Genomic DNA, 60,948 nt, shown 5'->3' on the forward strand with positions numbered 1-60,948 from the left:
ATGACTCATAATGTAAATAATCATACAATGAAAACCTTTCATTATCTTAGAGTGCGCTCATAAAATTGGTTGTTGCTCAAAAACATAGTTTCTATCTTTCTTCTGTTACTCATAAATTATCATTGAAGCTGTCGTTACTAAGAGCCTGTTTGGGACTGTGCTAGACAGTAGAGGAGCTCCGAAAAAGGCTAGAGTTTCTAAATCACTGTTTTACTAAAAACATAATCTAACGAAGAGCGAAGCGGTTCCAAACAGATCTAACGAAGAAGCTTGCCCTCGCGTGTCATGGACGCGTGCTTGACTAAAGCACTATTTCAGTCTGCAATGAACATTACTAACTAATATGTCATAGTAAATTTATTGTAATGTCTATGACTATGAAACGTAGAAGTGGTTTTAGATGTGAATACAATGCTAGCGAATTTGTATAAGTGCTAGTCAAAGGTTGTTTTCCATTGAGCGCCTGCACATCCTAGAAAAGAAAAAGGAAAGAGTATAGAAGAAAAGAAAATTACTGGAAAGTTTGAAACTTTGAATGCATGTGCAGGGAAGATGACTTTAACATTTATGAACGTAGTAGATGGACGGCACATTAACTTGTCTGGCAATTCCAAAAATTTTTTTGACTCGGAATGAATTCCACCCTGCTCCGGTCCAAAAGGTTCTAGAGCCATTCAACTGTACTCTACACTCCGGTATTCAATTTGACTTTGAATTTGAATGAAAAGAGTAATAAGCACAGTACTTTTGGCGTAGCAAACTGACTCGCTACAATACGAAAGAGAGGTGGTGGGAGGGGAGTGAATGAGTGATCAGATTCACGGCACAAGCAAAAGCCCCGTATTATATAGTAATAATAAACAAATAGATAGATAGATAAAACATTCAAAACTCTTTAGCCTGTTCGGCTGGTTAGGCTAGATCATAGATTATTTACTGCTGACTAGTTTAGCTAATTTAATTTGAAAAAAATATTGTTTTAACTTATAACGATCGTTTACGACCTGGCGAACAAGCTACTCGGCGTTGAATACTAGCAGTCAATGCAAAGCAAATGCATGGGCCGGCCTTGTATCAACCCGACCTACTAGTAACGGTGTAATATTTTTTTCTCGTAACGAAAATGCATCAGCCGCCCAACAGCAGCACAGGCAGGCAGAAACGTGTCGGAACGTGCCTCAAATCTCGCCCTCCCTCTTGTCCTAGGGCAAAAGATTCTCCCTCCATCTCACGGCCGGCAATAAAAAAACCGGTGAAAGCAGTCCAGCCTGCCTGTTTCGTGTGTCTGAGGATCTCCTGATCTCCTCCCTCTCCCTGTCCTCCCCTCCTCCTCCCTCTCCCTCCCCCATCGTCATCCACCTCCTCCACCCCTTCCCCTCCTCGCTCGCTCGCTCTCGACTCCCCCTCAGCCCCTCTCCTCCTCTGCTGATGATCTGAGCATCTGAAGGATAGATAGAGAGCAAGGACGCTGCTCACCTCCCCGGAGGTGCTGGTGCTACGCTACGGAGGAGGAGTACGACTGCTACGAGGTAAGCACCACCTCCGCCACCCGCCGCCTCCTCTTCTCTCTTGCTGCAAAAATCGTCCTGGTGCTGAGTTGACTGCAGCTGGATTCATTCCTTCGTTCCTCTCGCTCATCGTGTTCGGCCAGGGGACCGATGCTCCGATCCGCCCGTCTCCGTCTCCGTCTCCGTCTCCGTCTCCCTTCCTCCCTCCCCGTCCGAATCACAGTCACTGACAGTCTCGCTGCGATTTCGGGCCGACCGATTCCACGGTCGGTCCGTGCTCCATCGCCCCGGCCGGACGTCCCGATTCCTCCTTCGTCTCCGCCGCCCTCTTCGCCTCGCTCGCTCCCTCCCGAGGTCACCTCCACCACGTGCTCTCGGGAACTCTGCGCGCAGCTCCGGATCTCAATCATTCCCCTCAGCCACCTTTTCGTTTCTCTGAATTCCTTTCTTGTTCGTCTCTCGATCGATCGCGACTTCCTTTCTCTCTCTATTCCTCTCTTCGAGGAAGAAGAAGAAAGGAAAGGCAAGGGAAATCGGGGCAGTTAATTCCGAGATTTGTGTCGATTTTTTCGGGGCCCAAGCTGGAAAGATTCGGCAAGTACATCTGATCTTGTAGCATGGTACCCTGTCCTCCCATGCCCCAATAGTGAAACTTGTCTCTCCGCCCCCTTTGCTTTGCTTTTTTTTTTCTATACTCATCCAGATTCATTCACTCACTCATTTTTAAAATTGCAATCTTTGTGGACAAGTGAACCCACATCCTCCTTATCTCAGTTGTCTCACCATCCATCTCTTGCGAGATGCGTGCGTGCTCACCAATTTCCCCCATCTCCATTGCAGACTCTGCGGCCGCACAGCTGCTGACAAGCCCACAAGAGTGCAGAATTGACAGCACGACGACGAAGACGACCACCAATTAAGAGAGGAGGGCGTCCGGTTCCATGGAGGGCGGCGAGACGACGCTGTCGGGGTTCGGCGGCGGCGGCGGCGGCGCGGGGGCCCCCGGCGTCGACACCAAGGTGCTCCACGCGTTCCAGACGAGCTTCGTGCAGGTGCAGACGCTGCTGGACCAGAACCGGCTCCTCATCAACGAGATCAACCACAACCACGAGTCCAAGGTGCCCGGCGACCTCTCCCGCAACGTGGGACTCATCAGGGAGCTCAACAACAACATCCGCCGCGTCGTCGACCTCTACGCCGACCTCTCCTCGCTCTTCGCCGCCTCCGACGGCCGCGCCGCGTCCGAGGGCGGCTCCGTCGGCACCGTCCGCCAGGCGGCCGGCGCCGGGCACAAGAGGATCAGGTCCGGCCTCGACTGACTGACTTGTTGTTGTCGAATTCCACCAAAGCCATTCCTTCTTCCTTCTTATCTTAGCTAGTACTAGTAGCCACCACCAGCCGCAGCCAGGGACCTCCTCCCTTTCCTCTTCTTTGGCTTGAACTCTTCTTGTATCTATCGACGTAGTACGCTATATCTATCTCCATTACGACTGCTACTGTTACTTATATGAGCAAGAGCAATCCTCTCCTACAATTAATTACCATCTTCTTGTTGCCATGAGCTACTAGTATACTTGTAGTATGTGAGAGGTGTGTAGTTTTGATGCAATGCAATTCATGGATGATGCACGGAACACACACATAGCGAAGTTGTCTGAACTCCCAATACTGCTTTTTTTTACCCTGCATCCATCATTCACCAGAGAACACAAACAAACTCCTTTCGATAACCTAATTCAGGGGGGCGATGCGATGACCATGATGGACCTCAAAAATCAAGGGAACTCTTGAGCTGTCAGAGACACGCACAGGTGAAATTTTTTCCCTTGATTTCATCTCTGCTTTACACACGCTGTCAGAGAGAAAAGAAAGCAATGATCTCTTGCGAGCTCATGCTCATGCTCATGCACAGCAGAATCTGCTGCCGCTTTCCATGATTGCGAGCAAGCCACTCGTTCTGCTTTGCCTGAAATGCTTGCTTTTTTTTTTTTTTTTTTGCCCCCCTTGTTTTCCACGCTGTCCTGCTTCCTTTTCTCTCGTCATGCTCGCTCGCTTGCGGAGTTCCCCTGCGACGCCACCATTGCTTCTTTCCTCTCTCTCGCAGCAGCGGCACTTTCTGCGAAAATCTGTTAACGCTGGGCGTTCTATCCGGCATTGGATGATGATGATTGCACCAGCTGTTTCTTAGAATTTCGAACTGCCCTGAAATGAAGAAAAAAAATTGCAGCTGCAGACTGCAGTGGAGAGGGACAGGGGAAATGTAAAGCGCTTTTCCATGGCTCCTTTTATGGCGACGGCATGTTTGTCGTAGTAGGCGCCTCCCTGCTAAAGTCGACGTGGGGTTTTCCTTAAGATTCGCTTGTGAAAAAAGATTTTTTTTATGCACAGGAGCCTCTCTTTTTTATGTGCTTAAGGGCTTCTTTGGATCTAAATAGGATAATAATAGCAATAACTGGATTCTTTTATTGAGCTCTATCATTCAAGTTCGAATTCGAAGCTGGTTTTGTAGATTATGGAAACAAACAAGCTCTAGAGTTTGCGTGGATTAAGTAAACAACAAGAGCTTCTCTAAGTAAACGTCACAATCCATAAGCTCTAGCTGATCTACGGAACTCTTAACTTAAAGAAACTTAGACCCTCTTTTGCAGGATTTGCGCTTCTCCAAACACGGTTGAAACAAAAAAAAAAAAAAAAAAAACATGTTGCCGTGACTTCGACTTCTAGGCGAAAATGACTTGTGTTTCACCATTTTTCTTTTCATAAACCACGTGTGTGCACCTTTGTCATGATTGTTTAATTAAGTCGATGAAGAAGCTCTAGGCCATGTTTAGTTCCCCCAATTTTCTGAATTTGGCACTATGCAAAAAGAAGATTCTCCGTCACATCAAACTTGCGGTACATGCATGAAGTACTAAATGTAGACGAAATCAAAAACTAATTGCACAGTTTAATTGTACTTTGCGAGACGAACGTTTTGAGCCTAATTAATCAATGTTTGGACAATTATTACCGAATACAAACAAAATGCTACAGTGTACTACAGTACACCTGCATTTCAGTCGGCGCCAAGTTTGGCCCGAACTAAACACGGCCCTAATAAAAATCGTGTAAAAAAACCTTACTTTTGGACTTAGGGAGAAAAATGTCATCTTTACTTCAAAAAATCAATAGAATCTAGGATTAGAGATGAACTTCCATGATTTCAAGGGAAAATTCTGTTAGAAAGTAGAGAACGAGAGAGATCGATTGATGCAAATGATTATATATATATATATATATATATATATATATATATATATATATATATAGCCCATATGGGCGGTTACAGGTGTGAAAGAGAGATATGGGTGAAAAGACACCCCTTGGATTAATCCCTAATTGAGCACCAAATAATAATTCTCAACACTCCCCCTTGATCAATTAGCTCCTTGTAGTCTTTACTGCCCATCTATTATGCATCTTTATGAATCTTTGGAAAACCCCGTGAGAAAAACCAAAGTAATACTGGTATACCAGGCAAAACTTCTTAAAACCCAGTGAGAAAAATAAGGAGAAACACCATGATATATAATCACTAATGTTATTAGACCCTTTGAGATAAACCCAAAGCCTTAGCCTAAAAATACCTTGATCATATGGTCAATATGCATCAAATATCATCTTCCAAAAAACCCCAGTGGGAAAAAATAGATGATATAGCATATACCTTTGTGTTGACATTGCCTCATCAAAAACTTTGGCCCTGTTCGCTTGTCTTATAATTCATACTTTTCAGTTTGTTTTTTTCAGCCGGAACAGTATTTCTTTCTCACAACAAATCAGCCGAAACAGTGTTTTGGATTATTTTTCAGCGAAGCGAACGGGGCCTTTATATGAGAAACCTCAAAGGAAAAACTCACATAAAGAAAAGAGTACAATGCATCTTATGTCCCAATATCGTCCACCGAAAACCCCTATAGGGAAAAATAGATTATATGACATAACCTTGTGTTGATATTGCCTCATTTAAAACTTTATATGAGAAACCCAAAGGAAAAAAACTCATACAAAGAAAAGAGTGCAATATGTTTGTAACAAGTTATTAATCAGAGAGACTCTCCACCTGATCCTAGCAAACCTCGAAGTAAATTCATACCAATGCACTCAACACATAAGAAATGTGGAGTATAGTAGATTCTGTGAATATCTCTGCAAGATTATCACAATACTTAGTTTGCAAATGTTCATATGCCTATATTCCCTATGGAAAAGAATGATCTTGTCTTAGTGCAAAAATATTGCATTAAGTATAACTTGTCTCCATCTACACAACACAAGTTGTATTACTTTTATAGATAATGACCATTGATTCATAGAATCAACGCCACATAACTTCAGTATGTGATATATCATTCTGTCAAGCTATACACATTCATGTGAAGCCTTGTAAAGTACAATGTCCAAATGATTAATGAAATTGACCATTAAATGTCTATTTAAAGACTATCACAAAATAGTCTTTCTATATTCATGTAAGGCCTATTTCAATGATCTAGAATTTGGGGATCTTATAGATAACCAGAATTATTATATCCACATAATCGGATCATGGATTACAACAAGACCACATGTGCTATTTCATATATCAAAAGATATTCTTAACTTCAATCCACCAATATTTGGTAGGAGTAGCGCTGCTACTAGATAGCAAATCATTGCAAAAATAATATCCGACCGGGAACTTTTGCAAGATATATTAGCGTAGATAGCATAGAGATAATGGACCACATGTCCCATTATCTCATCTCAGTCACTATGGCATAAAACAATCTTCCTCTATCATGAGGTAGAACAACCATAGGATACCTTCATGTTGAATCAGTCAATATGATCTGGATATAGATAGCTTTTGTACAAAATCCTGAGAGAAGATGTTTAGATCATAAACACAAAATGAAATTTTGGTTTAGTCCGTATCTTTCATCTCAAACTCCGTCTTTAGATTACAACGTGCTATTAACATATGTTCATCACTAATGATGCCAAGATTAATGACTATTATATAACACTATGAAATCCAATGAAGGACTTCAAAATGAACACCACGTGTAATCAATCTTGTATCCCTTCAGTTTAGGGAATACACACAAAGTCGATTGTACCAAATTTGACTTAACTGCTTTAAGCCATATATTGACCTAAGCAATACACAATATGTATTGTGATTTTATGTATGACGGTTGGGTATGTGAACTCCTTTCTAGAAGCTTCACAAATACACCAAATCAAGTGATCATATAAATATATGCAATCACTACATCTATCAACTACCAACCGCAATGATAGATGCTTTTGTACTGCCAATCAAAAGATAGTATCAGAAATTTATAGCTTACTATAGAGAATAATTTGCATTGAAAATCAATGCCTGGGCTTTGTGTAAACCCCTTGTGCTAATAGTCTTGCTTCGATCTCACCACCACATTGTTCTCAAATCCATTCTAGGACGAAAAAACTTTTGTACCCACAGTAAAGGTACCATGAGGTGTTGGCATCATAGCCCAAAATACCTCTTTTTCTATTGAGCAAGACTATCTCTGCATGTATTACATCACTCAACAAGTTCTAGTAAGAGTGAGTAAAGCACTCTGCCATGGTCTTATTGACTGGATGACTTGGAATGATGTATACAGTTTATTCCGAGAAGTACGTGTCGACACATGTAGCCTTTCTATGATATAATTCTCTAGTTATCAAAACTCAAAGTACCCTGAATGATTCATCATGACTTCCTGAAATGAGAGTCAGGGCTTTCCAATATCCCAGCATCAATATTTAGGTGCACCTCTCAGCTAGGTTTGTGGATGACATCTATCTACTGGGTAATAACCAATATTTACCCATAAGGTGTCACCAACCATAGGTTGACCTACATTTACTATCTTAGAAGGAAACCTTCTATTGCTAGCATGAATAATCATGTTTTATGGCCATACTTCTCCCCCTCTTATTTACAATAGGGAGTTGAGTGGTTTTACTTGGTACCACCACTCTTTTCTGGCACATACTTGTAACGGATTAATAAGTTTAAAAGACACCTTAGTAATCAGTAAATGCATTTGGCAGTTTATTTGCAATATTACGCGAATCAACAATTCTTTGAACTCAAAATCTAGTTCATTTAGTACATGATCCTGAGCTTGAAATGTCTTATGCATTCCAAATAATTTCCTAGCATTATATATGGTACTTCAAATCTCCCCCTAATTCCTGAAATGCTCATTATCTAAATAAAACCAGCATACGGGTCATAAATGGATCCTCAGTTTCATAAGAGATCTAGATACTTAACAATCGACGGAGATTAAAATCTCACATTGATCCCCAGTTTCCTGTATGTACCCATCAATGTATGCCGTGGTGGTGAGATTGGTACATACACAACGTACTCAATCTTACACAAATAGAAAATTTTCTTGGATTCCCACATACTAAATACATATGGGGGATATGCAGTTAATCTCAAATCAGGAGTGTGTAAATCTACCTGACCCCAACACGAAGTTGGCAAATAGCAATTCACTAACAATGGTCCTGCTATGACCTTGATGTCATACTCATAGATTCCATTTATCCTTTTGGATATGTAACTAAATTCTTGTTATACCAAACAATCGTCATTGTAGGTATAAAAATTCAGTAGTGTTTAGGATAATGAGCTCATAACAAGAGCCATTATTTATCAAATGCATGGCTGAGTGAATACGTTCACACACTCTAGATCATCTTATAGATGTATCTTTACAACCATGAAATACCTGAACTATCCATACAATCTTTGTGTCGGACCCATACATATTCTCTTGAATATGATCAAGGAATCTAAGACATTTAATCTAATTTTAAGATAAGAGGGTCTTAAAATCTATTTCTCTTATGACACTTATCGTATCCATACTTTGAAAAAATCTTGACCAAAAGAATTGCCAATAAATTTTCACCTCATCCCATATGATGGCCAAGTTGTTCATTCTAAATCTAGAATGCATCAACAATGTGAAAAATTATCTTACACACAACATGTTGTACGGGGATGGTTGTATGCATAATACAATCAAAATGAGACTTATCTCATTACTTATATGCCATATCCAATGTTGTCCTTTTGTGTTCACATATGAAAACACATTTGGATATCTCTATAATTTAGTAAGATGCGAGTTGAATTAGGATATAATTAAATATCCTCAATTGCTAACTCAGTGTCTAAGAAAGAATGATAGTGGCAAAATAGGCCAAACAATCATTGCATCGCATCAGCGATGGCCAAAATATTTCCTCTTCTTGTCATAAGAACCAGGAACATTATGCTTCCCTAGTTATAGAGTTTGTGGTACAAATGCCCACTAGGCACATATCATTCCACATTAGAATGATTCCCATACAATCTATATATGACAAGAGTTTAATGAGATTCTCGTCTAATATATAGAAATCCATAAATATTGCTGAGTATCAAATACATCGATATGATACCCACAATAGTTATGCATTGACAACACAAATATTACAACATCTTCAATGGATATTATCACATATTATCAACGGACAATGAGATTATCCCAAATCTCAAAACAAATCATTTGAAGCATATTCAATGATCATGTTGTCCATCTCTATGATGTTCTCTTTACGAGAAAAGGAGAAGTGTTGTTATGGGATCCCATAAGATCCAGCATAAACAACCAACCTCCTATGTGGCTTCAGATTTTAAGATTGAAGCACCCTTAATATCTTATTTCTGTAGCTCCTGTTTCATCCCTTATAGAATGTTGATATAGATCAACTATAAATTTAAGAGTACGACGTTGTTTAGCACTATGCTAAACACAACCACATATATGACATTACTCTTTGTCATTCTTGGTTCACATTGCCATCACTCATATTGCACATTAGGCCTTTTGCTTTTACTAGTGGAAGCAAATTGTATGAATAATATGATCATAGTCTTCAATAGGTTGAAAAACTAGAGACATGATCCACTCATGATTAGCCTCAAGCTATATGAGTTTATTTATTGTTCATAAAACTCCTAAAAAGTAAACCACAAAGAATGTGCATTTCTTTCCACAAGATAATCTTATCGATGATCTTTATGGATGTATAATACCTTAACTACAGTAAGGCACAATTCCCTTTGATCTATAACAAACAACCCCTAATTTAGGTTCATTAAATTATTCTATTAGTCCATGGGATAAAATCAATGTTAGTGTCCATTGTCCATGTGGGATAGTGATGCCATCTAGAGGGAGTTCATCAAACTCCTCTGAAGTCAATATCCACAACATATGACGAACCATTGATTTAATTAATTTACACCTGAGGTAAATTAAAAATCACTATGGTGATGTAATCTCCAATGCAAAACTTTAGGGGGTTCCATATCTTGTCACTTTGTTTTGGATTGTTGGAGATAGTCAACAAAACTATAAACTTTTCAACAATTAGATGTAATCACAAGATGTGTAGACCTCACGAGCAATCATTATTAATGTTGCCACACACATTGTAGATAATCTCTATGTCCGAAACATAGAGTAGATCTCTCAGTAGTAGGCAAATAATTTGCTACTACAGGCACGGTCTCTGGGCTGATATATTCATAGGAATATACCGCAACCAATGTCTAAGACTCTACCACCTGTGTATAGCCTTTAATAATGAATGATGGTAATCATCATAAAGTGTACCATTCTCATATTTCCAAAACACTTATTTGGGACAACACAATGTAGCTAATCATCAAGTTTAAAATAAACATGATGTAGACCTCTCAATAATGGACAAATAATCGCTACCATAGGCACGGTCTCTGGGCCAAATAATTCAAGATGAATTAAACGCAGCCAATGCCTAGTGAAAGGTCCTTGTTTGGTTTTGGTAATTGAGTGACAACTTAGGTGGACTAATTGTGTTTATGTAAGATACACAGGTGATTAGTCCATAGGTACATGTGTGTGAGCAACATATGCCATGAAGGTGAAAATGGCTTGGAGATATTGCAAAGCTCACACATGTGATGATGAAGGAGCTCATTGCACATGAGACATGACATTGAGTCATGTGATTAAGGTAGAGAAGATCAAGACAAGACTTGGCTTGATGGACCGGTTGCAAGCGTGAAGGGCAAGTCGAAGGCTTTGGAGTGATGGACCGTGTGGTGGTGAAGCTTGAGCAAGACTTGGCACCGATGGACGATGGCAATGGTGAAGAGCAATGTCGATGTTTTACCACTGATAGCCTGCCATGGGGGTACCCGGGGCAGTATGTTCAGGCTCTGGTGTATGCTGAACTTGATGGTTAACGCAAGAGATAGTCGATTTATCCTGGTTCAGGCCCTCGATCGCAGATCGAGTAATAACCCTACGTCTAGTCGGCGTTAGCCTTTGCATTGGATTGATTGTCAAGTGTTGTGTCGTACAATTTTTGTTCTTTTGTCCAGGAGCCCTGCCCTTCTTTATATAGTCAGGAGGCCAGAGTCCTAGTCGGTTTATAATGAGAGTTTCTAGTAGGATTACTGAATAGTACTACTACTAGGATTATAAGGGAAGAATCCTAGTTAGACGAGATCTTCTCTCTCCTTTGTGGGGTATCCTATAGGTCCTGTATCGACAAGCCCCCGAGCACTTCATGGTTGAGCTCTAAAAGTCTCGTTTTGCTCCTTCAGGTCTTGATGAGTAGTAACAAACATCATCCGAGTGCTTTCTGGAGTGAAACCTTGTAGCGCTTCTTGGGACCTTCGAGTGGTGAGTGCTTTTTTGAAGAAAAAGTACATCTGTCTGATTGTAGCCCCCGAGCCTCTTGCTATTTGGAACAAGGAGCTGGAGGATCTTGTCTTGAAGTTGCTCTATTTGTTCGTTGAAGTTTTATCAAAAAGAACTCGAATATGGCTCGTTCTGGGTTCTTTTTGTCATAATGTCTTGAAGTGGTCTGCGTTGAGGAAGTCTTTTGGTGACGTGCGCTTTTTTGAAGAAAAAGTGCACTCACTGAGTGTAGCCCCCGAGCCTCTTGCTATTTGGAACAAAAAGTTGGAGGGTCTTGAATCTTTATGTTGTTTGAAAATTTATGTTCTGAAGTAGTTCATGAGAGTTGGATTATGTCATCATCTGAGTAGTTTTGCGGCATCTTTTCGAAGCAGCCCTTTAGTCTTGGATTAAACCATCATCCGAGTAGTTTCACAGCATGCAGCCTCCGAGTGTATATCCTTGTTGTTTTGTTCAGGAAGAACTCGGATGCGAGGTCTTGGCGTATTCTTTGATAGTCTGCTGTTGTCAGATGTAGTTGTATGGTGGTGGTTGAGTGTAAATGCCTTTTGTTCACGGGTTGTACTGTGCTGGTATATTCTTCCGAATATGCCCGTCTTCGAGTACTGTTCCCTCTTGCCTGAGTCATCCATTATTGAGTCCTGTCTTTTCACTGTATCCTTTGTTAGGCTTATTTTGTTGGTACTCCTAGTCCATGTGCGCCGCTCCTTTGATCTATAAATACTATCCCGGAGTGCTTGTTTTTATCCGTTGGACATTTTGTTGAAACCTTCGTGGTCATGAACATGGTAGTTTGTGAAGTAGAGCAGCCCTCGAGCATATTTTGTAGTTCCTTTGCGTCTTGTCGTAGTTGGAGGAAGTCTTGTGATAGGGATTAGAGGTAGGCTAATCCCGCGACAGCATTGTGCCAGGATGTACGTGGTGGTAGTTGGAGGAAGTCTTGTGATGTGGGCTTCGTTCCTTTATCTGGCAGTTCTAGGTTGATCCTCGTCGCCTGTCTTGAGACTATCCGGTGCAGATCAACACCATATCCAGCATCACATCGGTCTTGGGTAGACAGATGCCCGCCGACCTTCTCTGCTCCATGTTGCCTTGCCGTGCTGCCGATTTCTGCCTTGGATGCACTGCATCCGTCCTTTGAAGAAAATAGTGTAGCTGATGGCGGTTTGTCCTTCTGAGTAGCAATTTGGGACACGTAGTCGTTCCAGAGCCTAGCCGTGTCCGTGTTCCTCTTTGCTACTTTGCTTTTCGTGGTACCGAGTTCATTGGGTCTTGTAAGATTTGTAATCTTATATTTTTGAAGCCGCTTGTAATGGAACGAATCTTGTCTTCTGAGTTGTCTTTTACTTTTCTGCTGTGATCCCTGTCGCTCATGAGATTACCTAGTTCTTTCTTAAATAACCGGGTTCCTTTGTTCCTTGTGAGGTAGCCCTTTCTTTTTTCTTGGTTTGACGAGTTGTTCTTTGTAGCGATCTGATAACCCTGCCGTGGTGCTGGATGGATAAGTCTGAAATCTGGCCGTTGGTTTGTACCGTTGTGTGGATTTGTGCCCTCTGTCGTTTTAGCTACGTCGGTAAATGGACCGTTGCGTTCTCACACTGTGTTTTAACGGGCCTTGTGGGCTATTTTTATTGCTGAAAAATCTATTTAAAGACCTTTTATCTTCCTTTCCTTTGTTGCCCAGCTCTTGCCTTTAAACCCTAGCTTTCAGAAATCCGCCACCGTCATCGTCGCTGTCACCCGAGCACCATCATCCTAGCTTCATCTTCCCTAGTGCCTTTTTGCTTCCGCTAGTTCATGGGAAAGAAGAAAACCGCAAGCAAGTCCTAGGCGACCTTCGTGGACGAGGAGTCATCCCTTTCTTTGATCGAAAACTAGGAGTTCATGGCCATGAGGGCTGCTCAGAAGGTTTGGCCGGCTCCAACAACAAGCGAAGATCAGCTACGCGAGCTCGTCAGCGACGGCTTGATCCAAAGCAAAGTCATCGCTGAATGGAGAGTTCCGGGCAAGCATCGGGTTCCAGCTCTGGGTCCTGGTGAGATTGTCCTCTTCATTTCCTTTGTTCATGCCGGACTTTGCCTTCCTGCTTCTGCCTTCCTTCATCAGTTTCTTGGTTATTTTGGGGTTAGTCTGAACCATCTAACCCCTAATGCCATTCTCCATCTTTCTGTTTTCGTTCATCTTTGTGAAGCTTTCCTTAGAATCCCTCCATCTCTATCTCTTTTTCGCTTTTTCTTTCGTCTGAAACCTCAACCCCGCCGTAAAGAAACCAGCGTTCTTGGCGGTTGCGGGATTCAGTTTCACCAGGGTCTCAAGATTAAGTTTTTTGACTATGACCTGGTCGATTCTATAAAAGATTGGCATGCTGAGTGGTTTTACGCTGCCAATTTGATCCCTTCCCTTGTCGTCCACTTTGGGTCTGGTCCTGTGGTGAATGACCGATGGGACAAGAAACTTGAGTCACCTGCTGAGATTCAAGTGATCCAGCCACTCCTTGATAGGATTAGTATGCTGAAATAGTAGGGTTTGATCGGCTTCGGTATTGTTTCGAGCTTTCTTCGTCGCTGAGTTCAGCCTTTGAAAGAGCGGGAGCACCTTGGCTTCGAGTATTCTGGGGCCAAGGATCCTTCACGCATGGTCCCAGCTCTTGAGCTAACCGGTGAGGAGGTACTTGAGCATCTCCAGAAGATGCTGAAAGGAGTGAGTGTCATTCCTCCTACTGTCTCTGAGTTCTCTGCCAACAACCCGCCCCCAGCTATGAGTTGTCTATCTCTTTGTTTGGGTACTTTATGTACTCTTGCTGCATCCATTTTTGCTAAGCTTTTCTTTGTCTTGGTGTTTTATCCTTTTTCGCAGGAGCTTGGGTGGAACTTTGTTGACCCGATCCCTCTTGATGTTCTCCCCATCGTGGTGGAGACTGGGGATAAACTTGCTGGAACCTCTGCAACTAGTAAGTCCCAAACCTCTACAGCCCTTCCTAGGGTTTCTTCTGGATTTATTGATGTATATGAAGAATATGTTCCTCGTCTAGTCCCTCACGGTCCTCGCAGTGTCCCGAAGAGGGGGCGACCAGATGGGTCTTCATCTGGCCTGCCTGTCTCCAAGAAGCCTCACAAACCAAGTACTCCCTTAGGTACTCCAGTTGTTGCTAGCATGCTCTTAAGTGAGCACATTTAATACTCTTTGTTCCTTTGTTTTCCTGTTTCTCTCTTGAACCGAGTACTTTTTATTCTTTTTTTAGCAGGTGCTCTGGTTTCCTTGGCTGAGGGAGAAGAGGATGATGAAGTACCCCTCATCATGCGGCGGTGAGTTGTTTTTCATATTCCTGTTGCATTGAATTTCTCTTCTTTGTCTTGACTTTTAGTCTTGAACTTTTTGAAGTAATCGAAGGTCGGGTGTGAGTTCTTCCGAGGCTCCCGCGCCGACTTCTTCTGAAGCTCCGGTGTCGAGTTCTTTGGTAGCCTTGGTACTGAGCTCTACTGCTCCTCCAGTGCAGAGTTCTTCCATGGCTCCAGCCCCAGCTTCTTCTGTGGCTCCATTATCGGCTATCCCGCTCCCATCGCCGGATGGCGGGGATGTTTTCACCGTCGTGGTTCCCCCTGCGAGGCCTTCTTTTGGCTTCACGAAGAAGAAAGTGGTTGGGTGAGTAGATTCTGGCTTCATCTTTTTTGCTTCTGTCTTCCTTCTTCTGGTTCTCATCGGTGCTTCCTTTTATCAATTTTTAGTGTTTCGTCTTCTCTCGTTTCTTCGTCGACTTCTTCTCAGCCTTCCACCATGCCATCGAGTTCTGAGCCTCAGAACTCACAACATACTGTTGATGAAGTTGCTGCGGGGGCTTCGGAGCTACCTGGCGAAGTTGTGGACTTGGCCGCCCCGGAGGTGACTGTAGCCATCGCGTCAGGTCCTTCTGAGGGATTGGCTCCGGCTTCCCTGGAGGTTGCTTTGGTCGTTCCTTCTTCGCCCCAGCCGGCCTCTCCTTCCCCTTCTCTTGCTTCCGACGGTCCCTCTTTTACTGGTGACGTGGTGCAACAGTTCGATGCCACCCATTAGCTATCGGAGCTGACCGCAGCCTGGGGGAGCTTGTCGACCCTTGCGACTTCTTTTGGTGAAAAACTCCAGGTAAGTTTTACTGCCACTCCTCCTTTGCATGCTCGTTTTTCTTCTATCCTTACGCCTTGTTTCTCTTTGTCTCTTTTTGCTCAGTCTTTCTCTCGTGATCATTCTGGCTTCTTTTTCTCATCTGAAAATGAGAGAAAGTTGTCTTCTGAGGTGGACGCTCTGAAAGCCGATCTTGACCTCCTCCGGGCTAAGTTGGAGATAGAGCATCAAATGCACCAAAAGGAGGAGAAGACCCTTCGTGCCCGAGTAGTGGAGACGGAGAAGCAGAGAGATGCCATGGTGGAGTCTGCGAAGAATGAATGCAAAGGTGCCGCGGGTTCTGCTTGCTTCTTCTTGTATTTTGACTTCTTTTTTCGCTGACTTGTTCTTTGGTGTCTTGTCTAGTTCTCCAAGTTGAAAAACAGAAGCTCTTAGAGAGTATCGATGAAATGAAGGCTCTTGTCCGCTCTAGTCATAATAAGGCTGAGGAGGTAATTACTCATGCTAAGGAAGAACTCGCCCTTGCTAAGCTGATTAGGCGTGGAGCTGACAGAGATCTTGTGCAGGCCCAAAAAACTATTAAAGGCTTGTCCAGGAAGCTGGCGATGGCTACTGAAAATTGGAACGTTTTGTAGAAATCTTTTCGTTCAGTAGCTGATGTTCTCCAGACTCCAGCGGATGATGGGCAATCTTGGGCGCAGTTCATTCCCCGGATTCCGACTCGTTTCCAAGAGTTCGCGAAGAAGTGTGCTCAAGTATGTACCAAGAATGTGCTGGCCCAGGTCTGGGTCCTTGCTCTAGAGGCGCCTCTATCCAAGATAGCAGAGGAAGCTGATAGCCAAGAATACCTTGATGCCGTTGAGAGGATGGAGCCTAAGGTCGAAGGTTTAGCCAGTAGGGTTGTAGATAGTCTAAATATTGACATTTCCCTTCCTGATGACAATGCCTGATCCAATTGACTAGCCCCTTGTAATATTACACTCCTCTTTTAAATGAAGATTCTTTATTTCTGTTGATGTATTCTTTGCCTGGGTGTGGTCTGAGTTACTTGACTTGCTGAGTACTTTGTCCCGTTTTCGTCTCTGCTCTGTAAACAACTCTGTGCGTTATCCTGACGAAATCCCTCGATTTGTCGAGTACTTTTCTTTTCTTCCTCTTTTGTGATCCGTCGAGTGCTCTATCCACGCTATGACTTGTTAGATGTAAATCTTTGTGTTGACAACTTTTCGTCCGCGCTATGTAAAACGACTCGGCATAGAATCTGTCTGCGCTATGTAAAACAACTCGGCATAGAATGTTGCCTTGATGAACTTCGGCATCTGAATGCTTTCTTGAGTGGCGCTTGTGCTTTTCTAAGGAAAAAGTATTCCTAAAAAGTATTTCTATCTGGATGTAGCCCCTGAGCCTCTTGCTTTTTGAAACGAAGAGCTGGAGGGTCTTTTGAAGCTCAATTTTGGTCGACTAGTTTTAGGTGTTAGCTTTTAGCTATCCTTATTGGTGTGCTCAAGCGTCTTTTCAGCTATTTTGCTCTCGGCCAGGATGCTCAGGCATGTTTTCCGCTATTTTGCTTTTTGTTTGGGGTGTTAGCTTTTAGCTACCCTCATCGGCGGGCTCAAGCGTGTTTTCAGCTATTTTGCTCTCGGCCGGGATGCTCAGGCATGTTTTTTGCCATTTTGCTTTTTGTTTCGGGTGTTAGCTTTTTAGCTACCCTCATCGGCGGGCTCAAGCGTCTTTTCAGCTATTTTGCTCTTGGCCGGGATGCTCAGGCATGTTTTTAGCCATTTTACTTTTTGTTTCGGGTGTTAGCTTTTAGCTACCCTCATCGGCGGGCTCAAGCGTCTTTTCAGCTATTTTGCTCTCGGCCGAGATGCTCAGGCATGTTTTCAGCCATTTTGCTTTTTGTTTCGGGTGTTAGCTTTTAGCTACCCTCATCGGCGGGCTCAAGCGTCTTTTCAGCTATTTTGCTCTCAGCCGGGATGCTCAGGCATGTTTTTAGCCATTTTGCTTTTTGTTTCGGGTGTTAGCTTTTAGCTACCCTCATCGGCGGGCTCAAGCGTCTTTTCAGCTATTTTGCTCTCGGCCGGGATGCTCAGGCATGTTTTCAGCCATTTTGCTTTTTGTTTCGTGAAAACAACTCGTTGAAAGTCATGACAAGACATGCTGTGGATGAAATATCATCTTTATTGATCATGAATATAAACTAATACATATGTTGTCGAAGAATATTGTCCTTCGTCGATTGTGAATGTTGGTCCCTTCTCCCTTGTGGCTTGCATTTTTTTTTGAGTTATTTTTACGCGTAGAATCTTCTTAGCTGGCTGATATGCCATGTATTGCTGACTTCTCTTCCATCTTCGGTTATTAACTTGTATGTGCCTGGTCCGGTGACTTTTGTGACAATGAATGGACCTTCCTATGGACTGAGTAGCTTATGTCGTCCGTCAGTCTTTTGTATCCTTCTTAGCACTAAGTCTTCGACTTGTAATGATCGAGGATGGGTACTCTTGTTGTAGTGTTGTCTTAAACCTTGTAGGTATCTGGCTGATTGGAGGGTAGCGTTTACTCTGACTTCTTCTGAGCTGTCGAGTTCTAATCTTCTTGTGTGTTCTGCTTCTCCTTCATTGTATTGTTTTATCTTTGGCGATGTCCAGATCAAGTTGGCAGGCAGTACGGCCTCTAACCCATAAACTAGGAAGAAGGGTGAGTAGCCCGTTGCTCTGCTTATTTGAGTTCGTAGCCCCCATACTACTTTCGGTAATTCTTCAATCCATTTGGACCCATAGTCCACTAGTTCTTCATATAACCTTGGTTTTAATCCGGCTAGTATGAGTCCATTAGCCCTTTCTACTTGTCCATTAGCTTCTGGATGTGCAACAGATGCATAGTCTATACTGAAACCACAATCTTGTGCCCAGTTTTTGAATTCTGTAGCTGTGAAGGGGGAGCCTAGATCTATGATGATTCGATTGGGCATGCCGAAGTGGCGCGTAATGTCTTGGATGAACTCGACTGCTTTGGTTGCGCTGTATTTCATGAGTGGTTTGTATTCAATCCACTTGGTGAAATTATCGATTGCTACAAAGATGTACTCGAAGCCGCCTTTTGCTTTCTTCAGGGGTCCTACTTGATCTAGCCCCCAGTAGGAAAAAGGCCAAGCGGGTGGGATGCAGATAAGATTGTGAGCTGGTACATGGGCTTGTCTTGCAAACATTTGGCAACCTTTGCATTTTCTGACAAGTTCTTCTGTGTCTTTCAAAGCGGTTGGCCAGTAGAATCCGGTGCGAAATGCTTTGCCAACTAGTGTCCTTGAAGCGGCATGATTTCCACAGCAACCTGAGTATATTTCATCTAGGATCTCTTTGCCTTCTTCAAATGAGACATATTTTAGGAGTACTCCTGATGATGCTGCTCTTCTATAAAGTCTATCTCCTACTAGAACGTAGTTTTTGCTTCTGCGAACAACTTGGGTGGCTTCTGCTTTATCTGCTGGCAATTTATTTTCTTTGATATAGTTGATGAAAACTTGGCTCCATGAAGTGTTGATTACCAAGATCTGAAGGCCTTTAGCCTGAATTTCATGGGTTGTTTCACCGGGTTGTTTGATAGAGGGAACTGATAGCTCTTCTATAAATACGCCGGGTGGAACCTTCGCTCTGTCTGATCCGAGCTTAGTAAGGACATCTGCTGCAATGTTGGAATCGCGTAGGACGTGTAAAATTTCTAATCCTTGGAAATGTTTTTCAAGTTTCCGTATTTCAGCACAGTAAGCACCCATGTTTTCTTTGGTGCAATCCCAATCTTTGTTGACTTGGTTGATGACTACTGCTGAATCGCCGTATACGAGTAATCTCTTTATTCTGAGGGTAATTGCCACTCGTAGCCCATGGATGAGGGCTTCATATTCTGCTTCGTTATTTATAGCTTGCCATAATATTTGAAGGACGTACTTGAGTTGTTTTCCTTCTGGAGAAATGAGGAGAACACCTGCACCGGCTCCGCCTAGTTTGAGTGACACGTCAAAGTACATCTTCCAGTGGTCAAGGATTGTATCTGATAAAGGCTGTTGGATCTCTGTCCACTTGGCCACAAAATCGGCAAGGGCTTTAGATTTGATTACTTTCCACGGGGTAAAATTGATGTTAAGAGCTCTGAGTTCGACTGCCCATTTTGATATGCGTCCCGTTGCATCTCTGTTGTGTAGGATGTCTCCGAGCGGGAAGTCTGTCCCCACTATGATCTGGTGGCTTTCAAAATAGTGGCGAAGCTTGCGTGAAGTGATCAATAGGGCGTAGAGTAGTTTTTGTACATGCGGGTACCGTATTTTTGATTCGGATAATACTTCGCTGATGTGGTATATGGGTCGTTGTACTTTATACATGCGTTCTTCTTCTTCTCTTTCTACAACTATTGCCGTGCTGACCACAGCAGTAGTCGCCGCAATGTATAGCATCATATCTTCGTCTTTCCTTGGGGGTGTGAGAATTGGTGAGGATGTGAGGTATGCCTTAAGTTCTTTGAAGGCTTCGTCGGCCTCCTTTGTCCACTCAAACTTGTCTATCTTCTTTAGTAGTTTAAAGAAAGGTAACCCCTTTTCGCCGAGTCTTGATATGAAACGGTTGAGGGCCACCATGCATCCTGTTAGTTTCTGCACATCTTTGATACTTCTAGGTGGGCCCATTTCTGTTATAGCTCGAATTTGCTTGGTACTAGCTTCAATTCCGCGCTGACTGACCAAAAATCCGAGTAGTTGTCCTGAAGGAACTCCGAATACACATTTATTTGGGTTCAACTTCCATCTCCATCTCTTCAAGTTTTTGAATGTTTGTTTTAAATCTTCAATCATAGTGTCTGGGTTCTTTGTTTTCACCACTACATCATCCGCGTATGCCTCCACATTTTCACCGATTTGATCCCCAAGGCAAGTTTGGATAGCTCTTTGGTATGTGGCACCGGCGTTCTTTAGTCCAAACGACATGGTTTTGTAACAGTAAGCACCGAACGAAGTAATGAAAGACGTCTTGCTCTGGTCTTGTTCTTTTAATGCGATCTGGTGATACCCTAAATAGCAATCGAGAAAGGATAATAGTGCAGACCCTGCTGTTGAGTTGACTATCTAGTCAATACATGGTAGCCCGAATGGATCTTTTGGGCAATGTTTGTTGAGATCTGTGTAGTCGACACACATGCGCCACTCGTCCGTGTTCTTTTTTTGCACAAGGACCGGGTTTGCTAGCCAGTCTAGATGAAGGATTTCTCTGATGAATCCGGCTGCCATCAGTTTTGTGATTTCCTTTTTAATCACTGCCTTTTTGTCGGGTGAGAATCATCGTAGCCGTTGCTTTATAGGCTTGGAGCTTTCATTAATATCAATTCCGTGCTCAGCCAACTCTCTTGGGACACCTGGCATGTCGGCCGGCTTCCAAGCGAAGATATCTTTGTTGTCCTGAAGAAAGTTGGTGAGCGCGAGTTCCTATTTTGCTGAGAGGTGAGCACTGATGGTTGCTGTCTTGGAGGTATCGCCAGTACCCAGGTCGATCTGCTTGACGTCGGCTTCTTTTGGTGGTGTGATTATGCTGGGCTTTTTAGCCGGTATTTCCAATTCTTCTTGGCCCATCTCTGCAACAATTGTAGCTATTTCTTTTCTACTTTGGTCATCTTGTGCTCTGGCTGCAATCTGGATTGCTTGAACATTGCAGTCAAAAGCACGTTTCAAGTCACTTCGAAGGGAAAGTACTCCATTAGGTCCTGGCATCTTGAGCAGGAAATATGGGTAATGCGGTATTGCCATGAATTTTGCTAGTGCCGGTCATCCGAGAATTGCGTGGTATGATGACTCAAAGTCCGCCACCTCAAATTTGATGAATTCCATACGGTAGTTTGAGGGTGTTCCAAAAGTGACTGGTAGAGTAATTTATCCGAGCGGCATGGCTGCTTTGCCGGGTACTATTCCATAAAAAGGTGTGCTTGTTGGTGTGATCATCCCAGCGAGTTATAGTCCCATCTTCCTTAGTATTTCTGAAAAGATGATGTTGAGTCCAGCTCCCCCATCGATTAGCACTTTGGTGATAGTCATACCAGCAATAGTTGGATCTAGAACCAGTGGATAATGGCCTGCATTTTCCACGCTAGTCCATTGGTCTTCTCTGCTAAATTGGATAGGATACTGTGACCAATTGAGATATCTTGGTGTAGCCGGTTCTGCTGTCATGATAGTCCGTAGTGCTAGTTTTTCTTGATGTTTGCTTCTGCAATCTGGAGCCCCTAAGAAGATCACTGCTACCGTTCCCCTGAGTTTTTGGAATCCTTTGTCCTCGTGGTTGTCTTCATCTTTTTTCTGATTGTCCTCTTTGGTGTTCTCCTTACTACCTTTTCTTGTGTATCGATCATTGAAGGTGTAGCAATTTCCGATGGTGTGCCTCCCATTAGGGTGCAATAGGCAACGTATGTTTTTAATATCATCATATCTTCTGGGTTTGGAAAACTTCTTTGATTTGTTGGCCATCGCCACGGTATTGTCTGGTCTACGTTTTCTTTCTTGATGTCTGCTATTTCGATGATTTTGCTTGTCCGGGTTGTCCTGGTTGCTTCTATCCGGGAACCTCTCTCGTATTTTTTCTTCTGCAGTAATTATCTTTTCCACTGTTTGTCTGAATTCTTCATTATTTCTTGGATTTTCTTTGCAGAAGTCTTGAAATTGCCACCTAGCCATGATTCCGTGAGAGAAAGCTTCAATTACTTCTCGTTCGGTGATGTCATGCACTTGAGCCTGTAGTTCGCCAAATCGTCGATAGTAATTTCTGAGACTTTCGCCTCCCTTTTGCTTGAGCCCTTGCATGAGTGATCGGGTGTGTGATGATACCCGCAAAATTTTCACAAAAAGCTCTTTGCAAGTCTTCCCAATTTCTGATAGATCCTGGATTTAATTTGTCGAACCATTGGAGGGGCATAGCTTCTAGTGCCATGGGAAAGAACAGGGTCTTGATATCGTCGTCTCCTCTGGCTAGTTCAATTGACTGTGAATATATTCTGAGCCATTGCCTTGGTTCAGTTTTGCCATCATACTTAGAGTGGTTAGACGGTTTGAATTTGTGAGGTAATCGCACTGATGCAAGCCTGTTTGCGAAACAGGGGAATCTATCGTGTGTTCTGGTTTCTTTGAATTCGGATTCGGCACCTCCTTCTGGCCAACTGTTGTTTTGATGGGAATAACTCTGCGAGGCTGTCTGAATAGGCACCCTACTCTTAGTCTTTCTTGGTTGTTCAAATTGGTGGCCTTGATTATGTTCCTTCCTGCTTTCTCCATTATGACTTCCACTTGGCCTAAGTCTTTCGAAAGCGGACTTCCTTTGATTTTGATCTTCTTGCCTGTGGGTTGTTGATCTGGTGGGTAGTCTCGATCGGGCTCTCTCTTCATGTGTTCTTGGGATCGTCGACCGGAGCAAGTCCTGGAGCTATTCATACTTCTCTCCATGATGTGAAGTTGCCCTGAGTTCTTCTAATGCTTCTCGAATCTTATCATAAGGCGTATTCACCGTGCGTCTTTCTTCGACTTCTTGTTGTGATTTTTTTGTCGTATTCAGCCAAATCTAACTCGTATCTGATCCAGGCTTCCCTGCGCTGCCTAGCGCAGTGTTGGCACCCTTGCTTCAACTTGTTTTTCCTTTCTCTAGCCTGTTTCTGACTCTCGGTTTCTCCATCGTAGCCCTGGGCAAAGGGTGATATGTTGGATTCTGATTCATCTGATGACCTGACATCGGGTGCTTCTGGGGGATTTAATGGTGACCGAGGACATCGAACCATGAGTACTTCCCGTGCGTGAGCCGTTCTGTTATTGGTGTTAGTTTTCATAGAGTTGCTGATGACTTCAGTAGACACCTCGATGTCGTAGATCGAGTCTCCTTCTTGGTAAGGTAGAATAGCTGTTGTTGTTGTGCCGACTAGTTGGGTTCCGCTGTCTTCAGGAACGGAACCTGGCCAATGGATGATACAGTCTTGCGATGTTATCGTTAGCACGAGACCCTCTTGGGCTCCTGTCAGTGGCATCCCAAGCATTGGATTGAAAGACCTTTCGATCTGTCCCTGATAGGATTTTGCCATGTTGTCGAGCCCAAATGGAAAAGAACCCGTCTTTTTGAAAGAACTCTGAGGGTAATCCGAGTTGTTTTGGGTTGTGCTTTGGAATCCTCCCAAAAAAGAACTCAGTTTCTTGAAAGCACTCGAATAAGACTTCACCTTGGACACGGAGCTTGAATTCGAGTCGGATGCACGTAGCCGTGAAATCTTATTTGAATCAGATATTATGAGCTACGCGAATCTTCTGGTGAGCTGATCCGTAGTAGTTGTCGAAATAGGAAATTCTTCATGATGATCTAGATCTTTGAGGAGATGGCTTGGAAGCCTGCCGTAGTTGTCCGCCTCGCAGATCCATGAGCCGAAGATGAAAGTTGATCCCGTCGGGAAGATCATGTTATCGAGGTCCATCGAGCTCTCAGATGCAAAGTCGCCGAAAGCCCCTACCTGGCGCGCTAGCTGTCGATGTTTTACCATCGATAGCCTGCCATGGGGGTACCCGGGGCAGTATGTTCGGGCTCCGGCGTATACTGAGCTCGATGGTTAACGCAAGAGACAGTCGATTTATCCTAGTTCAGGCCCTCGATCGCGGATCGAGTAATAACCCTACGTCCAGTCGGCGTTAGCCTTTGCGTTGGATTGATTGTCAAGTGTTGTGTCGTACAATTGTTGTTCTTTTGTCCAGGAGCCCTGTCCTCCTTTATATAGTCAGGAGGCTAGAGTCTTAGTCGGTTTATAATGAGAGTTTCTAGTAGGATTACTGAATAGTACTACTACTAAGATTACAAGGGAAGAATCCTAGTTAGACTAGATCTTCTCTCTCCTTTGTGGGGTATCCTATAGGTCTTGTATCGACAAGCAGGTAAAGTCAAGATTGATGAACCAATATGATCACGTGATGATATGAAGTGGATCATATCATTGTTGATCATGTTGGTGCATGTGTTGCATCAACATTGAAGGAGATGGAATGGAATGCGCAAGACAAAGGTATAACCTAGGGCATTTCATTTCACCAGTCATAGGTGTGTAGAGAAGTTTATGACCGGGTTTAGGATAGATGGCCGTACTATTAAGAGGAGCAAACTTATTTGCATATCGGTCATCTAGTGCCACTCGAGTGATCTAACTTTGTATCGTTGCTAGGATAGAGTGGCATGGCAAGATGAGTGGCTAACATCCTTTGGAAAATGATTATGAAAAGCTAACACACATACATATGGTGGTGTACACTTGGTGGTGTTGGCACATTTACAAAGGAGGTGGTGTTTGCAGGGTTGAGATGGGTTTGGGTCCCTCTCTCCCTCCCGCCGCTCGGTGGGATTCAGCGCTTTCGGGAAAATGGAATGCCTATTTTCTATTGCGCCGGATGCAAATTCTTGTGGTTGGCACATTGGAGCAAGGGTGAAGAAGTTAGAAGTGAAAACGAGTTGATCACGAAGACGCTGGCGTCGGTCAACTGACCGGACGCTGGGTCTGAAAGCATCGGACGCTAGCAGGGTGCGTCCGGTCAGGATGACGTATGGTGATGCAGAAGCTGGAGTGTGACCGAATGCTGGGCTGCGTCCGATCACGTGCGATCGGACGCGTCCGGTCGAAGAAATATGCCTCAGGGAGCTTACTAGAAACGACCGGACGCTGGGGTCCAGCGTCCGGTCAGTTGAAGCTGCTGTGTCCGGTCAGGATAAGTGACCGTTGGAATCGGGATACGTGGCCGTCTGCGGGCGACCGGACGCTGAGGTCCAGCGTTCGGTCAACACGACCGGAGAGTCCGGTCGGCCTGATTTTTACCCAGTGAAGGGGTAACGGCTAGTTTAGCCCTTGGGGCTATAAATAGAAGTGGCCTTCGGCCATGGCTGGTGCTGAGCACCTTGGGGGACTTTGTGTCCATGCTTGAGAGTGCTTAGGAGCCCTCCATCTCACACATACTTGATAGCAATCATCCAATTATGTGAGTGAGCGATTCTAGTGCGATGCATTGTGAGGTTGCATCGAGTGGCACTAGGTGATCGAGTTGCAAGCCGGTGGTGCTTGTTACTCTTGGAGGTTACCACCTCCTAGACGGCTTGGTGGTGGTCTCCGTCGAAGCTCGCAAGAAGCTTGTGCGGCGCTCCGGAGAAGTGCTTATGAGGGGCATTGTGCTCGCCCCACGGGAGCCACGAAGAGCAACTCTAGTAAAGCGTGTCATTGAGCTACCCTCACTCAAGGGGTAGGTTCTTGCGGCGCCCGACGTGCGGACTTAGCGGGTGATGCTAATTAGCCGCCGAACCACCAAGTGAGCGGTCGACACAACGGGGACTAGCGTGTTGGCAAACACGTGAACCTCGGGAGAAAAATTATCGTGTCAACCTTGTTCTTTCCATTGGTTTGCATCTCCATTACACAAGCTTGCAATTACTTTTATACATATTAAGCTTATGTAGTTGCTCTTGTAATTAGATAGCTTGTGTAGCTTGCTAATTACCTTCTTGCTTGTGTAGCATAGAAGTAGCTCCCTTGCGTGACTAATTTGGTTTTAGTAACCTTGTTAGTCACATTGCTTAGTTTGTGTAGCTAAGTTTTTGCGCTCTCTAATTAGGCATTGGTTGCCTTGTTATTGAGCATTGCTAGTGAGCTTAGTTAGCTTTGTGCTTTTGCTTACTAGCATGTGTAGGAGCTCCCTTGTTGCTTAAAGTACTATTGGCATAGGTTTGTGTAACATTGCTCCTAGAATTGGTTAGATGAGCTCTAGCTAGCCCGACACCTTTGTTGCTTGATTAGTATCTTTAGAAGGTGCTAGAGAACATAGATAGATGGGTGTAGTCTTGGCTAGACCGATAGTTATAATTTCGCACTTGTTTCGGTTAGCCGACGTAATTAATTTTAGAAAAGACTATTCACCCCCCTCTAGTCCGCCATCTCGACCCTTCACCTAGGACTCCATCACTTGTGTTATGATCCCATATGTTTCCAAGATATGAATATAATAATTTTGCATAATTCATCATTAATTAAGAAAAGCTTAATTAAGAGGATCTACCGTTATTAAAATGCAATTTATGGAAAAATTGCTAAATTAACAAGGTCAACAAAGTATAGGAATAAACACTCTGCTATACTGATATTGTTAAAATAGGAAATTTACTAAGCACATAGTGTTATAGTGGGCTTGTGGCATAACTATGCAAAATCTCATATGATCAAAGCAAAAATCCACTTTCTATATTAGCCTCACTAGCAAAAATGGTTTTGCTACCATTTTGCTTTTCAAATTAGGCACATATGAGCCTAAATTATCTATCCTTAATTATCAATTAATTAAAAGTTTCTGATTTTGTTGCAACCAAAATTGATTGCCAAACAACAAAATCGACAAACTATATATGCTTAGACATATATAATTTTCTGGTCTAAAACCAAAACAATGTATTAGAGTAAAAACTCTACCATACCGATATAGTTAGAGTTGATGACTAAATCAGAAGGTCATAGACATAGAAAATATGTCTCAACATTAACATAGTAAATAACTGCATTATATTATATTATGATGCAATTTCTAAGAACACATATCTCAAAAATTGATTATTTACACAAGGTAAATACTGTGCATCATAATTTGTTTAAACCAGAGGTCTAAATCGAGCATTTATATTGCAGAAATGTATACGAGGTCCAAACATGAAACATGAATACACTAATAATCTATTAGAATTATTATTATGTTGTCACATCAAATATAAGGGTTTATGTGCTAATCTGCACAACCTTATCCCTTCCGATAGGCCACAGCCACAAACGCACGGACGGTTTCCAAAAATCGCGTCGTTTGGCCTCACGGGCGTAGATGCCGCCGCCGGCCTGTTGGCAAACGCTGCCGACTGCCGTGGTCGGGCGAGCAGCCGCGTGAGGGCCATGAGCGCCGGGCCGAGGACGCCGTGCAGGGGCACCAGCCGCAGGCGCAGGAGCCGCCGCCCGCCGCGCGCGAGGCGCAGGCGCAGGGCCGCCTCCGAGGGCGCGGGAGGGGCCGCCAGCCGCTGCGCAGGCCTGGCCACGGGACCGGCCACCGGTGGCAACTGGCCACGGGCCGCAGGCGCGAGGCCGCCGCCACTGCAGGCGTGGAGGGCGCCGACCGCGCTCTCAGGGGCGCGTGCGCGTGGGAGAAGCCCACAGCCATCCGGGCGTGAAGGCTCTACCGCCGGTCGAGCGCACCACCGCCGCAGCACTCGAGCATGTGGGAGCCGCGCCGCGCGTGCGGTTCCGCTTCCGCCGCCGCAAGGCAGGGCACGCGAACGCTACAAGCCATGCGGGCGGGAGCCGGAGGGGCGCGCAGCAACCAGCGTGGTGGCAGTCTTTGTGTCCAGATGCATTTTTCTCCGCCGAAGATGCCCAGCATCGACATCTTTTCTTCTCTTCCAGCCCAAAACCAGTGGATGTCGTCGTTGAAGAACAGGTTGCGCCGGCAGCATCAAAATTCTTCTACGTAACTCCTGTGCTTCGCCATATCAGGAGATCGAGATTGGCCTCCACCGTCAAGAAAGAACAAAATTGTCCTCGAATTGTCGTCGGTGTTCTCATCGCTGGTGAGACCGGCGTGCCTTCGGTTCTCCGTCTGGACTGCGATGGACAGAAGCCATCGAGTTTCGGAAGTCGCCAAAACTCAGGGAAGAGCAAGTTGCGTGATAACGTGTTAGAAAATAGAGAACGAGAGAGATGGACTATGCAAATGATTCTACGTGGTATTTTAATGAACAGTGTGTACATATATACACAGAGTCCATACAGACGGTTATAAGTAAGGAGAGAGAGGATGAAAAGACACCTCTGGAATTAATCCCTAATCCAACACTAAATAATAATTCTCAACCAATTCTACTGCTGTGCTACATTACCTAGAAAGTATGCGCCACCAATTACATTCGCACAACGTAAAGTTAGGATCAGCGAGAAAAAAGAGATCTTTATGTGGCAGGCCGCCTCAGTTCCAATCATGCTACGCTTGACCAGTATCTGGTGACCAAAAGAAGGAAGCAGCCCGGCCTTTTTTGACCACTCTTGATCCCTTGTGCTCTGCCCACTGCAAGCTTGCTTTGCAATAGCTTTGCTGCACGACAGCACGAGGCCATCTTCCTGTTCCAGTGCGTGTCCCTGTCCATCCTCAATTCCCCTGCCTTCCTTCAAAGTTCAAAAGATTGCATCATCTCTCTCTCTCTCTCTCTCTCTCTCTCTCTCTCTCTCTCTCTCTCTCTCTCTCTCTCTCTCTCTCTCTGTTGGGAGATGCAGTTAACCGCAGCCCGTAGGTTACTCCAAGATAAGAGTATTGTATTACCCACAGGCCACAGTGTTAGTTCTGAAGTAATTGCAGAACTTTTGGTAAATTTATGAAGAATCCTTCCAACAGTTTTCACAAAACAATTATAATTTTGTTTGAAAATTGTGGAGCACCATGAAAGGTCGAATAAGGAACCGTTTGGCCGGGCTCCTGCCGGCTCCGGCTCCGGCACTGTAGCAGGGTGTCAGCCGCTGGACGGCCGACAGGAGGCTGCGGGAGCCGGAGCCGGTGGAGCTCGAATTTCTGGCTCCGGCTGCTGCGACGGCGTCTGTGAGTGGGGAGGAAAGGAGAGAGAAAAAGGACTTCGATGAACAGTGAAATACGTATAGATGAACAGTGATTCCGGCGCAGGAGCCGGAGCCGCCCGCAGCCAGCCAAATGGGTCCTTAATTATCCGAGTGACCACGGTTTGTAAAAACAAAAGGTTGCCTGTGCCTTTAAATAGCAATGTTTTCCCGAGAATATGCATGCTATGTTTGGAAGAGAAATATCATTTCTCAATATTATCTATTATCTATATATATAGAGCCCCAATGTGATATTTTTTATTGGAGTATACAAAAAGAAATATTATAAGTATATCAAACCGTTGGGATCCAGTGTATATGATGATTGGATTGTTGACTCTCAAGCTAAGTCATTATTGCGATCCGATCCGATCCGCCGTCAGCTCAAGGACGGACGGCCCCGCAAGAATCTCAATTAACCTTTTTTTCATCCTCTTCCGTCTGGCGGAAACAGCACATGATTTGCCAGTCTTGCTCAATCAACGATAAGCAGCCTGTTCGGTTGGCTGGTTCGTATCGTTGCTGGTTTGTGGAGAAGTACTGCTGGCTGGTTTGTGTGAGAGAAAAATACTGTTCTGGCTGAAAATTTACGATCGTTTACGACAAGTCACAGCCAAACGAACAGGCTAAAGATTGGTATTCCCGGCCCCGGTGTGGGACCTACATGATTAGCTGTGGGCTATGTTTAGGATCGATCGGGCGAACGCACTTGAGCTCACACAATCCTATCGCCAGCTGTAACAGTTTTAATGGAGTTCCATGAGAATTTTATAAAATTAGTATATAATTATATATAAACTGATATGACATACTCTCCTTTTTAAATTCTAAGACGTTTTGACTTTTCTAAATACATATTTTTTCTATATACGTAGATACACATAATAAAAATAAATGTATCTAGAAAAGTCAAAAGATCTTATAATTTGAAATAGATAGAGTAGTATAAATGAAAAAAGAGATGATAAAAATGTTTTATAGTGATGATAATAATCTATACTGTTTTCAACACATGAGAGTTTTTTAAATTGTAACATGAAACCTCTACTGAGACTGAATTAAAACCCTAATAGAATTAATATGCCAATCGACTTGAGCTTTTGGCTTGATTGTCTTTAAGATCTTGCAACAGAGCATACTTTTTCCTGTCCCCTTTTCTCCTCACTCCAGATTTAGAAACCGAGAGGAAGGTAAGTCTGGTGATGGTAACGAGCGACGGGTGGCTAGGTGGTGGCGGTGGGCTCTAAGCGAGGGTGTGACTACTGGAGATGCTATTGTAATGTGAAGTTGAGAGAGATGAAGAATGCACTATGCAAGCGCTGAGCCTTAGAGCTTGTTTGGTATGGCTCCACTTCTAAACTCTAGCAACCCCATTAAAAAATCCAGCCAAACACCCTAACTCCAAAACTCCACGGGGGTGCCAACTCCATGGAGCTATAGTGCAAATAGAGATGGAGTTTTGGAGCACCTCTTTTGCTGCTCTAGAACCCTCTCTTTTGAACCTCCTCGTAGAGTTGATGGGTAATTACCCACCAATGCCACTGGTTACAGACAAAAAAACGTTTTGCTTTGCTTCTCTCCCCCCCCCCCCAAAACGTTTTGCTTCCCAGTCCTGCGGCTCTCTCGGCCCTGCCTCTTCTCGCGAGACGGCGCGGCGCATTAGGGTTTCTGCCGCCGCCAGCAGACTGACGACCGCCGTCCACCCGCTCACGATCATCCTTTAGTTGTGTTGAACGATACTAAATTACTAATGTGAAAGTATAGCCATGTGTATACTGTTAAAAGTCAGTAAGTCACTACTGAAATACATCTATATGCAAGCTGTACTAAAGTAGATAGATACCTGACATCTTGCCAGAATGAAAGAGCACGTTCTTTGCTGGAAGGCATATGTCATATCTGCTTTCTGAGTTTGAATTGTATAGCTGAAAAAAAAACCTAAGACCTCAAGGTTCAGACTTGATGATTGCTGGTTACCAATTCAAGTATTGGGTATTTGGGGTACCTGGACAACAGATGGGCATAGAGCTTAGGGCTTCTCCCGTGGTGTTTCTAAAATGATTCATGGGATTATTTTATTTGGCATGAGTCGATGCATGCACCACTGGAGCAAATCGATGCATGGAGTGTGCCAGGAGTCAACCACCAAACATGAGTCGATTCATTTCAATTAAAATAATATTCACGTGGAAAGAAGAGGAAGAGGAAAGGGACGGAAAGCACCAGGTCACTCATGCAAGTGCCCGACTTTGGAGAACAAAATGTATTTTTATTTGAATGGCCCACAGGAAGAGTCGACCTCCACTGGAGATTGAAGTAATTGACTCAATTACATCTTTTTGTATGCGTACATAGCCTCGGTGAGTCGACCCACCACTACACATGCCCTTAAGCTTATAGCCGGCGGCCCTGGCAAGTTGCGGTTGGGGTTTGTCAGTTTGTGTCTTTGAGAAACGAGATCGAGAATGAATGAAGGAGCAGCGGCACCACCTCAAGGATTTGCGAAATGATACGAGAACAAAGAAGATCGGAAGATGAAACGGTGACCAGGCTGTGGACTATGGGCTTATTACCTTCCGGGCTATGGGCTTATTACCTCAAGGATTTGCGAATTGATACTTGCATTCACGTAATCACGTTTCATGAATCGGGAGCCAGGCCATTGGGTGGGCTACTGGGCTTATCTTTGCTCCTTGCTAATCAATCGATGGATGGGATAAGGACCTAAGGTGATGCCACGATGGACTGCTCGGCCGCAAGTCTGTCGGGGTCGCACATATTTTTTACCGGGTCCAAGCTGGACAAAAATCGTTGGGCATTTGAGGTGATCGCAAAACCATCAGTGTAACGTAGCTTCGCCCCTGCCAAAAAGGCAAAAACTACAATGATAAGCTCTTGTGCAGTTATCTGGTTGTCCCATCCTTTCCTTATTTTGGCTGAAATGATGAATTGCAGTCAATGCCATCTATTACTGTGTTGTTACATCCACAATTTAATCATCATTATACTGGTTTGTTATCTTTTACAGTTGAACAATGACTGCTCAACCAAAGAAGAGGACTATTGTGGAAAGTGGAGATGGAGGTCTCGGTTTGGGCCTTGCAACATTTATTGCAAATGGTGAGGATTTGGGTCCCATCATTCGTCACTCGTTTGACTCTGGGAAACCTGAAGCGCTCATGCAGAACCTTAGAAGCATTGTGAAGAAGAAGGAAGTTGAGATTGAAGAGCTATGCAGACTTCACTACGAGGATTTCATCCTTGCTGTCGACGAACTACGCGGCGTGTTAGTCGATGCTGATGAGTTAAAGGGCAAGCTATCTGGCGAGAATTCAAACCTGCAAGAGGCTTCTACTGACCAACTGCTGAAGCTCGATGAACTTCTTGAGCTATATTCTGTCAAGAAAAACGTAGGGGAGGCCATAACAACGTTGAAGATATGTGTCAAGGTCTTCAGCTTGTGCATGACATGCAACAATTATATTGCCGAAGCTAAGTTTCATCCTGCACTTAAGACACTGGACCTGATTCAGAAAGGCTGGCTACCTGCGAAATATTCCTTTGAAGCTTCTTAACAAGGTGGTGGCAAGACAGATAGCATTGATAAAGCTGCACATAGAGAAGAAAGTCTGTAGTGAGTTCAATGATTGGCTTGTTCATATTAGAAGAATGGCCAAGCAGATTGGCCAGGCCTCCATAAGCCAGGCATCGTTAGCTCGCCAAAAGGACGAGGAAATGCGCGCCCGACAGAGGGAAGCTGAAGGGCATAGTCATGCTGGACCAGATGAGCATCTGTATACCTTGGACCTGGAGAATACAGAAGAGGAATCAGCACTACATTTTGATCTGACACCAGTTTATCGGGCGCATCACATGCACACATGTCTTGGTATTGGTGAGAAGTTCAGAGACTATTACTATAAGAATAGGCTCATGCAACTCAACTTGGACATGCAAATTTCCACTTCACAGCCCTTCTTAGAGTCCCATCAACCCTTTCTTGCACAGGTAGCTGGATTTTTTATAATTGAAGAACGCGTTCTTCGAACTGCAGATGGATTGTTGTCGGAGAGTCAAGTGGAAACAACATGGGAGACAGCTATTGGCAAGATAACTTCTATACTCGAGGAACAGTTCTCTCGCATGCGTACAGCCAGCCACTTCCTTCTGATAAAAGACTGTCACTCTTCTAGGCGCAGCTGCGAACAAGTACGGTTATCGAATCACACAGTTGATTGAAGTTCTTGAGAAAAGTAGGGACAAATACCACCAGTTGCTTCTTCTTGAATGTCGGAAGCAGATAGACGGCATCCTTACTAATGACTCGTATGAGCAGATGGTTATAAAGAAGGAATATGAGTATAACATGAATGTGACAGCATTTCATCTGGAACACGATGATGCAATCCCTGATTTCCCATATGTGACGCCATTCTCCTCTTCTGTTCCAGATGTGTGTCGAATTGTCCGGTCCTTCATCGAGGATTCTGTTAGCTACTTGTCATACGGTGGTCTCATGAACATCTATGATGCGGTGAAAGCATTCCTAGACAGGTTGCTAATTGAGGTACTGAATGACAGTCTTTTGAACATGATATATGCTCGTTCGCTGGGCATGTCGCAGATGATGCAACTTGCTGGAAATATATCAGTTCTTGAGCAAGCATGTGGTATGTTTCTGTTGCACTCTGCCCAACTGTGCGGCATTCCAAAGCGTGTTGCTGAGAGATCCCATTCTGGTTTGACTGCTCGAGCAGTCCTGCAGTGTATAATGCACTAATAAACCTGACCAATTTCAAGGTTGATGAGTTCATGGTGCTCCTGGAAGAGGTCAACTGGATAGCAGAAGCAGCCCCAGACAATTCAAATGACTATGTGAATGAGGTTCTGATCTATCTTGAAACATAAGTATCGACAGCACAAGAGATTCTACCTTTGGAAGCTCTATACAAGGTGGTTTCTGGTGCAATGAGCCACATCTCAGACTCTATAATGACCACACTTCTAAATGATGGTGTGAAAAGATTCACTGTCAATGCAGTTTTAGGAATTGATATTGACTTGAAGATGCTGGAAGCATTTGCAGATGAGAAATTTGACAGCACGGGGCTGTCAGATTTGGGAAAGGAAACAACTTTCAGAGATTGTTTAGTTGAAATTAGGCAGCTCGTAAATCTCCTGCTCAGTAGCCAGCCTGAGAATTTTATGAATCCGGTGATCAGGCAGAGAAACTACGGATCACTAGACTACAAGCAGCTGTCCATCATTTGTGACAAGTACAAGGATTCTGCAGACAGTCTGTTTGGAAGCCTTTAAAACCGTAATACCCATCAGAGCGCCCGTAAGAAATCTATGGACGTTTTGAAGAGAAGGCTTAAGGATTTTAGCTAAGGTTAAATTTGTTGCATTTACAAATAAATTGCTGGCACTAGTATATAGTATCTACCTTTTAGGTGTTTTTAGAGCTCTTATTCAACTCCCTCGATTACTTTCCTATGGATACAATACAATACAATAGGTAGGTCGATTTGTCTGTGTAGGTGAAGTGCCGACAGTTAGTGAATTGTGGTAGCACTCCTAATTAAGGGGTCATTCCTATAGCAGAAGTGTTGAATGTTCAAACATATTTTTTGTTTATATACTGCAAGTCTGCAACCGATTTCTTCATAAATGAAATAGAATCGGAGTTGATAAAAATTTGTATGTCTAGCATCAATCTTAGCTCTGTTTGAAGCCTGCTGTTGATGCCTTTTTGCATTTGTATCAAGAACATGTTAGGTTGGAATCGGTTTGTTAATGATAAACAACCTGTTCCAAATGATGTTTTGAGTCTTAATACAGATAAACTTTGCAGCATTTGCAAAATCCCATTCCCCTATAAATTGCGAATCCAAGCTTGCTGCCGCTAAATCAGAATCTGCTGATGCAAGAAGCATCCGATCAGCTGTGCCTATACATAGGCAAAAACATAGAGGCCGTTCGGCTGGCTGGTTCTGTCATTTACGAAATCACTGTTTACGTCCTGCCAGAACAGTATTTTTCTTTCATAACAATCAGCCGGAACAGTATTTTTCAGTCCTGCCGAACAGGCCCGTAAGTGCCCCACATTTTGAGAGGTCATTCCTTAAATAGTTTAACCAGAAAAAATAAGTGCATGGAATATGGAACACTGTGCAGCTTGTTTAATTCAGATCTCAGTGGCAATTGGATACATAATCCCCATCTAACCTTCAATAGCCTGTTTGTTTGGTCGTATTTGACTTATAAGCCATAGCTTATCAGCTAACGAACAATATTTTTCTCTCACACCAAACCAGCCATGGCTTATAAGCCAAACCAGCCCAACCGAACAGGGCGAAGTGCCTTGTATACTTTGGAGTCATATACTCTTGCGAGTATAACTACGGAGCCAAGGAACTAATGATAGACAGTCAGAGAGAAGGGAGGGAGGGAGAGAGAGGGAGAGAGAGATGGGGAGGAAGCCATGCTGCCCCAAGGAGGGGCTGAACAGGGGAGCTTGGACATCAATGGAGGATGGCATCCTTGTCTCCTACATCCAGAAGCATGGAGAGGGCAAATGGGGAAGCCTCCCCAGAAGAGGTGGTCTGTCACTCGTCTCTCATGCTCTGTCTCTTTACTCTGGAATAAAACGAGTAGATGATTGCAATGGCCAAGCATGGCATGTCAATCGACAAGTTCACTGGCTGTTGCAGGACTGAAGCGGTGCGGGAAGAGCTGCCGGCTGCGGTGGCTCAACTACCTTCGGCCGGGCATCAAGCGAGGTAACATCTCGGATGATGAAGAGGAGCTCATCATCAGGCTCCACAGGCTCCTAGGCAACAGGTAGGTTCCCCTAAACATCCTATACATTCACCGGTTGATCCAGATCCTCCCTTTGCATTTCAAAACCTCCTAAGCTGAAGTCAACATACATTTTGGTTTAGAGAATATTAAGCGCGTGTACACACACAAGGATAGAAACTTTCTGTTGGGATTTTTTTTCTTCTGTGTTGTACTCATCTGATCGGATAAAGTTGGTGTGCAGATGAGTGTAAGATTAATTGTATTCAGTTATCATAACCGCTAGTGCCACTTTATGCAAATCTGTCAGCACCACCTTGCCAATTCGGCTCCATCTCTAGAAGCACAAGTTTTACGCTGTTAGTGCAGTGTCTCTCTATCCTGCGAGGGGGCTGAGAGAGTTAGGCCTGTTTAGTTACCAAAAATTTTTGCGCAGTACCTATTACATCGAATCTTGTGGCACATGCATAGAGTACTAAATGTAGACGAAAAAAAACTAATTGCACAGTTAGATGAGAAATCGCGAGACGAAACTTTCGAACCTAATTAGTGCATAACTAGACACTAATTGCCAAATAAAAACGAAACTGCTACAATAGCCAAAACCCAAAAATTTTTGGATCTAAACACACCCTTAGTTGCTGGTCAGCAAAGTTGATGGTGACAGGTAGACAGGCTCTCTATATAAAGCACGCGAAAAATGACACACTGCACACCACCCTAGGAAGAGCACACGGACAACAACTTTCCAGCTGTGTCTCTCCCCGAATCTGCAAAATCCAAAAGATTTCGTCTGACCGCAGAAGCATTCGGCCTGTTGGCAGGTTGGTTTCTGAGCTGGTTTAGGCTAGCTGGTGCTGGTTTGTTGTGAGAGAAAAATAGCTGATTTGTTGTGAGAGAAAAATATTATTGGCTAGCTAGTTTGGACTGGCTGTTCTTTCACAGATGGAAAAGCGGAGCGAACCTTGTTCAGTGCTTTCAATGCATTTGATCAAGACAGGATGAACTTACTTGATCTGACTGATGCATAAATGAAATTAAATTCAGTGACCAAAAGAAGTTTTTATTGGTAATTAATCCATCCATTCATGCATGGTCGCCAGACAGGTGGTCGCTGATCGACGGGCGGCTGCCGGGGCGAACAGACAATGAAATCAAGAACTACTGGAACACGACGCTCGGCAAGAAGGTGCTCAAGAACAGCAGCGGCTCGGAACAAGACAGCGAGGCCGCCGGCGCATCATCGAAACGCAGGCCATTCTCACAACCGACCAGAACCGTCGGCGACGGTGCCCCTAAGGCTCATGCGCGAAGGCGGCCGCCGGAGGCAAGCCCGGTCCGGAGCAAGGCGCTGCGTTGCACCAGCACCGCCATGCTGCCGGCGGTGGCGCAGCCCGCCGCTCATACGCGCCACGGCTGTGCGTTGGAGACAGCTGCGGGCGACGATCACGTTAACGCGGCGGAGCAGACGGTCGTCGTCGTCAAGGCGCCGACCGTGGAGGTGCGACAGGATCATCTGCCGGAGGATGACTTGTCGATCGACCTCGACTTCGATATGGGTGAGCTGGGTTTCCTGAGCCCGTGGCGCGGCGAGGTCGCAGACAGCATAGAGCCAGGTAGTCAGTTGGGCGGTGACGAGCTTGACGACGATCTGGAGGCGCTGCTGCTGGGGCCGGGAGGTGACGATAATATTCATGAGTTTGCATGGTTCTGATGGATCATTTCAAGGCTGCATGAGCGTTGGTCGTCAGCCATCATCAGTGAAAACCCGAAGATGGTGGCTCGATCAGTTCATTTCACCTCTTGTACAAATTCTCCAAAAAGTTCGCCTCTGGTTCAGAATAAAGCAGCAAAGGACCAAGTCGAACTTTGATGGCAGTAACATTTTCTTCCCCTTTAATCGAACAAAAACATTTCCATATAAAGTGGCCAGAGCAATTTCATGGTATAAGCATGGTACATCGCTAGCTACATGTCAGCAGTTTTAAAGGTTGTCTTATGCAATGTCATTTAGGATTTTTTTTGGTGATGTAGAGAAGAGGGGAAGGTAAGAGAGATGGCTGTTTTGTGAAGCAACTGCCTCATGAGCAAAAAAAATTAGGACTATAAAATAGCCATTTCACCATTGTACGATCTAATGTTACCATGCAACTCAAACTTTTCTATGTTATTACATAAATGAGGATAATAAGGCCCCCTTTGGCACGGCTCTTGCCAGCTCCGGCTTCACTACTGTAGCACGAAGCCAGAGGAGCTCCAAATCGTGGCTTCACCGGCTCCGGCTCTTCCCAGTTCATTTTCCGTCTCGATTTCCTAAACGGCTCCTGCTACAGTGTGCGGCGGAGGAGCCGGAGCCTCCCGGAGCTACGCCAAAAAGGGCCTAAATTATTATAAGACAATTTAAAAGACAAACCCATTGTATGAGTTGGTTCGTCTTATGATTATGTGACACTGCATACCACTGTTCTAGATATATATAACAGCACGGCAAAAAAGTATATACTATATAGCAACAATCCCTCCACCTAGTAGTAGAGTATAATATAGCAGCATAGGAACAAAGTACCCTACCACCGTATCATATAGAGGCGTGGATGGGCCTTCAGAATTTATCAAGAATTCATTTGCGCCAAAACTTTGGGGCCCAAGGACATGGAATGACAGCCCAGGACAGGAATGAAGGGCATAGCACAACGACCGCCACTTGAACCACCCGGCCAGAAAAGCGGAACCGAATCGCTGGGATACACGAACTTCCAAGAAGAGAGAGCACAAGGTGGCAGCAGGCGATTAGCAACATCGCAACTGCCATCCAGCAAGGCTGACATGCACTGCTCTGTTCTGGTGCAACAAATCAAGCAACACCACTCCGTATAGTCTGTTAGAATTTTGGGTAATTTCAGTAATAACAAAAGGTTTATAACATTATGCATGTGTTTGTATGATCTTATTGTGGTTAATATGTATAACGTACTAAGAAACGAGATTGAAGTAAAAAATCTTACGGAAAAGAGTGGCGGAGCCGGATGCACTCGAAGATATAGTACCTGTCGGTGTAGTCGTCCCGCTCGACGCAGTACAGACGAGTAGCAGTGCCGATCACCGGAGATGGAGTTCCCCATTAGCGAGTAGTCGTGCCACCAGCGACACTCCCCAAAAAACGTGATTGCCGCCTTCCACCCGAGCAGGCGAACTTGTAGCCAGCAGGCGTTTCGGAGGCCTACTCTCTCAGGACTCGTGCGCTCAAGTACTGGAACAGAGAAGCTTTGGGGCAGTTTGAATATATGGTTGTCTCGGAAGCGAAGAAGATGACCAACGGAGCCGAGATTATAAACTCTCAGACATGGAAGTGAACGGGCGCAGGAGGAGATCAGAGGATGGAGAAGACGTGCGAGCGCAGAAGGACAGAGACGGCAGTAACAAGCGAAACTTCCGCCATGAAGCCGCCACTAACACAAAAGGAAATAACTCCCGTAATTATGTGATTTGATTGGCAAAAGCCGTCCCATCTGCTCATTCGCCCGCCGCCTGCCTCGCCTTGCCCACGACACGGCCCGGACAGCCACGACACGTGCGCGTGTGGCACATCAATTATCCTTTTCTCAGCTTCTCAATATAGTTAGTCAATGTCCAACCATATAAACTGAGTCAATCTAAGTCAAAATCCCGTATGGTATTAAACCATAGATCGCGCATTAATTAATACGAGCCATAGAGTTTATTTAATTTATTAAATATTATATGGACCAAGCCCATAATATATCCAACAATCCCCACCAAACTCTAAGGTTCGTAGTAAGATAGTTTCAAAACCACATTTCTTTGATATACCAGAGTTTCAATGGAGACTGTTAAGTTGAACATCCGTCTAGAACAGAAGTTCCACTCATTCACGATTAAACAATGAACTACGCCTTGAATTGACAGTTTTGTACAAAATGAGTTTCACCAAAGTTCTTTCATGGTATTAGGCTGCTACAAGCATCCCCTCTGTTTGAAGCATATAAGTCATACTTCGATGCCTTTCATGAGTATCTAGAGATTACCCACATCTCATAGACTGTGACTAGCAGTAGAACTCATATAGGTGTGTTACTGCTAGGATGTTCTGCAGGGCAACTCCCTGCTTAAATAAGCCACTCGGACCACATTAAGGAATTAACCAACCTGCCATACAGCATAAGAGAAACAGTACATATCATAACGATTTGGACTTTAATGTAAGGGGTTTCTCTATCAGTTAACCACTAGCTTGTTTCGCCATCCTAATTCACGGGATCTCCGATCACATAGGACATGTTACCATTATGGAATGACTTCAAGTGTATCTCAAGCCCATCTCCCTCGATGCACCATCTATCACATTACGTGACAGTCCCTTTATAAACTGATCTGCCAGATTCTTAGATGTATGGACATAGTCTAACGCTATCACTCCAGAGTTTCTCAGTTTTCTGACAGATTTTAACCATCTCTTCACATGCCTTGTAGACTTCATGTTATCCCTAAAACTGTTCACATTGATTATCATAGTCTGATTATCACAGTTTATGAATATGGCCAGTATTGGTTTTTCAACCACCGGTAAATCCATAAGGAGTTCACGAAGCCACTCAGCTTCAACTGTGGCGGTATCTAATGCTGTGAGTTTTGCTTCTATTGTTGACCTCGTTAAGACGGTCTGCTTGTAAGACTTCCATGAAATAGCGTCACCTCCAAGTGAGAACACATATCCACTTGTGGCGTAAATCTCATCAGCATCAGATATCCAATTTGCATCACAATAACCCTTTAGTACCGTTGGATACCAGATATATTGTATGCCATAGCTCATAGTCCCTTTTAGATAGCACAATACCCTCTCAAGAGCACGCCAATGATTATCTCCTAGATTTGAAATAAACTGGCTAAGTTTGTTCACAGTAAATGAGATATCAGGTCTCGTTGTACTAGCTAAATACATAAGTGAGCCAATTATTTGAGAATATCTCAATTAATCTCGTGCTATTCTTCAATTTTTCCTTAATAGCACACTTGGGTCATAAGGAGTTGGAGCAGGCATGCAATCACTATATCCAAAGCGACTCAACACATTTTCCACATAATGGGATTGCACAAGTGTTACCCCACTATTTCCTTCTCTCAGTAGCTTTATGTTAAGAATAACATCAGCCTCACCCAAGTCATTCATTTCAAAGTTACTAGACAAAAAATCTTTCACTTCCTTGATCACATTAACATTATTTCCAAAAATTAGTATATCATCCACATATAAGCATAAAATCACACCTTCTCCTCCACCATACCAATAATAAACACATTTATCAGCTTCGTTCACAACAAAGCCGGCTGATGTCAAAGATCTATTGAACTTCTCATGCCACTGCTTAGGTGCTTGTTTTAGACCATACAAGGATTTCAATAACTTACACACCTTTTCCTCTTGACCCTTTGCTACAAATCCATCCAGTTGATCCATATAGATCTCTTCCTCAAGCTCTCTATTCAAGAAAGCTGTCTTAACGTCCGTCTGATGAACGAGAAGACCATGTGAGGTAGCCAAGCAAAGTAGCACTCGTATAGTCATTAGATGGGTAACTGGTGAATAAGTATCGAAATAATCTTCACCTTCTTTCTGTGTATAGCCCTTTGCTACAAGTCTCGCCTTGTACTTCTCTATAGTACCATCAGGCCTAAGCTTTTTCTTGAATACTCATTTACATTCCACAGGTTTGCACCCATAAGGACGATCAACCACCTCCCAAGTTCCATTAGACATAATGGAGTCCATCTCACTCTAAACAGCTTCCTTCCATAAGTCAGCATCAAGGGATGAATATGCCTCTTCTATAATTTTAGGAGTGTCATCCACAAGGTATATAATATAGTCTTCACCAAAGGACTTTGCAGTCCTCCGTCTCTTACTCTTTCGAGTGGCTATATTATTATCTCATCAGGACTTTCCACATGGGTTTCAACATCAGTATGTATTACCGGTTCATGTGTCTCAAGTAATAAAATAGATTCATGACTAGAAGTGATATGTGTATTCTTCATAGAAAACTCAGTCTCAAAAAATATAGCATCTCTAGATTCCATGATAGTACCAACATTCACATCAGGCACCCTAGAAATTATTATTAAAATTCTATAACCTACGTCGTGAATAGCATAACTAAGAAAGACACAATCAACGATTTTTGGTCCAAGCTTTCGCTTCTTGTTAATTGGCATATTTATCTTTGCCAAATAACCCCACATTTGCAGGTAAGAGAGATTTAATCTCTTCTTCTCCCATTCCTCGAATGATGTAATTTCTTTGCTTTTAGTGGGCACTCTATCCAGGACATGACTTGCTGTCAATATCGCCTCACCCCACCATTCCTTAGATAGTCCCATTGTTTCTAACATGGTGTTAACCAACTCAGTTAGAGTGCGGTTCTTTCTCTCGGTAATCCCATTGGATTGTGATGAGTAAGGTGGTGTCCTCTCATGAATAATTCCATGCTTCGCACAAAACTCAGAAAAATCATTTGAGAAATATTCTCCCCCATGATCAGTTCATAACCGTTTGATTTTCTTCTCAAGTTGGTTTTCTACTTCAGCTTTATAGATCTTAAAATAATGCAACGCTTCATCTTTTGATTTTCGTAAATACATATGGCAAAATCTAGTGCAATCATCTATAAATGTTATAAAATACCTTTTACCACCTTTGGTCAACTCACCATTCATTTCGCAAAGATAGGAATGAATTAGTTCTAGTGGTGCCAAGTCTCTCGCCACAACAGCCTTGTGAGGCTTACGAGGTTATTTTGATTCAACACATACATAGCATTTAGAACCTTTGACCAAATCAAATTTTGGGATTAAATTTAAACCAGCTAAGCGAGCCATACAACCAAAATTAATATGACATAAGCGCAAATGCTAAACATTTGTCTCATTAACCTGGCTCACATGGTTCACAAAATTAATACATGCATCATTTAAAGACAAGCAGCACAAACCTCTGCTCTCATTGCCTTTTCCAACAAAAGTTCCATACTTAGAAAGTACACACTTATTTGACTCAAACACAAGTTTATAACCATCACGACATAATAGAGAACCACTAATCAAATTCTTCCTTATTGAGGGGACATGCTGCATGTTCTTCAGTTGCACGGTCTTTCCCGAAGTAAGCTTCAAATCGACCGTACCAACACTACGTACAGCCGCACGTGCCCCGTTCCCCATCAACAAGGAGGAAGTCCACCCGACCTGATAAGAAGAAAACAAGGAAATATTAGCTCATACATGAATATTAGTTCCTGTATCCACCCACCAATTAGGTGAATGAAAAACTAAAACAACTGTATGTAATAAATTACCATACCCTGATGTTCCTCCATCAGCCTCAATCATGTTTGCAGATTTCTTCTTGGGCTTCCAGTTGCCATCCGGGCAATCCTTAGCATAATGTCTAGGCTTGCCACAAGTGAAACAATTCCCCTTTTCCTTGTTCTTTTGCTTCTTCTTAAAAGGTGTAGTGTTCTTTTGTTTAAGTTCTTGCTGGAATTTCTTCTTGTGGGAGTGTCGAGGATTTTTCTGCACCACATGGGCACTAGAACCTCCCTCAACAGTTTTCTTGCCACGGACATCCTTTGCTCTCGCCTTCTCTTCAACATCCAAAGAGCTAATGAGGTCAGCAATACCAAACTCCTATCTCTTATGTTTTAGCCTGTGGCAGTTTTGCAATAATACGGCCTACCACAAACTTATCTGGCAATACACAACCAAAAATTTCAAGCTCTTTTGTCAGTGTTTGTATCTCATGAGCTTGTTCTACTACAGAACGGTCATCAACCATCCTGTAGTCATGAAACTGCTCCATGACATACAACTCACTACCAGCATCAGAAACTCCATATTTGGCCTCAAATGCATCCCACATCTCTTTACCAGTCTGTAGCGGCACATATGCATCCACTATGGAGTCTCCTAGCATGCTCAGAATTGCAGGCTTGAACGTAATATCATCATGTTGGAATGCACGCTCCTCCTCAGGAGTATGCAGCCCAACAACCCTAGGTTCAGCAACAAAATAGCAGTGCATAGTAGTTGTCGGGGACCAATACTAGGGTTCGCTAAGAGGAGGAGCTAATGGTCATCTACATTGATTCATCTGAGTAGTCAAGAGCGTGACTATAGCTCCAACTGATCCCTAGGTGCATGGGCTCTGCCTCGCCCGACCTCTGGGTTGGGGCCCTACCTTGCTCGACCTCTAGGTCGAGGGCTCCACCTCGCCTAGCCTCTAGGTTAGGGGCTCATTCTCACATTACCCCTCAGGCGCGGCTCCTAACAGAAGCCTATACCGCTGCCAACCACTATGGGCCAGAAAGTACCACCCAAGGTCAAACTTCTAGCATCGTGCAGGAAGCGAGCACATCTCAACATGACCCATGCCCGTGACATGTCACTCCAGGGAACTCACATCACCAACAGTGAACGACGCGTGGTCACTATGCTGCCTACTCCCTATATGACCGCTGACCAGCACGCTGGTTCGCTGCGTCACCCGCCGAGACAGAATGGGACATCACAACCCACTGACAATGCTAGGGCGTGGCTTCAGCGGTGAATAGGCGCCCATCATGGAGCCATCCCTGTCACCATCTGCAGTGTCGGTGGGACCCACATAAAGGAGAAGAAAGGCCTAGCGGTCCTGGAAGCCTTCTCCTTGGCTCTTCTCCCTCTTTTTCTCTGTGTAACCTGCTCTTCCCCTTCGTCTATAAAAGGGAAAGCAGGACGCCCTAGGAGAGAGGATGGTAGTTCACCACTCTACATAGTTGTAGACATCAAAACACATGCCTTAACATGCCTTAGGAGCACATGCACATCAGAGACTTAGGACATATCCCTCTCTCGCTAGTTTGTAACCCCTACTACAAACTATCAGTGCTAGTAATACGAGCAGCAGTGACAAACTAGACGTAGGGACTTTCTGCCCGAACCAGTATAAACCTTATGTCCTCTAAGCACACCATCCTAGCCAGACACGCAATACTAGAAATTTAATAGTTGGTAACTCAAAACACTAACAGTTAGCACGCCAGGTAGGGGCTTTTTGCGTATCTCGACGTCCACATCAGGCCTCGGATGGCTAGTCACAGCATCAGCTGGGTCCCAGGCACGCATGTGTGCTTCAAGAACCTAGACTTCATCATCATGATAGGGGGAGAGTTGGTGCTAGCTCCTATCATCGTCCAACCTCTCTACTCCGCCGCCTCGATGTGATCACCGAGGCGCTTGAGGAGCTGTGGCTGCACACACCAGAGGCCCATGCCCCCGAGAGCGACTAGCTCCTCGGCTTTGATTACGGGAGGCTAGAACGCCAGCTCGGTGCCTTCCTAGGACCCCGACCATCTCGAGAGGACCTAGGCCACCTCACCTTCTTGTTCGCCAACATCATGACGTAGCTTGCTAGAATACCTCATCTGGAGCGCCTCGATAGCGCTCCTATTAGGTCTGTGCAACGCCATTAAGACCGTTGGCCACCTTGTGGCGCAATGCACGCCCCCATCCCCCATGAACGTCAAGTTCATAGGGATGATCAAATATGTCATAGAATCTTTCCACGACCTCCTTGTAGGAGAATCAGAGTCGCCCTCCAACTCTAACTCCAGTAGGGGGAACCATCACCCCTCTTGTGAATGTTTCATGGCAGGTGCCCCCGAGGGGTACGTCGGAAGCATCCACAAGGGAGAGGCTACCCCAACGAACAACTTCAATGACGAGGTCGAGGGGGATGTAGCTATGTGGGTAGAGCAGCTGAAGGCCGACACCAAGAGCTCGAGGAAGCACGACTCCAGCTCGAGAAGGAATGCATATAGTTCAAATGAGAGATTGAGCGCCATGGAGATGGTGGGCGTGCATGCGCCGTGGCCCGTGACATGAACCGAAGGATCATCGAGGATGATGAAGCCCTCCCACACTTCACCTAGGCAAGCCAGAACATCGCTGCTACGTTGGCCTTGCTCTAGGGGCTTTCAAGGCCCGCAACACCTGAGGATCATTGGGCCCATCATGAGATTCGCACAATACTCGAGCGTGCAGCTGCGCAACAGGCCAAGAGCTCACTGTCCTAATGACATGAGCTCGACGCCAGCCAGCGCATGCCCTCAAAGCAACCCAATAGGGATGTGTCAGTCCACCAGGCATAGCAAGGTGGCAGGCCACGCGCCGTGGTCTCGGTGCATGAACATCTCCGCCTCCACCGTGATGCGCACGGCACCCTCAATGCCTGTAGGCATACCCACAGCGATGTGAGGGAGGAGGTTAGCCATGGCTACCACCCTTATCGTGGCAGATGCTACAACAGCGGCGAGGAACGAAGCCCGAGCCTCGACTTGCCGGGACCTCAGGCCTTTGGCCGACACATCCTCAACGCCGTCTTCCCACCACGGTACCGACCGCCGACCAACATCTCAAAATACTTTGGGGAAACGAACCCAGGACTGTGGCTTGAGGATTATCAGCTTGCTTGTCATGCCGGTGGAGTGGTTAATGATGATTTCATTATCCACAACCTTCCATTATTCCTGGCTGATTTAGCGCGAATGTGGTTGGAACACCTTCCGCCCAACCGAATCCAAAGTTGGGCAAACCTAAAAGAGATCTTCATGGCAAACTTTTAGGGCACATACGCGCATCCTGGGAACCCATAGGATCTCAAAAACTACTAACAAAAGTCTGGGGAAACTCTTCGTGGGTACATCCAGCGCTTCTCCCGGCAGGCAACGAGTTGCCCAACATCGCCGATGCCGATGTCATAGGAGCTTTCATGTCTGGGACCACCTATGAGTCCCTAGTTCACAAGCTAGGACGTAAGGGCCCACAAACCACCAAGGATCTTGACATCACCACCAGCCACGTCTCAGGTGAGGTGGTGGTCGAGGCGATTTTCGATCGCCTCAAAGGCAAGGCAAAGTGGGACAAGGACACCGGTGAAGGTGCCTTCAATTGTCCCAATAGAAAAGAAGAACAAGCAATGGCGCAAGGGCTCTCTCGTGGCCACTGCCAACTACAAAGGGGGTCAGAAGCCTATCGAGGGTACCCTGGACTAGTTCGAGAAGCTGCTTGAAGGGCTATGCCTGAACCATGCTTTCCCCATCAAGCACCTATACAAGGATTGCGTCCTCATGAAGCGGTTCTTGTCCAGAGGCTCCAACAAGGGGGGCATAGGAAGGAGCCCAAGCCGATCATAGATAGTGTTTTCCTAAACGCTAAACGGTAAACAGTCGATCGCCTACCGTTTAGCCATTATTCAGGCAAAACATCCCATTAAACAGGCTAAACAGCCAATTAAACGGGCTAAACTAGTGATTAAACGGAAATGGCGCACCACTGTGTAGCGTTTACATGGTGTGTAAATGGGCTAAACAACCGTTTAGGCAAACAATGACCGTAGATGACACCAAGGGGAAGGATGGCCGATTTTTGGCGTTGGATGGCTGCCTCATGATCTTCAAAGGGTCGGCGGCCTATGACTCCAAGCACCGCTAGAAGCTTACGTGCCGCAAGGTCTATACGCCAAAGCCAGCCGTGCCTACCTTCCACCAATGGTCGGAGTCCGCCATAACATTTGATCGGACCGACCACCCGAAAAGTGTCCCACGGCTGGGAAGATATCCACTCATGGTTGACCCAATCATCGACACAAAGCGGCTCACCAAAGTGCTGATGGATGGAGGCAGCGGCCTCAACATCATGTATGCTAAAATGCTCGACGCCATGGGCATCGACCGAGCACGCATTCGGCCGACCAGGGCGCCTTTCCATGACATTGTGCTAGGAAAGCAGGCCGTACCACTTGGGCAGATCGATCTGCTCATCCCCTTTGGGGATCCAACCAATTATAGGATGGAGACTCTTACCTTCGAGGTGGTCAGGTTCCATGGAACCTACCATGCCATCCTAGGATGTCCATGCTATGCGAAGTTCATGGACATCCCCAACTACGCCTATCTAAAGTTGAAGATGCTAGGTCCACACAGGGTCATCACCATTGGCACCTCCTTTCAGCGTGCCTATGAGTGTGAGGTCAAGCGCCGCGAACACGCCACGACAATTATCGCCTACAAAGAGCTTGCGGCCATCAGGGAGGAGATCATCAAAGAAACACCTAACCCTAAGTGGTCGGTTGGGTCTTTCAAGCCCATAGAAGACGCCAAAGAGGTCCTCATAGACCCCAGTGGCTCTGAGGGCAAAGTGGTGTGCATTGGCACCATGCTTTCCTCTGAATAGGAAAGTGCGCTCATCGACTTCCTCCACGCCAACAGAGACATCTTTGTGTGGAGACCCTCGAACATGCCAGACATTTTGAGAGAAGTCAACGAGCACGCCTTAAAGATCAGGCTAGGCTCCAAGTCGGTAAAGTAGTGCCTACGTCGCTTCGACGAGGAGAAACACATGACATTGGTGAAGAGATTGTGAAGCTTTTGGCGGCCGGGTTCATCAAGGAAGTATACCACCTCGAGTGGTTAGCCGATCCCATTCTTGTACGAAAATTGTGGGAAATGGAGAATGTGTGTTGACTACATGGGTCTCAATAAAGCGTGTCCAAAGGATTCGTTTCCTTTGCCACACATAGACCAAGTTGTCGACTCGACCTCATGGTACGAAACCCTTTGCTTCCTTGATGCGTAGTCTGGGTACCATCAAATCATAATGAAAGAGTCCGACCAGCTCGAGATGTCTTTCATCACTCTGTTCAGATCATTTTGCTATGTCACAATGCCATTTGGCTTGAAGAACATGGGAGCTACATACCAACGCTGCATGCTCAAGTGTTTTGGGGATCTCATCGGGTGGACCAATGAGGCCTACGTGGATGATATCATGGTCAAATCCAAATAGGCTAACCTGGTTATAGCCGACCTAAAGCAGACCTTCACGAAACTCTAAGCAAATGACATTAAGCTTAACCCCGAGAAGTGCAATTTCAGAGTCCCCAGGGGTATGCTGCTAGGTTTTATCATCTATCAGCGTGACATCGAGGCCAACCTAGAGAATATCTCAGCCATCATGAGGATGGGCCCGATTTAGAACATAATGGGGGTACATTGAGTTATAGGGTGCCTTGCCGTGCTCAGTCGCTTTATCTTGTGTCTCAGTGAACAAGGTCTCCCCCTCTCTTGGCGTCTAAAGAAGGCCGACCATTTTGAATGGACGCTCGAGGCCTAGGAGGCACTTGACACAGTGAAGCAGCTTCTAACGAAGGCCTCGATCCTGGTCCCTCCGACCGATGGGGAACCGCTTCTGCTCTACATTGTGGCCACCACACAAGTGGTTAGCGCTGCCCTGGTGGTAGAGTGAGAAGAAGAGGGACACACCCTCAAAGTGCAGCGTCCCGTGTACTTTATCAGCGAGGTCTTGTCCGATTCTAAGACTCGGTACCCCCAAATCTAGAAGCTCTTGTACGCCATTCTTATCACCAAGAGGAAGTTATGTCATTACTTCGAGTCGCATCTGATGATGGTCGTGACGTCCTACCCTCTTGGCGAGGTCATCCAAAACTAGGATGCCACAGGAAGAATCACGAAGTGGGCACTCAAGTTGATGGGTCAAGGCATTTCATATGCCCCTCGAACGGCCATCAAGTCCCAAGTGCTGGTCGATTTCATTGTAGAGTGGACCGAGGTCCAAATGCCACCAGCAGTCGTCGACCAAGAGTACTGGACGATGTACTTCGATGGATCGCTGATAAAGAAAGGCGTTGGCATAGGGCTGGTCTTCGTTTCGCCCCTCAGGGTATGCATGAGGTACATGGTTCGCATCCATTTCCCCTCCACCAGCAATGTGGCCAAGTATGAGGCACTCATCAATGGCCTACGCATCACCATCGAGTTGGGTATCCGATGGCTCAACATCCAAGGTGACTCCTAGCTAGTCATCGACCAAGTCATGAAGGAGTCAAGTGGCCACAATGCCAAGATGGCTGCATATTGCCAAGAAGTTTGCCAGCTAGAAGACAACTTTGACGGTCTCGAGCTCAGTCATATCTCAAGGTGTCTCAATGAGGCTGCCGACACATTGGCAAAAACAGCGTCCGTCCGAGAGCTGGTGCCGATGGGTGTCTTCACTAGTGATCAGTATAAGCCCTCGGTCCTCTACGAGGAGCAGGAACAAACCAGTGATGGGCCGCCTACCCTGGGCTTGGGGGCTAACCAGCCGGTGGCTGCATCCGACCCCAAAGTCAGGGAGCTTGACGAGGATCCAGCGATAGAGCTTGACCCTCTGACCGACTAGAGGATGCCCTACCTCGACTACCACCTCTGTGAGATGTTGCCGATGGACAAAATGGAGGCTCAGTGGCTCACGCATCGCACCAAGTCCTTTGTCCTTATTGAGGGCAAGCTCTACATGTGAAGCCACACCGGGATCCTGCAACGTTGCATCCCCATCGAACAAGCAAAGCAGTTGCTGAGTGATATCCACAGTGGGGTCTACGGGCACCATGCCACACATAAGACCCTAGTCAAAAACGTGTTTCGATAAGGCTTCTACTGGCCAACCATAGTAGCCAACGCTAAACAGATTGTGCGCACCTATAAAGTGTGTCAATACTATGCTCGGCAGACCGACCTATTGGCCTAAGCGCTCCAAATGATCCCCATCATGTGGCCATTTGCAGTCTAGGGGCTTGATGTGGTCGGACCTCTCAAGAGGGCGCCTGGGGGCCATATGTACTTGCTTGTCACCGTAGACAAGTTTACAAAGTGGATAGAGGCTCGACCAATCTCCATGATCAAGTCTGAGCAAGCCGTGCTGTTCTTCCTTGACATTGTCCATCGCTTTGGGGTCCCAAACTCCATCATCACGGACAACATGTAGTTCACCAAAAAGAAGTTCATCCGATTCTGCGATGAATACCACATCCACGTCGATTGGGCTGCTGTGGCACACCCCTACATGAACGAGCAGGTCAAGCACGCAAACGACATGGTCCTATAAGGCCTCAAGCCTAGGATCTTCAACTGGTTGAACAAGTTTGGTAGACAATGGGTTGTGAAGCTTCTCGTGATGCTCTAGAGCCTAAGGACGACCCCTAGCTGGGCCACTAGATACACACTATTCTTCATGGTCTATGGTTTTGAGGCTATCCTCTCAACTGACCTCGATTAAGGAGCACCGAGGGTTAGGGCATATGACGAACAGGGAGCCAAGGCATTCCTTGAGGATGCCATGGACCAGCTAGATGAAGCGCATGATGTCACCCTCCTCTGCTTAGCCAAGTACCATCAAGCGTTGCATCGGTACCACAGTCGTCGAGTATGGGGTCAGGCCTTTAACATTGGGGACCTGGTGCTCCACCTTGTCTAGAGCAACAAGAACTGCCACAAGCTCTTTCCGCCATGGCAGAGACCATACATCATCGCAGAGGTGCTCCAACCAGACACCTACAAGCTCAAGACCATCGACGGTGAAGTCTTCGTCAACGCCTAAAACATCAAACAACTATGTCGCTTTTACCCTTAATTTACACACACTTTCTCTTATTAGTTTCGCTATCAACTCCTTGATCTTTAGTGACACCCGACCCCATCAACGGTAGGAGGTCGGGCCTCACTCGGGGGCTGATAAGAGCATATCTATCCGGTAGACATTCTCTACGCCCGACCCTTTCTCAAGTTAAGACCCAAAAGCGAGGGTCGTGGAAACAAAAGCTAAGTAAAACTGGTCGGACTGCAAGAAACCTACGCCCTAGCGGCTATGACATTTTTGCTCACCAGCGTGATCAGAGTTTTTTCTGCACCATAAGCTTTTTAGACTTAACTACAAAAAGATTCGGTAAGCGTTTAAGAGTATATCCAACTGGCAAACATTCTATGTGCCTGACCCTCTCTCACGTTGAGACCTAGAGGCAAGGGTGGCAGAAACAAATGCTGAGTAAAACTGGTTAGACTGCAAGAAACCTACGCCTCAGCGGCTATGGCGTTTTTGCTCACCAGCGTGATCAGAGTTTGTTCACTCGCACCCCGAGCTTTACAGCCTTAATGGCGAAAAGGGTCGAAACACATTAACCTTTTTATACAAAAAGGGGAGAAGGGCTAAAAATCTATTTGGCCATAACGAAATTTAAGAGCTTGTTCACTTGTTACGAGTTTGCCACCTAGCTTATCTACCTAACTAATTTCTTGGGGGATGATCTCATCCTCTATCTCCGTAGGTTAGCCCTATGCCAGCGGGTCATCCAAGTCGATCATATGGCTTGGCCCACTGTCGAGAGATGGGTAAGGAGCAGTAGGATGCCCCAAGCGGGGTATGCTGACGAACGATGGATCTAGATTCCACTCAGACATATCCGGTAAGAGCTCCCTAAACCCGTCACTCAAGCCATAGAGGTAAGTCCTATGCCAGTGGGTCACCCAAGTTGATCGGACACCTCAGGCCGCTGCTGAGAGATGGGTAAGGAGCAGTAGGATGCCCCATGCGGGTTATGCCGACTCTGTCATGAACGACAAACCCGGATTTCACTCGGACATATCTGATAAGAGCTCCCTGAACCCATCACTCGAGACATCGAGGTAACTTTACCAACCCCCACTTTACTTTTCTAGTGCATGATAATTCATTCATCCATTCTCATACATCCAAGCATCACATATTCAATTATTGCATCACAACACTTCGTGTCACGTCACAAAGTAGTAGTCACCTTATTTGATATGAGCGGTGATCGACCGAGGTTCGATGGCTAGCCCACGAAGGGCTCGAGGCCACCTCGCATCAAAAAGAGCTAGGGAAGAAAATGCAGCTGAGCCCCAGCGGCCCTTGCCCAACCCGCTCAGAAGCGGATAGGGTCATCTCAACCTTCTTGTTCAACCCTAACCTCAAGCCTTACCCACATAATCTCCATTGAGGGGAGGCCAGCGAGCCACCTGAGTCGATCTCTGGAATGACTCAGGCATCTACCGGGAGGTGGGTTAAGGAGCAGTGGAATGCCACATGAGGGCTATGCCAACCCCATTACGATCGACAGACCTAGATTCCACTCGGACATGCCCATTAGCGACCTCACCGAGCGCGACACTCGAGCCATGGAGGCAAGTGATGTTAGCTCAACCCCTCTGATTGTGGAAACCGTAGACAAGGAGCGATCACAAAGATGAGCCGACCCTCGACCGGACCCCCACTACACTCATTGGCTCGAGGAAAGTTGGACTCGCAAGGAGACCGAATGCATGATCTTAGAACGATGGCTCAGATCCTAGGGAGGGGGTACGAACAAAAACTAAGAATAATGTTTCTAAAACAAAAAATGCTTTCTCCTACCAGTTTCGCTATCGCCTTCCCTATCTTTAGTGAAACCCGACCCCGACAATGACAAAGGGCCAGGTCTCACTCGGGGGCTGATAAGGGTATATATACCCTTTCTAAAATAGTCATCGTGCCTGACCCCTTTCTCACATTGAAAACCTTGAGGCAAGGTTTGCAGAAATGAACGACTGAGTAAGGCTGGTCGAACTGCAAGAAACCTATGGCCCAGCGGCTACGACACTTTGCATACTTTGGCAGAACCACCCAAAATAACACACTTACGGAGGCACTTGTCTTCCACTAGACACTAAGCACCCCGAAGGTGAGCTACATCAGGCAGTTCCATCGAGCACACCCCATGGGAGAACCCAAAAATCCGCATTTTTCCACCAGGATCACAAATGAGAGAATAAAGCTTATGACATTTTAGCCATTTCTTATATCACTTTTCATGCAACATCAGAATATAATATTTCTTGTTTATAATAGCAGAATATAATCATGTTATTAGAGTCTCAGCGAAAATAAAATCATTTAATTACAAGTTAAACATTAACATGATGATCCGTTATATACATCATAGCAGGTTATAAGTTTTTCCATTGTAAAACATTTTGGGTGAAAGTTTCAAATAAACTCTATGTCCGCAACATTAAGGAAATTCTCGCTGAGCTCACCAGGAGGTTTCCACACACAAGTGCCAGCTCCACATGTTCCTATCACCTGCAATAGGGTAGAACATACCTTGAGTACTCAATTGTACTCCGCAAGGCTTACTCGTTAGGAGAAAAGAAAAGACTCCAAGGATATGCAAGGCTATCTGGCTTGTGGGTTATTGCATCTATAGGAAGCACTACTAAAAGTGTGTCCTTATATTTAATTTCATTAGCAGTCACCATTAGTTCATTAACTAACCATTCTATACAAGCACTTGTGCTACTTTCAAGTAGGTGGTAAGCAATCAGACCATTTTATCATCTTTCATATTCTAGTTCTTACTACGATGCTAGATCATAGACAAGTTGTACCAGATTACCTGATGATTTGTGAATCAATGTGCCCAACTGGGTACCCCGAAACACATGCCTCGCTTGTACCCCAGGCACAAGCAGGAGCAACCCACCACTCTCCTATCAAGGGGTCTAGGTCCCTATCCAAACTTGGACTCCAAGCCCCCACACCTGAGTCTCGGATTCAGTGTGGTGCTTAGACCTCCACCATCCCTGCCTCCAATCAGTCGGTCCAGAAAGAGCCGAAACCCACGACAAGCGAGCAACAAGTCTTCCCTGCTCCCATAAACAAGTATATGCTCAGGATAATAAGTCTGTGACCTAACTAGAACCTAATGCAATGACTAATCCTTAACCGACATAGGCGAAACAAGTGCAACCCGAGCCTCACTCGAATGCCAACCAAGTCCAGATCCAAAGTACCATTCCGCCTGGTCTCCAATTATCATTCAAATATATTTTCTAGGTGATAATAATATAATAGCAATAATAATATCTTTCCTATCTCTCATGAGTGACAAACAATCACTTGACTTCTATCGGAGTCCTATAGCATAGCAATCTATACAATCCTATCATTCTAGTAAAACTCATAGGATAAGGATATATATATGCAAGTGGATTTATTCAACTCCTTAAACTTAATGCAGAAGCATAAATTAAAGTGTAGAATAATAGGGGTTATGCAGCGGGGCTTGTCTGAGTAAAATATAACCAAAAGTTAGCATTCCATCATGGCTACACAATCACCAAGGCACCATCTTCTCTGCTACTCCGGTTGACTCCATGATCCATCGTTGTTCCTATTATGACATACGTGGATGCAACATAGAGACGTAATTAATCAAAGGCAACCGCAACTCTTAAACTACGTTTACGCCTCTCACGCTAACGGGTTAGCTCTAGTGACTAACATACTAGGCCACGTATCCATGTTGTTGAATAAGGCGTTATTTCCCAATAAATGTTTTAGTTCTACAACCCCAAGGTGTTCCTCTATTTTGTTGATTTAATATGTATTTGAACTAGGGCTCATTAGCTACCTTTGAAAACTAATTATCCTAAGTTACAAAAATTATAGAGAGCTCATAATAATACAATGAAACTACTGTAAAATTTTCAAGTCTATCACTTGCATCATTTGATCACAATAACTCCTACAAAATGATATCTTAATGATACTAAGCACTTCAAAATAACCAGAGCAACCCTAAAAACAACACCAACTAGATGAACAAAATACATTAACAGATAGATCATGATTTTTGGAACCTAATAAAATTGGTTTCACTATTTTTGGATCCCTAAATGATTTTATATCTAAATAACAAAAATCAGCTCAGAATTTATTTTAGAAAACCTTTTCTAATTCCCTAGAAAACGAAAAGGGCACCGCGGCCCACTCGGCCCAGCGCGAGGCACGATCACGTGTGACAAGCTGGCCCAGCAAGCGGCCCAAGGCGGGGAGCCCGCGCGCGCTGGCAACCTTGCAAAAAGGCCCCCCGGATACTAGAAGAACTATGTGGTGCAACACACCACTATTCTAATAGAGAAGGGGTTTTGAGCTCTGCACCCTGGAAAGACTCATCTTTGCAATGGGCCTGCCCCCGAGCGCGTGCGCAATGGTGCCGCGCACCGACGGCATACGGTGATTACGTCGGCCAACGATAGGGTTACTCGGCGGCTAGAAGGGGTCTAACACCTAAACCTAAACAAAGCAGGACCCTGGGAGGTGGCTAGGTGACTAGCAGGGCCCTACAATGGTCTGGCCACGACAGCAGGCGAAAACAGCGTTGTTCCGATGACGACGAAGCCATGCTGGCAAGCACGAGTGATACCAGAGCAAAAGGAAAAATGATTCAGCATTAGGAGCTCACCAAAGATACCACTACGGTGTTGGTTGAGGCAGAAGAAGACTGGGCAGGGCTGGCCACATGCGAGCTGTCGGGACAGTGGTGCTCTGGGATGAACATCGGCGCATCACCATGTCTCCAGTGAGCATCCTGGACAAATAGGGTGAGCATCGGGTAGAGAAAGTCAAGACGAACTCAGGGACGTGGGCAATTGAACTCAAAGGACTTACCCCCGACTCTACCGTCATGGCGCGTGCATGGCCAGCGTTGAGCAAGACGTCCAACCGCCGGCCAGAGGAGCTTGTTTACGCCATGATGCAGGTCGGGCTGCTTGCTAGCTTCTATGTCTAGTTGCTGAAGCGCTAGAGCGAAGTGAGAGGCCGCGTACAGCAAGTGTTAAGATCGCGAAGCAGTGTGATTTCTTCGGTCGGCACGGGCAGATGGGGCAGCAGCTCTTCAAGGCTCGGCCTCCTACAGTCGAGGTTACGTTAATGAAGCGGGGACATCCGTAGGGGCAGGGCTCAGAGAGAGAGAGAGAGAGAGAGAGCGTCGTGGAGCACCGGGATGGGACAGCTCGACCTTGGCGGAACGTGGACAGCGGTAGCACGGGCAGCGGTGCAGCGAGACATGCGTTGATTGCACGGCGTGCAGGGCAACGGCAGCTCTCCCTCTATGCACAGCAAGGAAATAAATTGGACGTCCTGCATACTCTCCCCTTTCTCCTTCATGACCGGCTGAGGGGGTAGGTAGGCAGCAGCAGCTTTGATTGCTCGACGTGCAAGGCAGCAGCGTCTCTCTCTCTCTCAGTCCAGATCAGTGCAGCACATGCACCAGCGGCCAGCAACAACGTGTGGTGCAGTGCGTGTGTGAGTGTGCTACTTTCTTTCTTTTTTTACTACATATAGTAATTATGTAATTATAAATATGTCATCATTCCTTTCACTAATCTACGTACACACATATGCATATACCCATTGTATGTTTATGTATATATATTTATATGTAGAGATTTACTCAGAAAGAAATAAGTTTGTACACTACTTTAATTAATATAGCAGCATGCTTATCAAAATAAAACACGTGAGTGTATATATACCTATATATATTTCTATCGGTTTACTAATTTAGACAATTAGCAACATCTAGGCACAAGAAAAATTTTACCAAAGCTCAAATTTAAATTAGATTCAAAAGCAATATATATATATAGTTCTATTTAACAATGTATTTTGTTTCCTCCTATTTTTCTTATTTGGATCTCGTTAGCGTATTTTCACCTAAAATAAACAAACTTACAACACTCATTTAATTTTTCTTAACCACAGAAGCGAGTCATATAAAATACACGTGCCACTGTTTAGAACTACTTATCCTACTCTTCGCATTAGGATTTTTCATTTAACACATATAGGCATCTAAGTAAGCTAACTCACTATATTTATTAGATCTCTCTCTCAGGCCATAATCTCAGTGCTTAGCGAGCTCGTAACACCAGAGGTATTACACTTACCAGCGTGATCAGAGTTTCTCGCCCGCACCTCGAGCTCTACAATCTTAGCAACAGGAAGGGTCGGAGCGCTTTACCCCTTTTTACACATAAAAAGGGAAGTAAGGAAAATGGACCCTAGGCCCATTTACTTTGGATTTTGGTGTTTGATGACCAACACAACCAGATTAGACTAATAAATTTGCAAGTAATTGTTTTATAGTTTAATAGGGTGCAAGACATGACTTGGACGAAGGCGACATGATGATCCCATGATCAACACCATAAGCAAGACCCTAGAAGCACAAGAGAAGACCCAAGATATCAAGTATAGTCCAAGCACGAAGATGGGAACCAAGCCGAACGCAAGATCGCGAAGAAATGAGCTCGGTAGAGGGGACCGGACGCGGCCCTATAAGGACCGGACGCGTCTAATCAGTTGCTCGGCAACAGCAGGCATCAGCAGCTGTGACCGGACGCTGAGCAAAGCAGTGACCAGATGCACCGATGACATTGTTCTTCATCACGACAATGTTTTCAGCGTGATCGGACATAGTGGCACTGGACGACCGGACGCACAAAGTACAACGTCCGATCGAGCCCAAAAAGGTTCTAGAGCGGCGCCTGCGCGACCGGACATGTCCGATCGAGTGAGATCGGACTCGGCCCAGAGTCCGATCAACGCGCGCTCTCTAACGGCCGGGATGACCGGACGTGTCCGGTTAGGACGATAACAGTGTCCGGTCAGTAGCAGAAAGCTAGGTTTCACCCCCAATAGCTACTTTCTCCATGGGGCTTATAAATAGACCCCCCAACTAGCCATTTGAGATGTGGAGAGCTGAGGAAATATGCCATGGGTGTTGATACACCATTTTAGTGATCTTCACTTGCATAGTGCTTAGTGATTCATTAGGTGATTAGCGTAGGTGCTTTGCGAAGTGCTTAGGTTGATTAGACCATCGCTTATGCGCTTGCTCTAGGTTTAGGCCTAGTGTTTAGTGAGGTTTGCATACCTCTTATCTCTCGGTGCTTGCGCTCACCATTGTTGTACATCAGAGGGGCTTGTAGTCTTGCGAGATCACACCAACCACGTTTGTGGTATGGCCGCCACCATGTACCTGAAGGAAACAAGGCCTGTGGCATTTCGGCCGAAAGCTTGATAGTAAAGACGGCGGGGAGCATCCAAGAGAGACTTGCTAGAAGGCACGTCGGAGACCCACTTGCCCATGGGGAAGGCCCGAGGCTATCCACAGAGTTATCCGACCAAGAGCTTGGCCCTTGCGAGGGGCTCTAACGAGGACTAGGGGGAAGCTTGTGCACTTCTCGATACCTCGATAAAAATACCAGAGTCATCGATGGAATTTTGCATATCTCTACCTTACTCTTTAGCTTCCGCATTTACATTACAATCTTGGTGTCTGCATTAGTTTCCTAGCTTAGTGATAGACTAGTTGATAGGTTTAGAATCTAGGTTGCAAAACTCCTTTTGCGGCAGAGATAGCATCATACTAGCAAAACAGTAGTTGCACATTTAGATAGTTTATCTTTTGCATAGGTTTTGCTATGGGTAGAAAAAGAGACCATAGTTTAGAGTTTTAAGTTGCCTAATTCACCCTCCACTCTTAGGCGTCATGGTCTCTTTCAATTGGTATCAGAGCTGGTTGGCTCAATTTGGAACTTTGGCTTCAGCGTCGTTGAGCCGACGCTATTTAGAGTGGTTGTGATGGATACCTCTAGGCCTCCACACTTTGATGGCACTAACTTCCCCTACTATAAAGCTAGAATGGCTTGTCACCTTGAGGCGGTAGATTTGGGTGTTTGGAGTCACTCATGATAGGATGAAACCCATTAAGAATCCCAATAAACCCACAAAGAGTGAAGAAAAAGAAATTCATTTCAATGCTAGAGCTAAAAATTACTTGTTTAAATCTTTTAGCATGGATGTGTTTAACCAAGTGTTCACTTTAAATATGGCACATGAAATTTGGTTAAAACTCCAAGAGCTCTATGATGGCACAACTAATGTCCGTGAGTGAAAACATTATCTAGCTAAACAAAATTATGATTCCTTTAAAATAAATGATTATGAGCTTGTTCGTGATGTGTATTCTCGTTTGAATCTAATTATCAATGAGCTCCATTCAATAGGATTAACGAAGAAAGATGATGCGTACATCATGAGGAAGATCATCTCCATGCTACTACAAAAGAAATATGCAAGCATCATCACCATCCTTCACAACATAAAGAACTTGAGCACCATGACCCCGGCTATAGTCATTGGTAAGATAGTGGCATTTAAACTATCATGGAAGATGGGTTAAGAAGCCTCGTCATCAAGCAAAGGCAAAGCTCTCGCATGTAGTGAGAAAAAGAAGATGAAGGGCAAGCAAGTTGAGACAAGCTCAAGCTCAAGCTCCTCAAATGAAGATGAAGAAGAAGATGAGGATGATGATGATGATGATGATGAATATTGAAGTGATGATGATGAATCTTCCTCCTCCACCTCCGACCTTAATAAAGAATCAATCAAACTTGTCAACAAGTGTAGCACCCAGTTTTAAAGACAAAACCAGATACACACTATATGTGAGCCCAGGAAGTCAAATCTCACATATAGCCACAAATCAGGGTAATATCAAGAGACAATGCTTATTATATAATGTATTAGTAAAAAGAAAATAACCTCAGAGTAAAGACAGCGGAAAGTTAACTCCGATCTTCTAGCGAAGACTCCGAATCCACAGGGAAAACTGACTAGTTGACCACAAGCCTAACTCCTCCAAACCAGCAATCTGGTATCCATCCGGGATTTTTATCCAAAGTATAGAAAAATAAAGCAAGCGTAAGTACATGTCGTACTTAACAATTATATCATGGGGTTCATGAGGCTCAAAATGGCTGACACTGGTTTAACTGCGATTAGCTTTAATAGATCATCTTTTTAAGCAGTTGGGTGGCAAAGAATTTATCATTCCCATAAACACATGATCAGGTAAACATGATTAATGTATAGCATAAACAATCAATTGTTAGCATCATCATTATCCATTAGTGATCATCTCTATTCCATAAGGGTCCAAGGCCACTCGTGTCCGTGAGCACGGCTGTTATAATAGTTTTATACTCTGCAGAGTTTGTACACGTTCACTATGAGTTGTGATTTACCCTTTTGCCTGAGGTAGCTATTCTCTTAACCCACTTCCAAGGAAGGTCGGTAGGATTCACTATAAAGCCTTTCAAAGAATTTGTCTAACAAGTTAGGGCCACCAGGCATATGTGGCCCATCTCTAGGAGTGGCACACGTGGGCATCATAGCACGGTACACACTTCCCAGTAGCAAAGAAAACATACCATGTGCCTCAAAGGTAACCACTAACAAGCTAGAAAAGATCCTCATACTGAGCTAAA

General features: G+C 44.9%; 3 protein-coding genes and 1 pseudogene across 3 annotated transcripts; all 4 read left to right on the top strand.

Annotated features, from left to right (window-relative positions):
* Positions 1 to 1,291: 1,291 nt before the first annotated feature.
* On the top strand, positions 1,292 to 3,052 carry LOC136494776 (protein ELF4-LIKE 4-like). The gene is made up of 2 exons (XM_066490954.1): positions 1,292 to 1,529; positions 2,349 to 3,052. The coding sequence occupies exon 2, from the start codon at positions 2,450 to 2,452 to the stop codon at positions 2,825 to 2,827; it is 378 nt and encodes a 125-aa protein (XP_066347051.1). The 5' UTR covers positions 1,292 to 1,529; positions 2,349 to 2,449; the 3' UTR covers positions 2,828 to 3,052.
* A 29,066-nt stretch (positions 3,053 to 32,118) lies between these two features.
* LOC136494781 (exocyst complex component SEC15A-like) lies at positions 32,119 to 34,474 on the top strand (annotated as a pseudogene).
* Positions 34,475 to 35,553: 1,079 nt separating this feature from the next.
* LOC136494789 (transcription factor MYB1-like) lies at positions 35,554 to 37,598 on the top strand. The gene is made up of 3 exons (XM_066490977.1): positions 35,554 to 35,686; positions 35,797 to 35,926; positions 36,992 to 37,598. Exons 1-3 carry the CDS (start codon positions 35,554 to 35,556, stop codon positions 37,596 to 37,598), a joined length of 870 nt encoding a protein of 289 aa, XP_066347074.1.
* Positions 37,599 to 47,563: 9,965 nt separating this feature from the next.
* LOC136463923 (uncharacterized) lies at positions 47,564 to 48,172 on the top strand. Its single transcript, XM_066462897.1, has one exon. The coding sequence runs from the start codon at positions 47,564 to 47,566 to the stop codon at positions 48,170 to 48,172; it is 609 nt and encodes a 202-aa protein (XP_066318994.1).
* Positions 48,173 to 60,948: the final 12,776 nt, after the last annotated feature.

This window comes from Miscanthus floridulus, chromosome 1, assembly GCF_019320115.1.
Source record: "Miscanthus floridulus cultivar M001 chromosome 1, ASM1932011v1, whole genome shotgun sequence".
NCBI lineage: Eukaryota > Viridiplantae > Streptophyta > Magnoliopsida > Poales > Poaceae > Miscanthus > Miscanthus floridulus.

Bases quoted from the DNA above. Each gene is read 5' to 3' on its own strand.
- LOC136494776 (XM_066490954.1), top strand. From the start codon at position 2,450: ATGGAGGGCGGCGAGACGACGCTGTCGGGGTTCGGCGGCGGCGGCGGC.
- LOC136494789 (XM_066490977.1), top strand. From the start codon at position 35,554: ATGGGGAGGAAGCCATGCTGCCCCAAGGAGGGGCTGAACAGGGGAGCT. The intron at 35,687-35,796 runs GTCTGTCACTCG...TGGCTGTTGCAG, and splicing joins AAGCCTCCCCAGAAGAGGTG to GACTGAAGCGGTGCGGGAAG. The intron at 35,927-36,991 runs GTAGGTTCCCCT...GTCGCCAGACAG, and splicing joins CACAGGCTCCTAGGCAACAG to GTGGTCGCTGATCGACGGGC.
- LOC136463923 (XM_066462897.1), top strand. From the start codon at position 47,564: ATGGTTGACCCAATCATCGACACAAAGCGGCTCACCAAAGTGCTGATG.